Source organism: Catharus ustulatus, chromosome 7, assembly GCF_009819885.2.
Source record: "Catharus ustulatus isolate bCatUst1 chromosome 7, bCatUst1.pri.v2, whole genome shotgun sequence".
Classification (NCBI taxonomy): Eukaryota; Metazoa; Chordata; class Aves; order Passeriformes; family Turdidae; genus Catharus; species Catharus ustulatus.
The window spans coordinates 14,374,965-14,446,663 of record NC_046227.1 but is presented as its reverse complement, the minus strand read 5'-3'; the positions used below and the strand labels follow the sequence as shown (position 1 = coordinate 14,446,663).

The following is a 71,699-nucleotide window of genomic DNA, read 5'->3' as shown; positions in this document are numbered from 1 at the left end:
AAATGTGAATTGTGCAGAAATGCTGTGCTGGGAGCTGCTGTAAAAGGAGCTGCTGCATGTGCTGTTTCTGGGAGAGGAGCCTGGAATAGCAGGGCAGTGCTGTGCTGGCACAGCCAGCTCGCTCTGCTGTGCGTGGTGTGACCTTGAGGTCTCTGGCATACACAGTGAGATGCACAAATTAGCTCTCTCTGACTGGAACTGAGTTAGGAACAGGGACATTGGTTTTAAACTGAAAGAAGGTGGATTACACTAGATATGAGTGTGACGTTTTTACAGTGAGGGTTGTGAAACAATGGGACAGGCTTACCAGAAAGCTGGGAGATGCCCCCAGCCCTGGCAACATCCAAGGTCAGAATGGGCAGGGCTCAGAGCAATCTGTTCTAGTTGAAGTTGTCCCTACTCACTGCAGGAGAATTGTCCTGGATGACCTTAAAGGTCCCTTCCAATCCAAACCATTCCACGATTCTAGAGAACACTAGGTTTTGCCTGTAATTGAGAATGGCCTGTAAAAACATGGGAGTTTATATTTATTTAAGAACTTCTAAGGGCTTCATTTTTATATCTTAAGAAGTAGAAGAAACAGAGGAACATGTGACAAGCAAACACTTCAGTACCTGAAGTTAGATTGACACACTGCTAAAAATACTTAGCAGGGATGGGCATGCACTGGAGGGCTGGGGAGGTGCTCAGTTTGCACTGCAGCAGGGGCAGCCTTGTATGGACTTTGCCAGGTGTGGTGAGCTGCAAAGGGGTGGGGAATTCATCCTGTGTAAGTAGGCAGGATCTCTAGTGTAAGTTGGAGCTGAATGTGGTTCATTACAAATATTTCAGTGGAATTGGGAGCATGTTAGGCTAGTGTGAGAAATTTAATTGAGGTATAGGATAAGAGCATGCAAGATGCACAAAGTCAATTTACTCAGGTTGGAGAATGTTGCAAACAGCCATACTTTATCTATAGCTATCTTTTTACAGAGCTGTTGCTGCTTTTGTCATGGTCTGAGTTTAGCAAGATTTTTCACTGTTCAGAAAGGCAATCTGCATTCACCAAAAAATTAGCCAGTGTTAAAAAGTTTATTGTAATCAGTTCTTGGGCTGAATTGTTCCTGTTGGATTACCTGTGAAACTGCTGTCTAAGCTATAACATTAAGCAGAAGAATCTGAAGAAAACGGGGTAAATTTATTTAACTGCTGTGCCAAGTTTCGTCTCTCATGCAGGGATTCAAGTTCCTATGAATTATTTGCACTGCATGTATGTTGGTTTACACCCAAGATATGCTCTGAAGTAAGTTAACCAGACTTATGTGTGGGCAGGGAGCAAGTTTTTCTGTTCTGCTTCCAAGTGTGGACAGTAGGATAATGTGCATCAGAAGCCACAACCCATGTGAAATGCAATTGCAAGCCAGTTTGCATTATTTGCATCACCTATCCCATGGATCATGATGGGCCACCCACATAAATAGCAAAGGCAGTATAAAATTATTCCCTGTCTGGAGGTGTCTGGGTAAAAGCATTAGCTGGTACACAGTGGTTGTGCCAGAATTCATCAGAAATTCAAATTACCTTCCATAACACACTCAGTGTGTTAGCTTTTCACTGCATCTGTAGCACTGTCATGGCAGTGACTGAGATGATGTTGTCTTCACCAGAGGCCATGTTATTACCCTAAATAAACATAACTGGAAACTCCAGTGTCACAAAACCACAGTGAAGTTCATCTGGACCTCCCCCACTAATGCCCTTTGCAGCTGTGTCTCAGCAGTGACTCACAAAGGAGGAAAACCAGGAGGAAAGTGGAGAGCAGGAGCTCCTCCAAAGGGAGCTCCCTGCTGGTCCTCAGCCCCGGTGAGTGAGCAGAGCTCTGTGGCTCTCAGGGAAGCAGAGGTCTGACAATCCCATCACATCTGTGCTATCCATTCCAAAAGTGACAGAGCCATAGGTAGAGCCTGGGTGTCAGACTAAAGGGATTTGTTAGGACATTCCATAAGTGGCTGCAGAAAACTGGGTGCTGTGTTGCTGGGCTTCTGGATAGACAGAGATCCTTCCAAGTGACCCTAATAAGAACAGCCTTTGAAAGGGGGCAGCATGGCAGAAGCTAAAAATTAAAGAAAAGGTGGTGCAGCTCAGTTAAACATTGTCTGGCCAAATTCTGTTACTGAAATGTTAACAGAACTGTAAGAACAGAAACACCTAATCAGTCAGAGGAAGAGAACATATTAAAAAACCACCTCTATTAACAGATTTTTAAGAAAACAAGGAGGTGGGGGGGCGATGCTTTTGGTTAGTTCTTTTGCCTGTCTTTCCTCTAGTGTTGACTCATGTTTCTTGTTGGCTTGGTGCTTTGAGCATCAGATTTGTCATATTCTTGAAACTTAAAAGCAAATAGGAAATTAGTAGCCCCAGTCCAGACCTTATTTCCTGTGCTGCAATGCCCAGACAAGCCAAAGGACCTCTAGGGTCAGTAAAACAGATATTCTTTATCCCTCTGTTTAGAGGGGTTTTTTGCTTGCTCAGCCCCAAAGTTGGCAGCTGGCACTGGATGTATTTTATCTTGTGGCACTGGACGTATTTTATCTTGATCTTTGGCTTTACCCTCCATGAATGGTCAGCTCTGTACTTCCTGTCCTTCTCCTGTGCACTGAGGTCTGCAGCTAAAGGCAACCTACCTGTTGCTAAACAGGAGAAAAAATTATAAAAAACCTTGTCTAGAGCAGAGCATTGGTGTTTCTGGAAGAGTGCTCAGGAATAAAGGCAGGAGAAAGTGCTGAATGGTTCCTTTCTCCCTGCCTGTCCCCTCTGGCTCTCCCCTGAGCTGAATGAGTCCCTGCACTGGCCCCTTGTGCCAGGGATCTGGTGCTGGCTGAGCCTGGCTCAGGACCTTGTGTTTCTCTGGCCCCATGTCTGGCTAACACAGCATGAACCTGTGACCATGCACAGATGATGTGATGTGAGGGGGGCAGATCATGTCCTGATAGAAGAAGTCCCCTCAGGACAGCCAAAAGGGGAAAAATTTGTCTTTTTTGCTATGGACAAATGTTTCAAGGAGCTGGATTTAGATTAATATTGACAGGCATAGAATTTTTAAATAAAAAGTTATCCTTAACTAAGTTTCTGCTGGAAAGAAAAATGCGTCAGGGAAAGATCTTTGATTTTCTTTTTACAACATCCATCCTAGAACAGCATAACACTGACATGTTTAATCCCAGTAAAATCAACTAATGGGTGAGCTAAAATGATGATATTGTCATATGCAATAACTCTGACAAAGCTGATGGAAAAGTGACTCTTGGTTTAATGGAATAAACTCTGTTTTCCCCACTGGTACTATTTTCTCCTCTTTGTTAAGCAGAAGACAAGGAGTTCTCCAGCATTTGTCTTCATTAGTTGCATATTTATGATCAAGTCTCTTGAATTCAAATTTTACAGTTGGTTGTACTTAAGTGAAACTCCATAAAACTAGATAAGGGAGCTACCCCAACTTCTTTTATAGGAATTTTAACTGTTGCAGATGAACATTATACTGATTTATTTAAAAAATTACATACTTCTACCAAGTGTTCTGCTGCCTAATTGATTTCCTACAAGGCTGTCTAAAAGTCCTCTGAAGCAATTTGAGTAAAACTTGATAACCAGGTTTGAAGAGTTGCACAGACTTAATTGAATTATTTGTAGTTTGGATAATTATTTGAAATCTCATCTATCTGGAATGAATAAGCAGCATTACTAATTTGATAAAGGTTGTATGGCCTCTCTTGAAATGGTAATTCTTCACTGTTACTTTTAACGTATCTCTGGTAACAGCCGAACAAACATCAATTTGTGATATCACTTAAAACTATGTTAACCTACTGGCCAGCTTCAGATTTTAGTTAAAAATGTCTGGTAGCACTGGAAAAAACATACCTATTTGGCAAACTGTCAACTTTTTTCTGGGTCAATGCTCATAAAAATCTCTTTTATTTACCAAGATTAAACAATAGCAGTTTGTTTTCCATTTACTATCATAAAACAATCATGGCATGAAATCTGGTACATTCTGCTAAGAAATATAGGTCCAATTAGTTCATTTATCTCTGTCAACTCTTTGTCCAGGCCTGCATTTACAGCTTTTGATGGTTCCAGATCTATTTTTATGGATTCAATTTTAGCTCTGAAGACTGGAACAATCTAGTGTACAATCTGTCATTCCAGTAATATTTTTTTTCAAAGATGAAGCAAGACCAAGTCATCTGTTGTGTTATATATTTGTTTCCTTTTAAAGCAATAGCAATTATATATTTACCTGAATGTGATTGATTGAGCATTTCTAGGTTGCTACGTTTCTGGACTGAACAAATAGTTCTGCGCTGTGGATCCTCAGCAGAACATTGTTTTCTTGTAACAACTGGTGTTTTAAGCAAGTAGAGCCTCAATGTGATGTTAACCAGAATATTATCTGTTTGGGTTACAGAATTTTTCTTACATAATACTCTTTGCTGTTACTTCCAGAGTTCAGCAGCTGTTAAACAAATATTGTTCCAGAGTGTCTGCAGATTTCAGTGTTTAATTTCCCCATGGCTATTGTTTGTCATTCAACAAAATACAAGTGTCAAAGGCTGATCAATAGGAAATGAAAGTGGCTTCATTAAACAGTGTCTCAGAAAAAGCTATGCCTTTGTTATCAAAGTTTCCCTTAGCTTTCACTCAAAAGAGGTAGTGTAGGAAGCAATAGTTATTTTTAAGATAGGAATTATTTTTTTATTTGATGACATAATAAAAATATCAGGAGGTTTATGGATAGACTGGGTCAGTAATAACAATTGTAATACTCTGTGAGGAGCACAAGGCTCCTGGTGAAAGTTTGTTTCCTCATAGAAGTTTGGAGCTCATGTGCCCAAGGTATATATTTTTAATGATATTTACTTAATATTGTTTTCTAGGTAAGTAATGACCTTGTTATGAATTATATTTACTTTGTCTTAAGCAGTCACTGCTTTGTGCTGTAAGAGTATAAAAATGGAATTAGTTTATGAAAATCACAGCAGGCAGAAGAGTTTTAGAATATAAAAGTCATTAAGCAGACTGAGGGCAGTCCATCCCTCTCATTGCTAGAAATGTCTGACAGTTCCTTCTAGTCACAGAAATGTGTTTACAAGCTCAGAAAGGATATATGCCAACTTTTGAACTTTGCCTAAAAGGCAAAGCTCCCACCACCTTTATTTAAACCTTAAAATGGAGAGAGATGCCTGTGAACTGTAAGGCAGGAGTCTGACAAGTGTTGGTGTTTCACAAGTGTGAGGGGGAGAAAGCACAGAGAACATGTGAGAAAGAATAGATATATATGTGTAAAAATACAGCACTCAAGATGGAACACAATGCCCTGGTCAGAATGAGCCTTGGACTGTCAAATGACCTTCCCAATCCCACTGTAGTGTGTGACTTTTACTGTCCCATAAGCAAGCAGGTATGTTTTAACACAAGTTCTAATATTCTGCCTTGAATTACTTGGGGGAAGAAAAAAACAAAATCAAGGTTTTTTCCTCCTTTCTTTTTCATCACTTTGCAGCAAGAGACACTAGAGAAGGGGAAGGAAATGAAACTTGAGTTATGAACTTTAGAAAGGGTACAAATAAAATGTCCAGGCTATTAATTAAACCCATTTCCAAATGAGCAATCTAATCTCTTGTCTGTGTAATTTCATTATCAACAATTTGAAAGGGGCTCAAATATTTCCTGCAATGTTTTAACAGCAGATGTGGACTAGACTACATTAATTGAGAGAGGTTGTTTTCCAGTTGCCAAGAAACAGACAGCTTTCTTGGAGAATGCAGGGTTGTGTTCACAGCCTCAGCATCCTCCTGTTCAGGGTTTGGGAACGAAGCTAGCCCTGACAGGGATGAATGAACCCAGCTCCACTAATGGATAGAGAGTACTAGCAGGCAACAGCTGATGTTCAAACATGTTGAACATTTAAAGAGAATACTTCAGTTCTGCCAATGACTTGCATACCTTCAGGAAAGAGAATTAGATTTTCATAATGAAAAGAAGGGAAGTTACATATTTAAGTGAAGATTGCTGTCAGAAAGGTTTAATACTAATAATAAATCCATTCCAAGCTGGCTGCCAGGTACTGTGAAAAATTCTGTTCATGTTATCTGAGTGCTGTAGTTACACTTTGTGAGTTTGCTTCCTGATGTCTTGTTGCCCTTTTTCTGACATAAAATGGGCCAGGAAACCTGGAATCTTTAAATCATAAGACTAACAAGCCAAGAATTATGATTAGCTTTGAGCTATGAATGTTTAATTGAATAGATGATGGATGCTTGATAGCCTTTTCTGATGTGGTGTGCTTTTTACGGCATTTTCCGCTTTGTAATTGAGGTATTTGTTTATTAAATTGCAGTCATCACTTTTGTCAGTCATCTATGCCTTCTTGTATTTCCAGCTGCTTGTTTCCATCTCAATCTTCTCACCTTCCTACTTCCAGTCTACCAGCTTGCTGCCTGAGGTCCTTGTGTAATTCTGCACCACACTCAGGGTCTGAACAGAACACAGCTTCTCAAGGTCAGCTCAGCGTGGAACTTCTGCTCACCCAGCAGTCTTGGTGCTAAGGAATGAGAGCTCTGCTTGTGTGTGCAGAGCAAGCAGCCTCTTCCCCTCTCCTTGCACTCAGCCCTGCCCTGTCTCATCCTGGCAGAGATGCCCAATGGCCTGGGCTGGTGGCTGTCACCAGGTGCCCTGCTCCCTCTCCCTGGGGTGGCACAGACCCTACATCCGTGTCTGTGCTGCAGAGGGAGCCCCAGGGGCTGTGTGCCTGGAGAGCAGGACAGGCTCCCCTTGCCAGCTGGCTTGTGGCACGTCTCTGGGCACTGCTGCTATCTGCATTTTCAGCACTGACAGCACCAGGGGTTTCCATTGGGAGCGTTTAGTTTGAAAAGTTTTACAATCTGCTTTAGCAATGTCTTGTGCTTGGCCTGGTGAGAAACATGCCAACCTTCACCTTTCTGTGTCTTGATGCCTTTTGAAGAGTCTTGGCTTTCTGACTGAATAGTATCTGTCTTTTTGTAATGTACAGTCCTCTATAGCAATTACCCTTAGAACAAGATGACTTGACTTTCAGCAAACTTTATCCTGGATAATCTGCAGAACCAGCTCAACAGAGTTTATGTTAGAGAATGTCAGGCCTGATATTTTTTTTTTAAGGGATCCATAGAGCTAAAATGCAAATTAAGCCCAAACATATTCACCTACATCTAAGATAAGCCTCCAAGAGCTCCAGTAGTTACACACACCCAGACATCCATGGGTATCCATATTTTTGCCAGACAAGCTGTGTAGGCTCTGGGAGTTGCGTTCAGCCTGATCAGAGCCACTGCATTTGTAGATAAGCCTCTGTGCCACCTGGGATCCCTCATGCAGAGCCTGCCTGTGGGGCTGATTTGTGAAATGTCATGTGAGGATGAGTAAGATTCAGTCATTAAAAGGAGGTCAGCAAAAAGCACAGAACTTGCATCCCTACTGTCACTGAAAATTACAGTGGCTTGCAGAAGAGAGCATTGTTATTGAACAACCTGAGGCCCTCGCTGGGCTGTGAGAAATGAGCTCAGCACCATTTGCAGACAAAAGGACCTGCAGGTCACATTTCTGCTGGACAGCAAACCATTAAACTCTGCAGCTCTTCTGCTACAGGAACCCCTTCACCTTCTCTGTGACAACCACGAAGCCACGGTGTTCCTATAAGATATGCATGGGGCCAGGAGGGCCTGGCACTGTGGTCTCATCATAAGAGAGATTTCCCTTTAGGGCATGTAAAAGTTTTGTTTCTGGTTGCTCAGACAGAAGCTGCTGCTGTATTTTATGTGGATGCTGGTGAAGCAGAAGTATTTGTACAAGAGCAGACTCAGAGTCCCCGTGTTGCTGTTGTGGGGTAAGCTTGTTCTTCCCTGGTGAATGACACAGACACTTCAAAACAGATTTGGTCTATAATTTGGCATTTGGATGGTGCTAACATCTGGAGAAGCTTTACAGGTGTTCTTCCATGAGGTTGTTGTACATGGCAGCTGCAGGCATTGAAACCTTTCACTGCACAGAGGATGTAAGGACTCGACTCTGGTTTGCAAATTCCATTCCTGCAGCTGAACACCACCTGTACCATCAAATGGAGCAGCCACCCCACAAGCCTCAGCACAGTACAGCTGGGGCTGTCACTGTAATGCTCAAATAAACTGTGCCATGGGTTAAGGCTGTAACACAGCCCTAGGATATGTGACTTGCCAGATAATGTAGTTACTATAAAATGGAAGGGCATTCTTGGCAATTTATAGAGATAAACATTGCAACTTGGCATTCTTGAGAGATGAATTTGTGCCTGAAAATAACATTACAGCTCCTTTTAATCAATACTTCTTTGTTATTGGAGCTGTCTATGAGCTGTATCTCTTCCTTCAATTAGAAGCTGAAATTCCCTTCCTTGCATTATCAAACCACAAATTCACTCTTCAAAAAACAAATGTTTTTATTATTCTGTGCAAGATACAGGATTAAATTCTCATATTTTGTGTTCCTACAATGATCTGTTAGTCCGAATAGGTGAACACAAATATGCCCTTTGTATTTGTATTAGTATTTACTGGTTTTCTATGTAACCAGAGTGATTTTTCAGCAGCTTGCTTGCAGGTTCCATTACCAAGGTATCCATTACTAAGAATTAGACATAGTTGACTCGAACCTACAGTAGCTAAATGTAAGAAGTGTAATATACTCTGTTCCTTCACAGTGCTGGGAAAAACTCCAAAGGTCTGGATTGAAGAGAGGCGATGTAATGCCCATACATGGGGGTAAAAATAGAGAGAGACTGATTGGCAATCATACATTCAGCCTACAGCCATTAAAGGGAAACAGTAAGTTGAATCAGAAGTCTTTTGATCTTTTGCTTGTCAGACTTCTGAGAAGTGCTTGTTCTTACTCTGCCACTTGCTGTCCTCAAGCTGACTTATTCTCCCAGGCAGGGGAGCAGTACTTAATGCATCCCTGACTTTCTCTTAGTGCCTGCCCAGACCTGAGCAGCCAAAAACATATCTTTGCCTGGCAAAGAACTCTTTATTAAATCAAAGCCTCTCAAAGACCAATATGGTTCTTCCAACTACATAATACGAAGTTGCACTTCGTTACAGCAAAAACCTCTCATCACTCCTGCATGTATCTCTATTGTTTTGGTTGTTTTCTTTTTCTGGCTGGCACTTGGCTACAACAGCTCATTGCTGACCCCTGTGCATTGTGTATACAGTTCTTCTCAGCCTTCAGCTGCAGAAAAGCCCTTCAGGGGCTGCATTTTCATCGTTGGAGAAAATGTTTTCATTGCTATCCTCTCTGTGACATTTCTCTCTCTACTGTGCTTAAGTAAAATTGCATTTTCTTCCAGTTTTGACACTTCCTTAAACTGTGAGAGCAGGGGGCTATGAAAGTATGAAAGATACCCCGTTGTTCACTAGTTTGTTGGTTTGTTTGTCATAAAGCCATCATGTTTCAGTCACTGCTTTTTGTGCAGTCACCCCTCCTGTAAGGTGTGTTACATGCAGCTGTAATACGTTTGTAGCCAGAATTTTCTCTGCAACCAGCACACACAGAGCAAGATGACTTTTTTGGTGTTCTGCTGTGGGATACAGCTGCAGAGTGCATCCAGCCAGGTAATGCGAAGGAAACTTTTCACCCGTTTCATAGCAAAGCCTGGAATTACAGGATCCTAATTCTTTTCAAACTTTAAACAAATGGCCTTGAGCTTCTTAAGAAGGAATTCTTGGGCTTTGTTATTTTAAGTTAGTTATGTCTGAAGGGAACCACATGCTGTCGTCTCAAGTCTAACTTAACAAGCTGTAAAAAACCTTGCACAACTGTGTGCAAATAAACAGCTGTTAAAACCACCCAACCAACAGAGGAGCCAAATCTGATAGAAGTGAGACAGCAGAAACTACATTCATACCTATTCAAACACCAAAATTACATGGGATTTTTTTGCCCTTATTTCCCCCCTCTGCCACTCTAGGTTGAACTGATTCCGGTGCTTTCTTAGGAGGAGGGGGTAGAGAGAAGTGTCTGGATTATGAAGAGGTAAGAGGTCTCTGAAAAAATAAAAGCCAGGCTTGAGATTTGTTTGCCATTGTGTCTTCCTGTGCACATGTGCAAGTGTGTGAACCTTTGAGGATTACTGCTGTGTTGTATCTCAGCTTTTTCTCAGATTGTGATTATTCAGAAAGAAGTGTGGGCTGCTGAGCCTGTCAGTGAATTCATTGTGTGCCATCATTCAAAGGCTCACATTGGCCTCACCCAGGATGATTTGCTATACAACGTGCCTTTCTTAGAGCCAGTCTCATCATGGTATTTGCATATTCTGCAACGTCTATTTAAGTTTTTTTTTTTCTGAAATGCCTTCACTTGCTTTGAAGAGAAAAATAGTGAGGAATGTTGTCCCTTTGTAAGCAAAAAGAAGTTGAATAGTGAGCTTGTGCATTTGTTAGTGCTGTAACTGGCTGGGAGGCACAGAGCCACACTGTTCCCTGTGGCTCTGCGCATTCACTAGCCCAGAGCTCAGCAGATGGAGTTTGAGTCCACTCCATCCACACCTACTCACCAAAATTGCATGTGTGCCTGTATACCTGCCCTCTCTGTGCCTGTGGTGGGTCCTTGCTTGTTTTAGTGAAGGAATATGGAAGAAGGTTTGAAAGCAGATCTCCTGCAGCCAGGCCACAACCTGAAGAGTAATTTCACTTGTGTTCTCCTTTCTCTCTTCTCTTCAAACCCATCTCTCTCTTAAAATCGGAGTACACTGACCTTTAACCTTTCACAAGCACTTCTGGAAACCCTGCCTTGGTTTACCCATGCACACTGCTTTTTGGAGAAACAGGAAATCAGCTTGTGCTATTTTAATCCTGGTGCTTTCATATAAATATGTGCTATTATTTTTAACAACTCTGCGGAAGGAAAAATATGTTTACAAGCACCAAAAATTGTGTCTCCAGAACAAAATACTAATCTGAAAAATAGTGCTGGAAACTTGATACTGACTCATAGAGGCTGTAAGGTAATGCCACTGTTGTTCATGCCACTTTCATTGGTTCTGATTCTTACTTCTTCTATCTGTGCAAAATATAATGGAGGTGCCTATGTCATCTTTTCATGGCTAGTTGATATTTTAGGGATGGCTGGGTTGAATAATTAAAGGGCTGAATAGAACAGTTGTTTATGCCTCACATCCTTAACACTCTGGTCTAAAGCACAGCCATAATCACAGCAGGAACTTTGTTGAGAACAAATAAAAGTGAAAAGGTAACATAGCTGGAATTTCTTCTTCAAGTCTCCACTACAATAATCCTATTCCATCCAAACACTTATTTCAAGCAACCACAGTATGTTTCACTAAAACTTTTACTGGACACATTAACTACACATAATGGCTCTTGCATAGCTGATGTATTTGTAGCTCTAGGGGAAGGAAAAGCAAGGCCACTTTGATATCAGTTTATGTAACACAGATTTTGTTTCTTGGAAGGCTCGAGGCCATTAAGAGTATAAACTATACTGGAATATGTTCCATATGGCAGTTTCTCAGGTATTGTGATAGCTAATCCAAGTTAATAATTAAAATCCACTTCTATCACTCTTTCCTTCAGGATGCAAGAAAGGATTGGAGGTTTCGTTTGAACACCATATCATCTTTTCCTGAGTATGTGGTCTTGTCCTTACCACCACAGCATACTTTATATTTTGTTGTGTAATATTTCATCTGGGTAAACTAGCAAAAGGAAGGAGGGTTCATTTGTTCTCAAAGATATTTTTTTTAATAGAGTGAGCCCACAGTGATATCAGTGATTGATGGAGCACTACAGAATAGTAGTGGTAAATGTCCTATGCTCCCTTTCTCCTAGCTGCACATTTTGATGATGCTTTTATCTTGGTTTGGGCAGCCACAGAGATGCTGTCCTTGTGCCCAACAGCTGCTGTGCTCAGCATGAAGTATTTTTGGATTTGTTTGTCCATGTTGGAGGGACTTTCAGAGGATGGAGGTGTAAGAGTAGCATGAAAGTGAGATGATGCTCAGAAACCTGGTTTCATGCTCTTGGGACATTTCACTTCCTCAGTTATAAAACAGGAGGTTTTTGTCTGCCTGCCTGGCAGGATGCTGGGATCTCATGAACACTGGATGGTGCATCCCCTATACTGAGCCCATAAAGAACCACCATCAGTACAAACACAGGAACTAGCTGTAAATACTAGAAACCTGAACTTCAGGCTTGTTTGTTGGGATTTTCTGCCCATGAAAAGTTCTGCTAGGAAAAAAAGGCCATGCATAAAATGGAGGCTATTCCAGTGTTCTTTTCAGTATATGGAGATAGGTCTTTGGTGTCCTAGCACCAAACCAAAAGAAAAGGTTTAGACTGCATTACCTAAAACGTGAAAGAAAATAAGTGCAATTCCCACTTGGCAGGGCAGCTTCTCCTCACAGGTGTAGGTAGAGCTGTACAGGTTTGCTCATCCCAGAGCTGTGATCCAGTGACTCTTGGATGTGACCACCAGCTAATCTTCTCAAAGACCCCACAATATCAACTGCTTGCACTTTGGCATAAAAGTGACAAACTAAAAAGTGCTTTCTTTAAAAATTTCCAAAGAGCTGTTGCAGAAGTTGGAGATTGAGGAGTATCTGTTTGCAGATGCTTTCACACACTGTCAGGAGTGGTGTCCAACCTGCTCTCTGGCATGTGGGCTGATGGACTTGCCCTGTGCCAAAGATTTTCATGTTCATGTTTTTCCTACTGCTGTCAGACAGCTTTGGAGTTCACAGTGGGAGCATTCAGACGTAGTGCAGCTGTGCCTGTTGCTCCAACAACTACTTTATATCCCAGGCAGGTCACAGAACAAGACAAAAAGCGGCTGTGCTACCAGTCCATGAGTCACAAAGCATCTTCCACCTGGGAAGAAAATGGTTGCATCAGTAGGTTATGTAAATTGGTTCTCTAAAGTTACTGGGATAATCAGCTAATTTCTATTTGATATTACAAACTGCATGACTAGAGCTAGGCCATTGCTTACATGGACAATACTTTTGAATTAAGAGGTTATTTTCTGTATTTTTACTAACATGAGATATTAAGCTGTTAAACCCCTTTGCTGAGTGTGCATCTGACTTCAATTTCAGCAATTTAATACTGAAGATTCACCAATGAAAAATTTTATTAATGGAAATAGCTAATCAGACAAAACAAAGTTAATGTTTTTTCTCAAATAATGGTTGTCTATGGCAGTGCTTTGGCTTGTGATAAAAGGAAAAAAAATTGGTAAATTTTGAGCATCATCCTCTTTTTCTTCTGGCACAATTTTTCAGTTGCTTTCTCTTTTCAAAGCCTTGGGTGCTTGTGGTCAGAAGAGAAGATTTGCTGACACCTGGGACCAGAGCTGCTGCCAGTGCCCACACGCCTGCCTGAGACACTGTGTGCAAATCTGGATGGGGACACTGGCAGCAGCTCTGGTCTTCTGACCAGCCTGGGGAGATTTGCCAGATTTCTGCCCATATCCAGTGTCTGGAGGGGGTGAATGCTGCACCAATCTTAAAGGGACTTTAAAGGTTTTTCGGTGCTTATCGGATTGCTTAAAATTCAGAAAAAGCAAGCACATATGCCATTCTCTCCAGGGAGAAAACCTACCTGCAGGAATTTAGCTGATTCCATTTATTGATTTATTACATTATTTATTTAGCAGATCTGGAAGAAAATAGTTACATTTGATTTTTAATTACTTTAATTTTCATATTTCTTAGAGGAAAGCAGTAACAGAAGTCAAGCTACCAGGTAAATTTTGCATCTGCTAAACCACCCCCAGCAGGGAGAACAGCAGCTGCCCACTTTCTAGTCAAGAGCAGCACTGCCTCTTCCATAGCAGTTCACTGGGTTTAAGATGTTTGAGCTTGTAATACATTTTTGCTGTTGGTTGTTGGGCGATGGTAGCTATATATTCATTCATTAAACACACCACAATGCCACAGTGGTTTTTGTAAGCTCTGGGTAATGGGGCAATCTCAACAAGTTTAGTGTTTTTTCTCTGAAGCTGCCTTATCATCCTGTGAGGAGGGTGCCCAGAGCTCTGAAGTGTCTTTTTGTCCCCACTCATTCCAAGAGCGAAGTTTGGCTGTGCCCAAGGACAAGAACTCCTTCCCAAAGTCCTTCTGGAGTGTCAGCATGCATAATGTCCCTTGGAAACTCGTGGGGACAGCCCCTGCAGTGCTCAGAATAGTACAGAATGCTCTCTGCAGGGCGAACACTTTGGAAAGGTTAAATTGCTTAAAATCCTATTTATACAGCAAACTGGTGTAGCCAAGGAAGAGTAGGAGAGTCAAGAACCTGGCAGTGTTTAATATACGTTTACAAGGATTATTTGACAGTCTTATTTTTTGTGGTGTTTAGAAGAGAGGATTGCTGTCTTTTACCTCCCTTGTCTAAGCCATTTCCTATGTGTTAGCAAAGGGTAAAAAATACTTGGGTACTGCACTGCAACTGTGGTGACTTTATATGAAGACAAATTCCTGAGGCTGGGATATTGTGACTGGTCTGAAAAAATGTTGCACATTCTTCTTTCTTCATTTAAATAGAAGCAGCATGGAAATTTTGCAAAGAATGGGGGTGGAAGAAATGTTTTCTGTTTTCCAAAAGTGGGCGAGAGGTTGAAAGACAATTGCAATTACATTTTTTGCATGTCCTTGATGTAGAGATGAAGCTTGTTTGGATGGAGTTTTTCACTACTTTATTTCACTTGTCTTAATCACAGTTTTTGAGATCTTACACACTCTAAATAAAGGTGAAGAGGAGCTAAGCTGGAAAGCCCCACTGTTGAAAGCTGAGTATCTAATATTCCAGCAAGCAGTAAGCTCAGCTGATGTATATAGTCACAATATAAGTGCTGTCACAGTGTTGTTTTGTGAGAGCTGATATATTAGAATACACATTAAGGCACAAAAGACTTGTAAGAGGCTGCAGTTTGGGTGTTGCAAAAAAAAGTGATCTGTACTTAGAGCAATTTATTTCCTCTTCTGACAGGCTTCTGGAGCGGGAATGCTTTATCAATCCCTACTGCTGAGTGCCCTGGGACCTTTTTTTGAAGCAAATCAGCTTTCACCTGGCAGAAGTGGATGAGAAGGGTGGTTTGAATTCTGCCACTACAGCTGGCACAGATCCTCGGTGCTGTCTGACTCTGCTGCCTTTGGAGTCAGACAGAAAGCAGGAGCTGATGCAAAGTGTGTTTTTTGAACCATCACCCTTTGTCAGAGGGCACTGATTGCCTGAACACCACCAGTGTGATGGAAACAAACGTGAGCCCCTTCGCTCTGCTTTTGTGAAGGGCTGATGAGCTTTGTGAAACCCAGCGAAAGGGTGTTACCAGCTCCTGGCACTGCCAAGGCAGCGAGGTGGAGTTGCATGTGGGAATGAAGCCTTGTTTAATCAGGTTTTGTAACTACTTCGATACAATTTTAGCTGAAGCGTGTTCAGTCAAGCAGTTCCTGGTTTTATGCACATACTGTTTCAAATTTACTAGCAGGTTTCAGAATTTAGCAAATCCATCTTCAATAACCACTTTTTACCGTTGCACACTGATCATCTATAAAAAAAGCCTGTAGCAACTGTACGTTGTGGTTTTTATTTGTTTTTACTTAGTAAACCAGTTTTAGATGTCAAATCTCCCCTGGAGTTACTAAACTTTAAAGATGAGCGAATTCACTCCTCAGTTTGAGCTCCCGGTAAAGGCAGGCAGGCACAGCAGAGCTTTTCCCTCTCAGGTATCACAAGCAAGGCTTAGTTTTACAGGGTTTTCTTGCCTTCCCTCTTAGACCTAGAGGAGGAATGTCTTCCATTGTGAGCTGAAGCAGGGACAGGGCTGTCTGAGAGCAGGGGCACGCAAGGGGAGCTCACAGGTGAGCAGGCTCCAAGCTCACAGCAGCCTGGCAGGCTCTCAGCAGTGGCAGCCTGGTACCTGTATATTTTAACCTATCAAATGGATAGAGACAATTTGTGCTCTAAAGGGAGCTGAACAGAAAAAGCCCTCTGATAATGTAACACCAGCCTGGGAGCACACACTGCAGAGGGTTTGGAGCAATGGAAGGCTGGCATTGATAGGCAGTGGGAAAGTTTGTACCTTGTGTTTGCAATTGCTGTTGAGCAAATATACTGTGAAATTGTACTTTATCCTCTTTGGTCAGTGGTTAAACTCCCAGGTTTCTTCCCCAACAACCATACCTGTTTCTCTTGATTTCTTGATTTAATATCTATAACCAAGGCACTTATCAATTACTCTGAGGATTTATACAGCTGCTTTTTGGTTTTGTTTTACTTCAGAAAAAAACAAACAAAAAACTCAGACCCCTCCCACCCCCGAGATCTTAAAATGTTTCTGAGAGAAAAACAAAAGTTTTTGGGGTTTTTTTTCCTGAGAAGGGAACCTCTTATAATTAGGAAAAACAAAAATTCATGTTTGCAGCAAGTGAATTATAGCCTCCAAAGTAGCTTGAACATTTTCAGCTGAAAGCTGCTTTGGAAGCTTAACATGGGATTAATTTTTGAAGTATGCCTGGACTACCAAGAAGTTAATTGATGGAGTGTGAGCTATACCCACTTAAAAGGCACAGACAGGGAAATCAGTGCATTCTCCGTGAGAGGCTCTTAATGATTTCCTTTCAGAGAATGTGCACACTATCTTAATTATACAGGAGCCTACGTAAAGGTACCTTTGGATTGCGTCCAGAGAAAGCTAAAACAAACAATATGACAACAAAAAGGGCACTTGCGTCATTTCACTGCAGCATTTATAAGACAAACAATAACTAGCAAATAAAAAGCTCCTAGCCTATGGTGTGCTTACCAGTGCCAGGATACTTATTCCTTCTCATGTAATCTTTAAAACAAAGAACTACATATCAGAAAATGTGGGACAGTTTTTTTTTTTTCTTTTCTTTTCTTTTTTTTTTGTCTGCACAAAAGCAAGACCATCTTACACCAAGGAGACATGTTTCCTGTGGTGCTCTGCTGACTTCATGTGATTAATGAGCTCAGCATTTCACAGATAAGTCTTTCTGTGTGAATGTGATCTTCTTCTGTGTGCACAAGGGCACACAGCCACTAAAAAAAACATGCATGAGAAGGAACGGATGATAAAGCTAGCAGTGAAACTGAGGTGCTGGAGCATTATCATGAGAGATGCCATTGCTCTGTGTAAAGTGTAGATTTCAATATATTATATAGTAATGGTGATTAAAATGATGAGATTTACAACATGGTAAACCTTGCCACTCTGATCAAATCCACCATATGAAATTCTGTATCCATGAGATCCCAAGATATAGTTTTGGAGATCTTAGCTTTAACATGTGGGTTCAGCTGTGGCAGTGCACTGCTAACATTCTTATTCTAACACCCAAGGGGAAAATGTCCAGATACTTGCATATTATTTCCTAAAAGGGTACTGATATGGCTTCAAAAGGCCACTCAAAAGGCATTTTTCTGCACTTTTGATCACTTTAGGCATATTTTGGTGATGCCATTCAAATGTTTCTAAAGAAACTGTTGCCACAAAGAAAAAGTTATTGCAATGTTGCTTAGCACCATGGCATTGCCAAACCACCTGGATGGTGCTGGGGAGCTTCCTTCAGGGGATGGAAAGTAGAGGAAGGGATTCTCTTTCACTCCCCATCAGCCTTTCTTATCTTCATCTGACCACTTTGGGAGCGGTTCCTATGCCTTGAAATCTTCAGCCTTTCCTTCAAGCTGGTGAGTGCCATGGCAGGCTTCAGAGCCACCTCCTCCCACTTCTGGGAGGAAAACCCTCCCGTAGTGTCTCCTGTGCTCCCTTAGGGCACACCCAGACACACACGTGCTGCACACAGGGCACTTTGCTGTGTCCCGGGGTGTTTTGAGGAGTCCAGAGCACATTTTCTGTAGGAAGACAGGAAGGTACACAGCCCTCTTCCTCCTTTGCATGAGCCAGAAGCTCTGAAAAGTCTGCATGTGACAGGACAGGACCGATAGGGATCAGCATGACAGCAGGGACACTCCGTACATGTTAGACATTAATGTACAACACCTCTCATCTCTACAGAGCATGGGACAAAGGAAGGGAGGATCACAAATGGCATGTTGTGAAGTACAAAACAGCTGCCTCCATTCATGGAGGGGTCAAAATAATCTTCAACATTAATAGTGAATTTTAAAATGTAATTCATGTTTTCCAGTGCTAGTGAAGCCTAACTGATATATGGACAATGTTTTAAAACCAAATTCTTGTTCCTGTCAGAAAGCCTCAATTCAAGCACTGATGCACTAATGCATTCTTTCCCATGGTGAGATTAGAAGTTTATTGGAAAGAGGGATGTGCACCAAACACATCACCACAGTCCAGTGTGTCCTGCTGTAGCTGCACAGGTAGGAGCCTTGGGAAAAGTATGTTGTGTTCTTTTCGTTTAGCTAGTGTGTTCTGCAGCATCTCCCCTATTCAAATGAAATCCTAACTTATTTACACAAAAGGTGGAGTCCTCATCTTTGGCAGGACGGGTTTTTTTCTCACCCTTCCATATCTACCAAGCTGAATTTTCTACCTGTGATAATTGAACATTTCCCATAGTAAATAACTGTGTACTTGGAGAGAGGTACCAAAGTGTGCGAGTGCTGCCTGACTGCAGGGAATTGGGAAACTGCAGCAAGAGCTCTGTGGGTTTAACCAGCTTCCTGGGGAACCTGCAGTCATTGTCTCTTCCTAGTGCACAGTAGGGAAGAAAAGCTTTCCTCTGGCTGACAGCTAATTTTAAAGAGATGAAATTATATTTTTGGACACTTCACTTGGAGTTCCAGTTAATATTTTAATCTATCAAATGGATATGGGCAATTGATGACAGAATTCAGGGATTGGAACTGTGTGAGTTTGGATTAATTTGTGGTCTAAAAAACCCCTCTGATAATGTAACTCCAGAAGGCTTGAACTTCCTTGTAACAGAATAATTTCTCTAGGCAGGACAAATTTTGCTCCCATTTATTTTTGGTATCAGGTTTACCACTACCAGCCTCTGCTATGCCCTTTAAAGAGCTAAGTTTAAAGTTAATGGGACTTGTGTGCACAAAGGGCTGGCCAGCCATAACTGCAGACAGCAATGAGGTACCTGACTAGTGCAAAATGTGACGCTTTCACTACTTGGCCTCCTGCCCAGTGGCAGCTACTTCTGTGAGGCACATCAAATGAATTCATGTAAGTCACCAAAGAACTCCAGGCCAGGAATGGCTGTTGGTTGTTACTGGATTAAACCAGCTTCTGACCAGTCAGCTAAAGAAATATCCTGTACTCCAAACACTGGACTATCCATTTAAAAACATTTAAATATACATACAGTGAAATAGAGTTGTTAGACTGGAAAATCCTCTTTAGCATGATACCATTAAATGTCTATGGAAAAGAGTTTAAGTAGCATAGTGTCTCATCAAGGAGTCATTGAATTGTGTAAATAAATCTTTCTTTAGAATTTATTGATTGGTGTAGAAGAGCTTGTGAAGTCAAATGTGCTTGTTTGTCTTTAGGCAGCTTCGCACAGGAAATCTGGCCTTTACACAATTCTCTGACTACCCCCAAATTCAGAGTAATTATATTAATCACACAGAATCACTAGGTTGGAAGAGATCTTCAAGATCATCGAGTCCAGCTCATGCCCTAACATCTCAACTAGACTATGGCAAATGCATACTGCAAAAGAAAACCACTAACTGCTTCCTTTAATATCAGCCTCATTTTATTGGCATTATAAACTGGCCTTTTAAATGCAGAATTTCTTTTTTCTGTTGCCTTCTACAATAATTTTTAATTGACATACTACTGTTGGCTGAAGGTTATCTCAGAGGAGCTGTAACACCTGGATCCCCTCCCTCCCTCCTTCCCACACTACTGTTGCCGTGCTTCCAATGGATACCAATGCCCTTCTGAGCTCAATCCTTTGGACTGATGTCTCAGCACTGAGTGAATGAGATTTATAGCAAATAATGTGAATTTCTCCAGACAGTCTAGCCCACCTTAGCTGTGGTTTTGCTTGGGAACTCTTTTTGGTTTCTGTTTAGAATTGTCTCCTCATGCTTTTTGTTCTACTGCTTGACACAGCTATAGGATAACTTGGTCAACGCCTTAAAGTCAATACTATTATCACTCTGGAACTCCTTGTACTGCCCAGGGAAAGGAAAAGCATTCATTTTAGAGCTGAGTCAAGCCTAGAAATGCATTAGCACATTGGGTAAATATCTGACAGCACATTTCTAAAAGTAACTAGTCACGCACCCTGAGCTGTGCACATTCAAATGACGAGCAAGGGACATGTCCTGTGGCCTTGCCTATGGCCAGCCTTTGTGTCAGCTTTCTCCATTTGTTTGTTAATCTTATTTGCTAGGAAAACTGGTATTAAGTGGATTCTTTTCTTCTCCTCCTCCTATCATAATTTCTCACTGGCAAATTTCAGCCCAGATCTAGAGAGGGAAGAGGACTCAATAAAACTGAGTGTTCTTTATATTTCATGATACAGATAGTTGGAGAACTGAGATGCAAAGGTTGCACCATGAAGTTGCTCATTATGACAATAGGCATAATGTATATAGAAGAGACACATTATGAATGCTCCAATAGTGAAAGACTTAATGGAAGCAAAAGTATCCAATCTAAATCCATAGAAATTATGACTGTATTCACTTTGGAGCTGATGAAATTTTATTTCACTGATTCGTTGCAAAAATTCAAATTCAGTGAGTTTTCTAAATGGATTTGGAAGGAAATGTACAGTAAGTTGGTCAGATCTGGATATGCTGAGTTCCTTTGTTTTGTATTCCTACAATACAAAATTCCTACAATTCACTGTGAGTGTGGACAGTGTACTGCCTACTCCCTACCTCAACATGTTAGAAAGCTTAATTAGCCTCAAGACACACAGTTTTATCAGGGATCCTGGTGAGAGGAGAAACAGGATGAAATATCAGCTGAGTGCTTTTGAATGTGAAAGATAAGATAAAGAAAAATCTTTAAAGTGCAGATAAATATCTCTCCCCTTTATTTCTCATGTGTAGTTCATTTATCAGCCTTTTGGAACACGTAAGATTTGAAACATATGAGCAGTAACAGTATTTGTAAATGAAATTACCATTCTAATGTGCTTCAACTTTAAAAGCAGAGAACAGAATCCTACAGTATAAGAGACAGATGCATAAATGGACATGGTCCCAGTGCCGTAATCTTGTGGGCAGTGCTCAGAAGGGGAATGAACACAGTCGCTAAATGTAAAGAAAGACAGCATTGAATGAGCAAACACACAGAATGGGCTTTAAAATGAACAACAGCCACAATTTCCTGAATCTGTGGATTTATTTCCTTTGCCTGATCTCTTGATAGAGCTGTGAACATCAAAAACTACAGCTACCCACTGGCATAAATCAGTGACATGAAGTGCATTTACTTCTTGAAAGATTCAAAGCTGCTTTTCCCTCTTCCCCATGATGCTTGTTTTCACACATTTACGTGTTCCTGGCCTCAGTTCTCTCCATCTGACTTGCTGGTGCAGCTGTAATCCACTTCAGTGCAGATATCCGGCTCTTCCTTTAGAAACTTCCTCTTGCTATGCTATAGCTCTTGTAAACGCCCTGGAGGAAGTGGCTTTTTCCTCCTTCCTACTCCTGCAAGAGGTCCCAGAAGTACAAGTGGCTTACTAAACCAGACAGCATTTGGTTTGAAAAGAGCCTGAAGAGATGTGGTTTGCATTAACTTTAATGCATTTGTTTCTTACCCTATAGAAACATCAAGCATATCACTCATGTTTAAACAAAATGACTGGCAAAGTTGTAGAAGCTGTAGACACTGTCCTAACACTTTAATTTATTAGAGTAAAACTGCCAGGTTACTTTCCATCCTTTCTACTCTACATATTTGAGAGAGAACATCTGTCTGGCAACAGTAATGGTTCCAAGTCAAGTATATGATTTCTTCACAGAGAAAGATAGCTGAATGATACTCTAGATGTAATTATCTTTCACTTGAAGCATTTCCCTTTGAATATGTGATTTTAAAAATAAAAATTTAGGAAAAATATGGCATACATATTATTATTGTTTCATGGCACAATTTTGATTATGTATCACCTTACAGATGATTTTTTAATACATATTTTTTGGGTAAAGGAGACAGTCTGTTCTACCTTAGCAACTCTGGTTACTCAGTTTGGTTCTGGCAAGACAGGATGATATGAAAACAAGTGAGGTTTCCATTTTTAAGTATGTTAAGAAAATCCCCAAAGGTCTGAAGTGGCAGTGCTCGGTGTCAGCACTGTGAGAGAGACAAGGCTTTCAAAGGACCTAAAATAATAGAAAAAAGAGGCATTTCCACTGGTAGGGAGCAGACTACAGATGTTCTGTAGTAGACAGAGGTGCTGGTCAGTCTCCTACCTAGCAGGACCGGGGAGGTGAGATATACATGGAGAAGCTGGGAAGTTGCCAAATCACCTTGAAGAAAGGCAGCAGCGCCTTCCCAACTGCCAACACCCTGGCTGAGCTCTGCAAGGACTGACTTCCACCCCTTGCTGTCCTTTGCATGTGCAGGATGGAAAAGCCAGGAGACAGAACTGCCCACCCCTGTGCTGGGCCATTTGAACAGAAGGTGCAGAAGGCACTGGTGGGCCCTTTCTCTTGATATGGAATAGATACTACCCCTGTCTGGCCAGATTGTCTTTCTTATTTATAACACAGCGGAGGCCTCAGTAAACTTTTTAATTTTTTTTTTAAATAATCTTGGCTTAGGAAGAAATTGCTTAATTTAACAAAGCACGTTTACTAAAATGGAGCTGTGGAAACTTTAAAGATGTGCATGACAGTGGGTTGTGTGTTTCTTCATGCATTCTCCAGCTCTCAAACACAGACCCTGCTAAAGCAAATAACTGCACAGTATTTATCATAGTTTTGTTACTATGTAGGAATATTTTTTTGTTACAATGCTTGCAAAGGTGAACTATTTGCTAGCTCCTCCTCTCTTCTGTCTGCCAATAATATGGAAATCCAATTGTGGTCATGAAACATTGCTGACTTGGAGCTACAAGTCCCAGGATCAAACCACATTAGGCAGCAGCATGGAGTTTATCCCCTTGTCAAGAACCGGTTCTACTGCCACGTAAAAGACCAACAGAAGGTTTTTGTCATATTGCACTACTCCTCTGAATGCACCTATGAAATAACTCCCATTGCTCCTGTCAATGGAAGACACAAGGCACAGAGAGAGTTTTGGGGCATTTTGGTGTGGGGGGGGTGGTGGTGTTTTTTGGGGTTTGTTTTGTTTTGGGGTTTTTTTTCTTTTTTTTCTTTTTTTTTCCTTTTTTTTTTGGTGGGGGGTGGGGATGGTTATTTGGTTTGGTGGGGGGGTTTAATTTTTTTTAATTATCATTTCTTTTTGTGTCTATAAACCTGTTCCTAATTACTCTGTCTCATAGCTTCTGTATATGTTACCCATTTGTCACAGTGGCAAAATCTGCCAATGGAGCTTTTGATGGTTGGTCCTTCTTTAGAGGGTAATCCCCAGAGGCCAGAGGCTGGACTTAGCCCTCAGCTGGGCTGGAAAACAGAGGAAACAGATTCCAAATTTGAGCAGTCCAGATCTCACCAGCACATTTTGATCCCATTTCCTCCAATCCTCCTCCAGCACTGGATGCCTGCAGTTTCTGGGAAGACAGCAGAGACAAAGCATAGGCTTTGACCATGCTACCAAGGGCCCAGCTCTGCAGCCTGGAAATATTTGTTTGGTTTCCAGAGGTTATCAGGTTATCCCTATCTCCCCATACTGTATGGAGGGATATAGATAAATTGTGCAATCTTTCCTGAACACTGGAGACTCTCCTGATGTGCAGTACTAGCAGGGACACAATGTGCAGGAAAGCATGGGGAAATCTAGCCCAACTGTAGCAGGAAAATGCTCCTTACAGTGCACTCAGATGTGGGAACAAGTGTTTATGGGAACTGGTGGAAGCACCTCATTTATATCTTTATGTAGGAATGTATTCACACAATATTGCATCAGAAAGAATTCTCTGCAGGAAAAAAAAATTAATTAAATCCTCTTCAAAGGTTTTTGTTCTTTTAATAAAAAAAGACAGTGACTTAGTGGTATTTGTTGGGCTAAATTGTATTTCTCTGTGTGTGTATTTATATACACAATCTGACTGGTCAGCACCCAGATGACAAATGTGAGAATTATTATTAAAATGTGTGTGTCTGTGTGGTTTTTTTTTTTTTTTTTTTTTTGGTAGTACTTAAGTAGTACTGCTAATGGTGCTGCAGTTATAAATCTTCCTTTAGGAATTTATAACATAACGTAAAGCACAATCTATCCCTGATCTAATTAATGCCTACACAATGTTTTATTTGAATGGTTTCAAAATAATTTGGGGGGGGAGGAAATAATCGATCTCATTTAAGTGACAAGATAACATGATTTTTTCCCCAATCAACTAGTTTATTGAAGTACAACTAACAAACTACGTACATTCTGAAGCAAGAGAAACCATTATTACAGAGCAAACCGACTTTTTGATTACAAGTACTAAAAGAAATATCAAGCCAGATATTTTTTCTTGAAAAATGTTCTGCCCAATATAGGATTTGATTGTGCAATCCTTACTCATATAGAGACGAAAGGGATCTTGCTGGTATGGTATGAAGGTGCAAGAAAGAGCCCAGTGCTGTACTGGCAGGACTTCATTGCAAAAAGCTATTGGCTGCTGTTTACATTTCTGACATTCTCTGAGTAAGTGTTGTCACAACAGACAAGCAATTATAGACAATAATGTCAGTAATTTGTGGATTAAGGACTCCTTAAGGATGTATTGGCACGGCCAGACAGTAGCTGCTTTTAGCTTGCAACTGTTCACCCTTAGCTGTGCCAGTGAAACTGTAACTTTCAAGAAGAAATTGCGCTCCCTCCTAGGCAGCAAACAATGGCAGGGGTTAAACTTCTCCCTGCCTCTCGTACAGCTCTCATCCAGGCAGCTCAACCTCGAAGGGACGTTTTTTAACAGGAACATCTATTTATGCATACACAGAAAGTGGAAATATTGGACATTCTGTCAAAGTAATGCTGTGCTAGGCACTTGCCAACAAAGCCAGAAAAAATCAGATTTTAAGATCTCAGTACTATAAATACACCTGTGAGGAGCCTCAGTGTCAGTCCAAGCCCCAGCACTGGCTGGGGAGGGCACAGGACCCTCTGACTCACCCCTCGGGACGCTGTGGCTGAGGACACGTTCCATATTAGCTTATGCAAAATCTGTAGTGTATGAAACTGTGAGATTTCCCTGCTGGGAAAATAATTTGATTATTTTGAGGATCAACAAGAAAGATTCTAAAGTAGTTTGCTCTTTTTTTAAGAAATTCAATAATACCATCTCAAAACATGTACGGAAATGACATGTACTTTCAGGGTCAAATTAAATACAAATACACTTTGTTTGTTCTTTGTGCTACAGTTCTTCTGGTTATATTTCAACACAAACCATTCAGAAAATTAGAGTGTGTTTAGGAAAATGACTTGGGCTGAGGGGAAAATTATACTGGTAAGGCTGTATATGTGTGAAGTGAGTGGGATGGAGGGGTTTAGGAAAAACAACTAATGTTTTTTATAATTTAGTAATTTTTTTATTTTATAGGGACATTTTCACATAAATTCCTTAAAAGGTTTTAACTATAAAGCAAGATAATGAAAGAATTTTTATTGGCTATCGTTGACCTGGTTCTTTCAAAGGCAGATTTGCTTTTGAGCATGAATTGCGTCATGTGCCTGGCTGTCAACACCAGTTTTACAACTCCAGAGAACACAGGTTAATTTTGCTGCTTGTGCTTACTAATTCGGCATCTTTTCATGAAAATGTTGTAAAAGCCCTTTTCTCAAAGCTCGTTCCTCCCAGGTTCCGTGGCGGCAGGTGAGCTCGCTGGGCTGTGGCTGGGATGTGCCAGTGTGACCGCAGGCACCCCCTGCTCCCCAGGGCGGGCACCAGCTGGCCCGGAGATGGACCGGCCACGGCTGCTGCGGGCCCGAGCAGCCAAGGTGCGCAGGGCACGGGGCTCTCGGGCAGGGACCTTGGCTAGCGCCTCAGCAGCTGGCTGTGGATAACAAAGGGCACTCAGCCCCCAGTGAAAGCCTTTTGTGCGCATCTCCTTCCCACAAATGGGGACTCTTTTGTTGGGTTTTCAGTTTTTTGCTGGGTTTTCGGTTTTTTGCTGGGTTTTCAGTTGATTCTGGTGGCTTAAGTACATCCTGAAGGAGGTGATAGAGGCTTCAAACGCGCCTAGGGTTGTAAGAGGCCGGGTTTGGTGCCTCTGGGGCTCCTGCAGCCCCCAGCCCGTGCCGGAACAGAGGCTGATCTAATTTCACACCCCTGGAAGCGATGCAGAGGGCTGTGTGTACCCAGCACACATCCCGGGTCTCTTCCTTGTGCCTCCTCTCCCTCCCCAACTCCCGTTCCCCCAGCATAAAACCCTGCAAAGTCCCTCTTCGCCGCTCTGCATCTTTTTCAGTTTGGAAGCATCCTTTACGGGCCCAGGCCACGGGCGGCCCTTCCGAGCCCGGCCAGGCCGAGGGGCCCCGGCCCCGCATCCGCGCCCCGCATCCGTGCCGGGAGGGCGGCCCGGCCCCGGCGGGAGGCCCCGCTCTGCCATCACGCCGTCACGTGGCCGCCGAGTTTTCTCATCCCTCAGCGGTATGAGGAAGTCAGAGCCGCCGCCGCCGCCCGCAGCCCGGGCGGGCGCAGCCTCCGCCGCCGCCTCGCCGCGGCGCGACATGTGAGTACCGCGGAAAGCCGGGCCGCCCGAGCTCTGCCCGCCCCGGCTCTGCCCGCCCGCTGCCCCCGGACGCCGGCGGGCCGGGGCTGACACCTGCGGGGCCGGGAGCGCCCGTCCGGGGGCGGCCGGGGGGCGGCGGTGGCCGGGTCTGGGGGCGGGCCGGCGAGTGAGCGCGGGGAGGGGCGGACGGCGGCTCCGCAGCCCCCGGCGGCCCCGCGGCCCCCGGGCGGGCGGACGGACGGACAGCCGGACGGACGGCACGTCTCCGCTCGCCCGGCAGGCTGGCTCTCTCCGGCGCTCGCCTCCCGGCGTGAAGCCCCCGCCGGCGCCGCCGCCCCGATGGAGCAGCCCCCGGCGGCGGAGGAGTGGCAAGGGGCGACCCAGAAGAGGAAGGCCTGGGCCAAGAGCCGCGACTCCTGGCAGGCGTCGGAAGCGGAGGATTTCTCGGCAGCGGCGCTGGCCCGCGGCGAGGAGGAGGAGGAGGAGGAGGAAGAAGAGGAGGAAGAGGAGGAGGAGGAGGATCTCGGCGGCGGCGAGCTGCCGCTGGCTGCAGGAGCAGGTCAGTCAGTGCCGGGGGCTGCAGCCCGCGGGCCACCGGGACCCCCGCGGGGCGGCCTCGCTGTTACTGACTGTCGGCTTCTCTCTCCTGCTCTGCCCTCAGGCTGCCACAGCGTCCCCAACGAGAAGATCGCCATATGGCTGAAGGACTGCAGGTGGGTGCTCCGCCACGGGGCCGGGCAGCGCCCGCGGCTCGAGGGGAGGGAGGCACGACCCGGAGCGGAGCGGGCACCGGGCTGGCACGGCCATGGTAGCCCTGGCATGGCCACTGCCAGCCCTGGCACGGCCATGGTAGCCCTGGCACGGCCCCTGCCAGCCCTGGCACTGCTACGGTAGCCCTGGCACGGCCCCTGCTCCGGCCGGGCTGCGCCGGCAGCAGCGCCGCCAGCCCGCATGGCCACCGGCGAGCTGGCGTTCGGCATCGCTTCTCTCCTTGGCGTCTCATTAATGAGCCCGAAGGCTTCCAGCCGCCGGGGGAGGAACTCAGCAGAGTCACGAAGGCAGCCTTACTTCGGAAGCTGCAGTGGTTCTCGCCGAGGGGCTCCAGTTTAAAGCTTCCACTGTGTCCTTGCCTGTTTTTTTGGTGCAGATTTCAAGAAACTGTGCTTCCGCAGCACGGCTTCTGTGTTTGCGGGCCTTCGGGAGTTATGGCACAGTTTAGACCAACCTGCTTTATTTGAGTCTCTTAATGCCTTCTGTCCTTAACGTGAGGCATGGCCTATGTATTCCGTGTTTCCATTACTGTTGCAAAATAATGTTTGGTGTTCAGAACAGGTATTGATGGAGTTACTTTTTCTTCATCCTCTGTCACATAAAAGCACCAATGCTACATCAGTAGCAGCTGCTTTTGTCTCCACTCAGTCGTACCAGCCCTTGGAGGCAGAGCTGATGGGGAGAAGCTAACAATTAACTTTCCAGGAGCTAACAATGACATTTCAAGACTTCTACTATTTGATATTTCTGGTTTCTTTCTCCTTTTAAGACCAACTACGTTAAGACAAGAATTTACTGCTGAGATAGATTAGTTGTGCCTTTGTAATCTCTTGATCCAGTCAGCAGCTGACTGATCTTACTCTGTAACTGGAGGTTGTTTTATAGCTGCATGATCCTCCAGATAGTTTTCTTCAGATCTTTACAGGCTGTGCCTTGGATAGTAGTTGGCAGCTACAGTCTTGAAATTGTACTAATCTCCAAAATACAATGTTCAGACCTGACAGACCATTCTTCCAAAATGTTAGAATGGGAGAAGGTTTTTCTGACTTTACCTCAGATCTGGTGTCCTGTTGGTCTACTAAACTATTTTCTTAAAAATCAGTATTATGAATTCAGTGCTTTCTGAGAAGTATTTTTTGAGTGGGGAGGGCAAAAATGTTGGACTGGAAGGGGAAAGAGGCCATTGGTGGAGATATTCTTCATAATGCTGCGCTGCCACTGTGTCTAAATCTGCAGGATTTCTGTCTAGAACATTCCCTGGCTCTGTAGTCCTTCACATTTCCATGCAGAATTTAAGGAATAGCACAGAGCTGCAAACTGACAACACAAACATCTAATAGAAGGCCAAAAACTTTGAGTAATAACACAAAGCTTGCAGTCTCATACCCGTGCTTTGGTAACTATCTGTTGTTAAAACTGGCACCACACATTTCTGTGGAATGTCTTTGCATCTCTGGCGGTTGATTCACAAAATATGGGAATCTTGTTTTACAAATAACAAATGAAGCACAAGTTAACTCTTTTGCTAATACAGAAATGCAAATTTAGGTAATTCATGTTTGTGAAACCTGTTGTGATCCGTCCACAGAAGCCTTTTAAAGTACATCTATTTAGTACTGTAAGTCTTTTCAGAGGAATCTTCTGTTCTCCTCTGAAAGACTTTCAAAAAGTATTTCCTAAACAATGCTGTTCAGAGGAGTTAGCCTCTGGTCTGTGGTGTGCAGGGTGCCAGTGTGTGCAGTTCATGTCTGGAAGGTGCAATCCCAGCTGCTGTGCAGCTCCTTGTGTTTTGAACTGCAGAATAGTTTAATTTTCAGTGCCTCAGGTGCATGCAAGCAGCTGCTAGCATGTGCAGTAAATTGATAATTCAATTTGCAGTGTTATAAGTGATTGTATATATAGAAACCTTCTATATATTGTATATATGGAACCTGATTGTCTCTTGGTAACAGTGTACATAGGAAAAGAGGACAGCATTTACAGAGGACGGAATAGCCCTGCAGATACTACAGTGTTTGGTTTAAAAATAACAATTGTGAAATTTACAATTTGTAAGTTGTTCTCCCTGAAATTTCTTACTTGTTTGGTAACACTGGTTTTGCTGTCAAGCTTTGATTGCTAAAAAGTGTAGGCATACACAAACGGAGCTTCTGTTTCTGATTCATGGCACAACCTTATTGTAACAAGTTAGCTCCATAACAAGTTACCACGTAACTATTACTACAAATGAAGATTCAGTTACTGAATACAGTGTTTGCTCTGTTACATGTTTTCTAAAAGTAGTCCTTCGCATTTTCTGAGTTTCTGTATCTGTTTGTGAAATCAGAAGAAAATTGGCACTTTTAAAATTTCATTTTCTGGTTTGAGTTGGCAGCAGCACAAAAACCCTTAATATCAACCCACTGCATAAATAGATCTCCTTATAAGATTTATTCCTTTGTTTGTTTCTAAAGGCATCAGTAGTGTTCTAATATGGATACAAAGAACTCCTAGCTGTCCTTTGATATTTATGTTAGTGGTTTGGGGCTTTTATTACTTGGCATCTCTGTTTCACATCTGCTTTAGAGGAGAGGAGAGTTACTAATATCCCATGTTATTTACCTTGGTAGATATCCATTTTGTTGTTTTGGACTTTTTGTAAAGAAATAACTAGCAGCAAACCCCAAAAGCAAAAAATGCAAGTATTTATCATACTGTGATAAGAGTTATGGAGGCATAAAAAATATCAGATGTTACTCAAAGTCTCTGGTTCATTCATGTTTTGGGAATCACATGCCTTTGAAAAAGGCCCATTTTTCTCCCTCCTCAGTACTTTGAAAAGGCATTTTTGAAGTAATAAGAAGGCTCATAAAAGTTGAAGCACAAGTGTTTGTATTATGTTGATAGATAAAAAGAATTTTTTGTCAACTATTATGATGACGTGTATTATTTTGATAGAATATATTTAAACTCTGCCAGTAAAACAGGGGATGTGGGTGGTATCTAGGAGCCATCTCCTGTAGATATGCAGGAAGTGAGTTCTTGAAATGCCTCAGAAAGAAAAGATATTTTGCTTCAAGTTCAAAATAAACATGGCTTCTGCCCAGATAAGGTTTTAAAGCTGAGGTTTAAACACTTCCACGGCACAGTACAAAACCCTTGTCCTGTTCCTAGAGACCACCCGACCACAACTGGTACAAACTGAACAAACAAAGCTCTGGGGTGAGAGGAAGCCTTGAGGCTGTGTGTGGCAGGGAGACCCCATCCTGAGGGCACAGCAAATGGAGGGGTACCCCAGCCCTAACATCCATTCCCAAGTGCACAGGGCTGCTCTGAGACAGAGCCATGGCCTTGCTGATGGAAAACAACCTGGTGCAGAAAGGCAGAGCTATCCATGCTGTTGTCCAAAAGGATTTTTGTGTAGTACTGGCTTGTTGTTTAAACTCTTGTTTTGTTTAGCTCTTAAGAGCAGTTTTGCAAAGGCAGGGGGTGTATGGCAGCTGCGTGCAGCAGCGCAGGTAGGGCAGCAAGGGGTAGTTGACAAGGATGCTTTTCTGGTAGCTGCTGATGTGCTCATTTAATGGTGTCAGACTTAATTTCTACAGGAGAATGCCAGCTTTGATGGATGCTTTTACTGCTTTCTGCCAGCCACTGCATGCAGCACTGACCTTGGCTGTCAAAGTCAATGCCAGCAACTTTCTACATCGAAAACATAGAGGCATGGGAGTATCCACCAGGGAAGGAGAGGGAGAAGGTTGGGAGCACACCCATCAGAGCCAGGGAGTAAACAACCAGCATAGTCATTACTCAGAACATCAGGCTACTTGTAGCATGACAGGTTTAGACAATATATCCTAAGTTTTTTCAGACTCTGACTGGACAGACACACAGAGTCTGAGCCTTAGCAGAGTGTCCCCTGTCAGCTGGAATGTGCTTATGCACCTGGATGCTCTGGCTGTTTGCCTCAGAGCCCACCACGGTGGGGCTGGGCTTTGCTTTGCAGAAGGATTGTTGAAGTGAGCTTGCTCCATATCAGCAGGCTGCATCTGGAGAGTGAGCTCTTTTCAGAAGGAAAAGAAAAATAAGGTTGTGAAGTGTAAGGTCTGTTAGAAAGCAGATGCAAACTTTCTTTGCTTAATTTGGCTGTGGCACCAAAATAAATACTGTATCAGAGCACTGTTTACTTTCAGGTCTTTGGGTGGGTTTATGTGTCTGTCTAATTAAAAATCCAAATGAAATATGCATGATGTAGTTGCATAAATCATCTGCTTTCCCCTTCTTTATGAGTATTATATATCTAAATTTGTTTTGAGCTTTGAAAGTTAATGCTTTGCTACTTAGAAGTGATAAGGCTTTGGTTAAACATGTCTGAGAGACAAGATGTGGAAACATCTAGCTAGTGTCAACAAATACAGTGTGAACCCAGGGTGGGATTGGACCTGTCATTTGTGAGGCTTCTGCTGCTCCTTTCAAGCACCATGAGGTTCAGCAAATCCCCTGCCCTTCAGGCAACAGCTATGGGAGGGATCATCCAAAAAAGAGCTACTGTGAAGAGCCTATAAAGCATCAGGATTGACAAGTGACAGCTAATACAGCTGTCAAGATTTTTTTATCTTGAGTCTTCCTGATTCTTCCTGATCATCAAATACAACCTTTCACTGCCGTCTCCAAGAAGTTTTAAATGTGTAGAAAAATGGTAGTTTTTGCTGCATAAATGAGATTGAATTAATCCATTCAAAAACTCATGCTTGTTTCTTCTGGGTGTTATGCTGAGAAGTCTGTGATTTTCCTCAGCAGGGGCTGCTGCCCCTGAAGGTGTTTGAGCTTTGCAGTTACGATGTTTTGTTGTTTTTCTCTGCAAGGTGTATTTATTTAGAGGGCTGGGGATTGTTTAGGAAGTTATTGCCAGTCGTCAGATGTTTGTGCTTTCTGGGGGCGGAGGGAGGGAAGGAGGGAGGGAGGGACAACTGCTATCACAAGTTTGTTACATGCTGTAAGGAAGGACATGAAGCAGCAAGTTTTTTAAGTAGTGTTAATTTCTTCTGTGGTTTCAGAACGCCTCTGGGAGCCTCCCTGGATGAGCAAAGCAATCCTCTGTTGAAGGGTAAGGAAGGGCTTTCTTTACCTACTGAATTTTCTTTTGCTGGAAACTATTTTCAAGGGCCTTCATGTGAGTGTCTTTAGTAGCAGTACAAACCACAGCTGGGTCAGGGTTGCAGAATTATTCTCGCAGCAGAGCAATTGTGCCTGAGAAACTGGAGAAGGGGAAAAAGATCCCAAATAAGTCTTTCTGGAGATCTTAGTAAGGTCTAAAAAAATTCCCAGATGTCCAAAACAGGGAGGTGATTTTGTCTCCAAACTGGTGAGCATTAGGCAGCCTCTGCCTCTAAGAACTGTGGTTGCCACACCTGAAAATTTTACTATCTGAGCAGGTCCGAATACTGAAGTTCAAAGTACAGTGGGACTGTGCAGGTAGTGACAGGGAAGAGTAGAAGTGAAGAATACAGTGCAGGATTACTTGCTGTGCCTGGACTCTTCACTTCAGCTCCTGATCTGGGTACAGGAAGGTGAGAGGGCAATGCCTCAGCTGGACTCAGACTCCGGATGCTCCTGGTAAGATGTTTGGAGGACAGATAACGCAGCAGCAGAAGGCATGGGTGTGCTGAGTGGTACCTCCAGGTTCCCACTTGAAGTTAATTTGCTCTCACGTTGACTTGGAGGTGTCTCTGAGTGCTAAACTAAAGCAGCGTTGTAGTTGTTCCCTTTCAAAATTATATTGCCATGTTCTGAAATGTAACTTCTTGCTTCTTCATGCATTTTAACTGCATGAGTAATGCAGGGATTGTAAATAAAGTCTGGTTATTTCTTGTCTCAAATGAAGTGTCTCGCTAATATCTGCAGATAAGCAGCTGGAAGGAAAACATTGGAGCATTGTAGTTGTTGAAATGCTAACTGTATGTTTTCAGGCATGCTGGTGAGAAATGGAGGAAGTTTTGAAGATGACTTATCCCTGGGAGCTGAAGGTGGGTGTGGCAGATTATGACTCTTTTTCTAGCAAAAAAAAAATTATACTCAGTCATCTGATTGTTATTTTGAAGGACAGCATTGCCTATAAAATCAGGATGAAGAACACAGAAAAATGCAGGAAGTTGTGCTTTTTGAAGTTATTTAGACTGTTAAACACTCTGAGTCTCTGACCCAAAGGTCAGAGGCAGGCCTGAATTTTCTTCTGCCCTCTCATTTTAATACCCACGATGACAGGACAGACTGGAGCACTTATCAAGGCTGTGAGAAAATGATTTCTCCTACTTGCTCTTCTTGTCCATGGGTTACTCTTGGCAGCCATGCATGTCCCACTTCCACTGAATCCCTTGGGAGTGGCGTGTGTGAGCTTTTGAAAGGAGGAATGAAATTCTGTCAGCCAAGAGGCAAACCCATTAAGACCTAAGTACTTTTAAAAGTGAAAAGCACCAAAGCTTTTGGTAAGTATTTTGGATCAACCACAATATACATTCTTCTATTGCTAGCTGCTTGCCTTTTCTTTCTCTTCCCTTTTTTAAGGGGAAGGAGATGGGGCTGTTCCCCATGGACTTTGTAAAAAAGACTTCTAACCTTGATGTTGATCATAGATTAGAGATGTCCATAAACCAACTAGCAAAAGCACTGTGGATTCTGTTCTAACAGCAGCATCTTGTAGTAAAATAGCAAAAAAAAAGGTCTTACAAACTTGGTCCTGGGGTTATCTGTAGGATGGGGAATATAAGAATTATCTACTTTCAGTGTTAAAAAAAGACGAAACTATTCTCCCAGTTTAGCTTTTAATGTTTTTGAATTACAGCTTTTGCTAAGTGCCAGTACTGCTGGTGTAGTAGAAAGCCTTTTCTTTCATATAAGTCTTGCCAGTAGTGTCAGAGTAGTGGGACAAGGCCTGGAGAAAGGAAATGTCTTTAATTTTTAAAGATTTAATACTTCTAAGGAGAAAAATTATCCGGTAATGATCTTGATCTGATAATGATGGAAAAGCAGTAAATAAGTGTCCTATTGCAATAGATTAAATAGAATTAAATTTTCCTATTGACAGTCTTTTCCTATTGACAGACTTGTTAGATTGCCTGCAGTACAAAGACTTCATAGGAAAAGTTTCTGTGTAATGATAATCCAAGGGTCTGAGCATATGACCAAGAACACAAGAATCAGTGGATTTAGTACATCATGTCCCTCTTTTCTTTTCAGTTTTTGTCCTTATAATTTCCAAGGACTTCTAGTTTTTATGGGTCTTTAGCATGATTTAGCTCGTCCAGATGAAAAGATGCCAGTACTAGAATTGCTGGTTGATTTTTCTGGGTAAGGGTGCGGATGTTTCTGCTGGGCTTTGCTTCCCATGCAAGAACAAGGGGACAACAGAGCTGCTTGGAGCAGTGCTGCGTGCCCTGCCAGACAGACAGCCCTTTTGAGGCTGGGATGAATGGCCTGCCCTTGTGCAGCCATGACTGCCTCAGCCCAGACAGAAGCCAGAGCCCTGTGTGAATGGTACAGAGGGCATTGGGCAGGGACCTGCAACCCCAGCCCACTGCTGAGCTGGTAAAACCTATGGCTCAGCTGTTTAACTTAGTCATTGGATAATCCTTATAGATAGGCTTACCTTCCTATTACAGGCAAGAATATTAAAAATAAGAGATGTAGGATCTGGGTTTTGCATACATTCCTTTGCATCTATTTCTTTGTGATGCCTCTGAAACCAAGAGAGGTGGTGAGGTTTCCACGTTTTACTCGCGGTTGCTGACTTTACCCTGCTGGCACAGGGGGCCGAGGTGCAGGGTTTTGCTGGCAGGGTGTGACATCACTCTTTTCATAGCTGGTTCTGAGGGCTGCTATAACAGACATGTGCTCCTTGCCTGTCTCCTGTGACAAGTTGTTAATGCTGAGTTGCCTCTTTGGAGAGCCCCTAATTTAAGTCTGAGGTTCAGTTCTGTAACAATAATGCTGTCTGGAACATTGCCATGAGATCCAGCTGCAGAAAGTGCTGACTTCCCTGTCAGCCTGGTGACCAGGTGCCTGGTACCTGGCAGACAGCCTCTCTCCTGAGCCCTATCGACTCTGAGCACATCTGCTGGCCCCGTCAGCACCAACAGCTTCACTGAGTTCTTGTCCATGTACAGCACAGCTCAGGTAGCGAGGGTCCTGCCCCACTTTGCTGATGAAAAGATGAACAAATAGTCTCAGCACCTGACTGTGGGGATGGCTGCCTTTCTTATATTCTTTACTTTATCTACTGGAGCAATCCTTGGATGCCTGCTTGTCCTCCTCCCCTTCCCACCCAGGAACAGCCCTGCAGCTGGTAATCATGTCATCAGTTGCAAAGCAATAAATGATTTATATAACAACTACCAGCTTATCACAATTTAAATTTTGAGTAATAAGACTGATGACAGTATGTGTCCATATGAGATTTAATTTTAAACAGAGGTTTAATAAACTAGCTCATTTTTATATCAGCTGTATACTAGAAACCCTTGACAATCACATTTATACAGAAGAAGTGAAATCTGGTTTAAGCAGGACTATTGGTAAACGTGCTCACTGTCTGCTTCCTCATACTGATTGTGAGAAGCGTAGTTCTGAAGGGGTCTGGATATAACTTCTTCTTCTTTCTTTACAGCTAATCATCTACGGAGTGATACCCAAACAGAAACATGGTAAACATCTTTTTTTGGTGTTTATTTACTTCAGGGGAATGTTTATACTGAACGGCAGGAGGGAGAATGGGCAGTGGAAGTCATAGGGACTATTACAGACCTAAAACTCTTCTGCTCATGTCTGTTTACATGAGAGTGAAGGAAACAATACACATAGCACAAAGAGTCATTGGGAGGTGCAGAAAAAACCCACCAGATTTTTATTCTTTCAGCAGACCTGATATAGATTTTGGAGTAGCAGGAGGAAAACAGAAATGACAAATCTTAACAATGTGGCATGATTAACCTTCTTTGTCTCACTGCTCACTATTTCAGAAATTTCAAGGGAGAATTAGTTTTGCCTGTCACGGCAGATGTCTTTTGGGAGTGGGGGGGAAAAAAGACTTTGAGAGAGGAGAGATGGTTAGAGCTTCTAAATAAAATGTGCTGAAACTGAAACTTTAGTGGATACTGCACAGCCCCTGTGGAAAGCATCCTCTCTATTCCTCCTGAGCTGGGCTCCATAAATAAGTATACACTTTTAGGTGAATTCTCTGCCACCTTTCGTTTCTTGATGGCTGTTTGGGTAGTGGGGATAGTTTGTTCCTCGGATTAACAGTAAAAGTATGTTTGAACCCAGGATACCACCTAATGCTCAGGCAGCTTCTTCAGATGCAGGGAAGAAATAACGTGGGATTGGGAAAGAGGCTGGCCAGCAGTGTGGGCTGGAGCTCATCCTGCTTCATTTCCCCCTGCCTGGAGCCTCTCTAGGCTCCCCAGCCAGGTGCGGGCAGGTCGCAGTGCTGTGCTGCTGGCGGGCGGGTGCAGCTGGGGTGAGCAGGGCACCCGAGGCGTGCCAAGGGTGGCCTTGCGTGGAGAGGTGGTCCTGCTGCAGGGGGGAGCAGCCCAGGGGAGGCAGGAAAAGGCAGGGCAAGGACAGCTCACCGAGGCTGGGCTTCCTTACTGGAGGAGGGTGGGAACAGGGAGGGTGGGGCAGCAAGGGCAGAACAGGGTTTGTTTCCTCAGCTCGCATTTGCCTTCAAATTCATACTGTCTGTGTACATTTTTACTGAGGTGGCCCAGGGTTTGCTTTTGTTTCTGTACTTCAATAAATGACATGGCTAATATAAACCAGATAACACTGAAGGGGAAAAGAGAAATTCAGCAGTGCTGGCGGGTTAGCTCTCCAGCGAGACAGAGAATCAAGTCCCTGAACAGAAGAGGTTTATTGCAGGAGCGCTCTCTGTTTGTGTTTCGTACAGCAATGGTGTGCTGGCAAAGGACAGGAGGCTGCAGTTCCATCAGAAGGGGAGAAGTATGAACTCTACCGGCTCTGGAAAAAGCAGCGCGACTGTTTCGAGGTAAAACTGCTTAAAGGGTCTGTTTTTCAGTTAAATGGACTTGGCTTGTTTGGTGTGCATTGCTGCATTTAGTAGCTGAGAAGGGAGTTTTCATTTGGTTGCTTGAAAAACATCTGGTTTAGTTGTGGTTTTCAGCAAATGCTAACAAATGGACCTAAACATTAAAAATGCCTGATATTTTAATGGCATTTTAAAATGTGAGCCCTACAGAATAGGACTGATTTTATAAATTACAGGATTGGATCTGTGATGTACCTGCGCCAATAGCTGTCATGATGGGAACAAAAACTTTAGAAGCAGAGATCTCCACAATTATTTCTAAAACTTGTCTGAGCTGTAGGAGTCAAAAGTTCAATAAACCAAAGTGGTTACCGGGCTGAGTTAGTGGTTGGATAGAAGGGACTGGATCTTAAAAAGAGACAGGTAGATGGTTAACATCTTTCATTTGTCTAGTGTTTCTGAATTACTGGAGCTTTATGAGGAAGATCCTGAAGAAGTGCTCTACAACCTTGGGTTTGGAAGAGATGAACCAGATATTGCTTCAAAAATTCCAGCGAGATTTTTTAATTCATCATCATTTGCCAGAGGGATAGATATCAAAGTGTTTTTGAATGCCCAAATACAGCGCATGGAAGTGGAAAACCCAAGTTTTGCTTTAACAAGTAAGTATGTTTTTGAAGCACAGTTTATTTATGAATTTATTAAGTATATAAACAACCTCAAAAGAGGTGTGTACCTAATATTCTGGCAAAACTCTGCTACAGCCTAAAGGCCACATTCCATTCAGAATTCATAATAAAACTCTTGCTTGCTCTTAAATAGGCAAGAGGTGACCACCAGGGTGGTAGTTCTTGGGGTGAGTGGAAGGGTTTGTAGTGAGGAGGGAAATAAAAGGTGTGCTGTAAGGTATGCTGCCTTGTGGTTTGTATCATTCTCATCTCTTACTCTAATCTTGTCTTCTGTTGCAACTTTAGAGCACTGGGACAGATAGCAATATCCCTCTGTTTTTGGTGTTGTTCAGTCCCTGGGTGGGATTTTTTTTCTGGGTGGCAGCGACCTATTTATGTCATTGTTGAAATCTGGGGCAGTATTTCTATTGACTTGGACAGGAGCTTTGTTGGATCAGTAATGAGTGCTGCTGAAATGAGGGCATAGCTGTCCTTTTGTAGTTGTAGTTTGGAAAGAGCAATGCAAGTAACACTACTTTTATAGCATTTTGCAAATAAACTTGCATTCACACCCATATGCTACTTATTTACTTCAGGAGAACTTTGCATGCTATTCTTGTGCATTTAGTAAAGATACTTTTTTTCCATAGTAGGGGTATGACTTTCATGTTACAGGCTTAGGAATTTTCATTCAGCTTTAGATGCCCCTGATAAAAGCAGGAGGAGGTTTGTGGGGTTGGGCAGAGATTATGATCAAAATTCCCTCTTCAGATATGCCTTGTGTTTCGTTCCTGTGCAGGTCGTTTTCGTCAAATTGAAGTGCTTACTACTGTGGCCAATGCTTTTTCTTCTTTGTATTCTCAAGTCTCTGGGACTCCTTTGCAGAAAATTGGTAGTATGAATTCAGTGTCTTCCAGCAAAGAGGCATCCAGCCCTCCCCCTCTAAATCACAGCAATACAGCCAGTCGGTTGATGAAGACCTTGTCAAAACTCAATCTGTGTGGCACACAGCAAGCTGATGGCAGCAGCTCCGGTAATCCTTCGCCTGTTGAAAAAGGGAAAAGTCCAGCTGAAGTAGGGAGTGAGGAAAATGATGTTAAAAATGAATCTAAATTGTCAAAATATCCTAAAAAGAAAGACTGTCCCTCTTCTTTGGCTACTGTAAAGGAGGAGATAGCCAGCAGTCAGACAAAGGCTGCGAGCGCAGAGAGACCAGCGCACCTCTCTGCTGGGACTGCCGGTGCACAGGAGGGTTCTGTGCCTCCAGCAGATGGGCAGGGGGGCAGGCTGGCATGTGCCCAGGATAGACCCTGTGAAGAACCTGGCCTTTTGGACTCACCAGGCTTCAGCAGCAGTTCCAGCACCTCTGACAGCAGTGTCCTGACACAGAGACTGTCCACAGCATCGCCAGGTAGAGACCCCTGCGCTCCCCTCGCAAACCCGTCCGTAGTGAACCTCATGCTGCAGCAGAAGGACTCCTTTGAGATGGAAGAGGTGAGTGAAGATACATGACTTTCTTTGTGCATACAGTTTACATAACTCCCTGTCTGCCAGCACAGGAATGTTCCCTCCTGTATAGCTGACAGTGTTTTCTCCAGGAATACTTTAAATCTCTGAGAGTTGCAGGCTGCTCTAACTGATTCTCTTAATGAAGTAACTTGGTGCTGCTGCTGTTGTTCCTAAGCCAGTGGGAAAGTTCTCTTTTTTTTTGTTTTTTTTAATCAAGTTCAGGTAATTGCTATCACTGGCATAAGTCCTAGGGTGTGTAAGTAAATCTAGGTTAGGCTTAGTATGCAGCAAAACCTTGGGTGTTCAGTTTTTATTTTACTTAAATTTTAAACTAGTAATCATTACTTTTTTTTGGCTAGAAGTAAATTCAGTTTATTAATTGATGTTGATTAAAGATAAATTTGTGAATAAAGCAAGAGTTTTGCTGCAATGAAACAGAGGAGGGGCTTTCATGCACCATGAGGCGCTCATCTTGTGCAACTTTCGATTTTGATAACTATCTACTATCAGTTGATGTATTTGTTCTCTGGAAATTACCACATTGAAAGTCACTGTGACATGACTTTTGGCAATGGCTTAATTGCAAATTCTGTGCTAGCTGTCTTTTAACATCTTCATATATGCAGATATCCATTTTTATATTGATAATTGTCCCAAAGGAATTTTAATTCTGAGATTCCTGTAAGTGATTTGTTTATTATTATAAAACAGAGGATATTGTGATTTCATTGGTGAAATGAAGAAAACAAGTGAATGAAAAGCCCCAGAATTTTACAGCAAATGATGAAGTGATGATTTAGTAGATACTGTGTCTCGTGTTATATTGTTGTGACAAGCTCTTCTAGATCAACTAATGTTGTAGATGAAGGCACTCGTTACGCAAAAAAACCGTAATCAAGCCTCTTGTGGTTCCTGGTGCTTGTTTATTCCAGTGTGTCCTACCTATATGTTGTGTGGCCATCTACTGAACCAGAACAAAGGACTAGTCCAGTTGAGAGGGGAAAAAGAAACCCAGTGCATTTTGATTTATTTCTTTTTCCTGGCTTAGTTTTCAGCCAGATAATTTTCTTGATACAGCTTGTTGTGTAGCTACAAAAATGTTTGCATTGGCACAATTGGAAGGGACTGAGCAGCAGTGCATTTTGCTGCGTATTTCACAGGAGAAATCCATTTTTGATACCTTAGGGCAAAACTGAAACAATTAATGTATTTATATATGTGTATAATGAAAAGAGAAGTGGATTTTTCCTTCAGAGTAAGTTGGACTGTAAAGACTTGCTGAATTCTGCGTGAGTGTGATGTGTTTGTGAAGTTTTGGTTGACACACTTTGTGCAGTGATGCCAGGCGTAAACACAGCTGTTTGGGCAAGACAACATATGATGTGGGATGGGATTGTGGTGAATTTTTAGTTTATGCAATAGAGTATATACTTATCAACTGCCTACAGATCCCTGGGAGGGAGGGATTCTGTTTTGCTGAAGACATTTTAGAACAATGCCTGGCAGTATGATTTTATTTTTGTGCGTCTCTAAGCAGGGTGTAATGAACAATAAACTGTATTAGAAACTGTGACAATAACTCCTCCCCCTGTTTTCCTAGCTTGGCTTGGAGTGCATTCTTATGCATAAGAAAGATGACAGATATATCAAGGAAGTTCTTTCCATGCTTACGAATGCCTTGGAGGTTTGCGTGCCCTTCGGAAGTCTGTGGCTGTGAAGATAGCTGGTGTGGGAGTGAGTCAGGGCAGGATTTCCCCCAAACACCCACTCCTGAGGTGGCCAATGACAGTCCTGAAGGTCACTTACCAGTGTGAATATTGGCTGAAGGGATGGGGAAAGAGCTTCTGTGTGCTTGAGGAGCTGTGCTGTGCTGTGGACACGGTTGGAGTGCTGTCTCCCAGCCAAGGACAGGAGGTGGACGGTATTTAAATGAGAAGAGGCTTAGCTTTTGGAAGGCTGCACATTTAACCTTCAGAAACTGGGAGGTTTGAGAGACTCAGGACCCCTTTCCTGGAAGGCCAATTTTATTAAAGTATCTGTAAGATTATTTGCTGTTCCTTTTTTTTTTTTTTTTTAAAAAGCAAACCTAAATTTTTCCTAATCTTAAATGGTGAACCCTTTCTATGCTCTATACTTGGATGAAATAAGGATTTACCCCTTATTTGAAGGTACAGCCTTCATCTCCTGAAGGAACAGAAACTGCTATGTTTGTAGTGCAAAAGTAGTGCTGCTCCCTTCTTAATGGTGAAAAGTTCAGGCCAAGTACTCCTCAAAACCCTAACGCATGATATCAGTGCAAATATAACCTCTTCTTTAGCCAAATACTAATTTTGGGTTATCAACATCAGTATCTTGATTTTCACATTTTTTAAGTTGATAAACGGAGATAAACTCATTGCTTGATAATGTTGAAACTGAGCCAGCAACCCATTAGAGGGAAGGGTTGGGGGTAGTTGGACTGGGGGGTTGTGCATGTAGACTTGTGTGTGATCCATTAGAATTTTTTCTGGATCACACACAGTAGAGAATATATTCTAGGTTTTGAACCAAACAAAGGCCTCCCTGTTGAGATTTTAGGCATATTCTTTTCATTGTTTGAACATTTGCCTGAGAGCTGCTTTCTTAATAAGACTGTGTTTCACAAAGTTATTGAATGAAAAGACTCATTTTTATGTAGTTCTGAGTTTCCCAGTCGAAACGTGCATGGATCTGAATACATTATCTTTATTCTCTGTACTGGAAGACATAAGAATTATTTCCACAAGTAGTGGCATGGTGAGGTCTGGAGTAGGTTCTGGCTGGGTCTGGGTCCTTCAGCTGGAGGACTGGTGGCTTGTAGGAAATGGTTGCGCAGCAGAGGTCAGTCCATGTGTGCTGACCTGCTGAGACATTTTTCGAAATGTGCTGTACTTGTTCTTTATATTCAAATGAAGGACCAAGAGTTCTGTCTGGAAAAAGATGGTAGTGCAAAGGTGGTCAGAGGTGTTTCCATGCAGTAATTTTAGTGTTTTGTCAAAGAGGAACTGAAAGCTCTGTGTTGTCACAGGATGTAATTTCCAGGTCTTTTTTGTGTACAATGGGTGACCAGAGGGGAGTCCTGTGCTGTGGGTGGGAGGTGCTGCCCAAGGATCACTGTTCTCTTCCAGGAGCATTGCTGAATGCCTGATCAAAGTTGGTTCCAGGGGATCACAGTTTGCTCCTTTAATCAGAATAGGATGTTTAATTGGAGGAAAAAACCACCAAAGCCTCCTCTCGAATGTGCAGTGTGAATAGCTTAGGCATTCTTAAGTGCAGGAATATATTCCAGGTGGCCTGATAAAATATTCATCTCCTCTTCCTGATAGATCCAGAGTACAGAGGGGGATCTACCTCAACTTTCAGCTGCACACCAGCTAGCAGTGACCAAGTCAAGGAAAGGTGAGTAGACTAACTTCTGTGAGACAGCAGACTGCTGAGTGTCCTTCCACCTCTGAGAGGCTGATTCAGATATTTTAAGCTTCTGAAGTTTATTTTCTCTCTAGAAATAAAAAAGATCTGGGTTTCTCTTTTAGCTAAATCACAGAACATTACTACAAGGTGCCAACCAAATTACAGGCAAGAAAACAGCCCTATAGCCTCAGTGGCTGTTTTCACTTCTGTGTAGTTGATGATAGCTCAGATGGCCTGAAATGTTAATTCAGATTGTGTGGGATTTTTTTTTTCCTTAGAAGATCCTGTAATTTAAGATACCCATTTAAACTGAAATTACATTGTTTTAAACCTAAATTGCATGATACATGCAGCTTTTTCCTATGCACTACTTCTCTGTCTGCAGGCTGCCTGCACAGAAAACTAGTGTCTCTACACCCACGTGGAAATCATAGTCCCTCACAAGGAAAACGCTGTGCACTGGCTGTTGTGGTTCACTTAGTTTGTCCTTTCATCTCAAATTCTTATTTGTGTGTTTTATGGCTTGTGAGGGGAATAAAGCTGATTTTCCAGTTTATTTTGTGACTGTTACTTTGCCCAGTATTGGCATGTGAAGTCCGTTCTCTACCTGATACATTTAATTAAAGGGCAACTAAAGCTGTTGCACTTAGGGAGGTGCTGAGCTGCAATGTAATTTCTTCATGAAACATGAATGGCATCTCTAGATACTTAAGAGAGGCAGAAAAACCTGTCTAAATAAACAGAGATCATCTTACTTGCATTTGCACAAATGAATTGACAATTGTGTGAACTGTCAGCTGAATTGCATTAACACGTTTGAGACTGCCCTGGACTGTGTTGGAGGGTAATGCCTGGTTATTGGTGATAGCTTGTGCTGCTTCTTCATCAGTGATCTGCACAGCACAGCCTGGTGCTCACTAAGCTTCCTTTGCTACAAACATAGCTAAGGATTGCCAGAAACTGAATCTCTTAACTGCTCCCAGTACTTCCTCTGTAGCTGATTTTGAAGCTCATTGCCACCTGCTTTACATGACTACATGAAAAAAGGTGCAGTCTTTACAGGGTAGGTCTCCTGTTTTCCTTTCAGCTTCAGGGAGAGCTTTTCAGAGAAAACCAACTTAGGGAACCAGGAGCTGCAGTTAGGGAGGAAAAGAAATAAATGTTTTCATCTTTTCTGTTCCCAGTAGTTATTTTACCCTCTTCTTCCACCACGCAACAAAGAAAAGTGGGATGGTCCTTTGCGTACTTGCTGAAAGGCACCAACAGTTCTAGCAGTGGGACTTCACTCTGACAGAAGCAGGCTGTGCTGGGTCATGTTTCCCAGGCACTATGTCCCTCCTATTTCTGAATACACTTCACACAGATTAGTGGTGACATTCTATTGTCAGGCAGGCATTGCCTAGAGTTGTCTAGGACTTACCTGACAAGGGTATCAATGCTGCATATTTGCTAAAAGTTAGTCTGAAACCAGCATTTTATTTCACCTGGAAGAGGCAAAAATTTAGGACTTAGTTCTGTGTGGATTTCAGTAAAGCGGCTAAGAGGGAGAACATGTGATGGAGAAACTTAACCAAAACGTAAAAAAAGCTGTAGCCAACTTTTGTTTTTGCAAGTTGGCCAACATGAGACAACATAGAGGCCTGCTTTCTCAGAGACTGGATGTTTGGATGTTAAAAGGTGTCCAAAATTAATGGTCACTTATTAAAAATGTGGCCATTGTGTCTGAATGTGAAATGCCACTCTCACTAGCAATCTCATGAGGTGGGATCAGCATGAAATTCAACCACAGATCTTCTGTTGCAATGTGATTTCGGTTGACAATCCTCATACAAACCCACCTGTTTCAGTGGCTTTGTCTCTACTGTGCATAAGCACCCATAAACAAAAGATTGGTTCCAGATGAATGCTTCCCCTGAAGGATTACTTCTGTGCTTCTTTTTTAATGTGGTGGTATTTCTTTGTCAATTAGCAGGCTTGGTGTTCTTTGGTACAGATTACTGTAAACCTTGCAGTGTTATTTTACATCTACACAGAGGGCTGTGGATGCCTTCTCTGAAATTTACAGTGGTATGTAAGGAGTGTTAAGAGGGCCTTTAATAAGAAGTGAAGTATTCAAATTAAAAAGAAAGAGCTTCTATTTCCTACTGAAATAGTCTGGTTGACTGTTATGGTTGAACAACAGTCTACTCTTGCTTAGACTCGCAATTAAAACATGTTTCTTATTTCAGTTTTTTTAGGAACACAAGAATGAAAAGCTTCAGCTAGTTTGTAAACATACAGCACTGCTAAATGTCCACTGTAAAAAAGAAGCCTATTGCAGAGTTGTTTGGTAGAAATGTTTGTTAGTGCAAAACCATAATTCTTACTGACATATCATACAGCAGCCCTTCCTTTCCAAAAAATGCCCTAAAAGCTAGACAAATACAGGTATAATGCCTAGAGGGAAAAACATTCTCAAGACACAGCAATTTGTGAATGTCTGGTTGTTGGCATCAACATGGATCTGTGAAATTTTGAGTAGCCTGTTTCTTTTAAGGCATTCTACATTGATAGTCAAAAGCAGTTACTGGTTTTGAAAATTTAGTTCTTGAAAAGGAAGCAAGCACATCATCAGCACTTCCTGTCCTTAATATATTATTGTATTTATAGCTCTCTGTGGGTGCAGCTACACAGGAGATTGGAGATGGGGGAGTGAGAAGAAAACATCTGGAACAGATTTAGTATTTGTGGGAGTCTGTGCTTATCTGTCCTGATGCAAGGAAATCCCAAGGGACTCAGAGAGATTTTGCAGCAGGGCACCCTGTTGAGCTGGTTTTGTTAGTGCTGGGGTGCATGGTGTGATGAGTATGCAAAAAAGGGACAGCTGGTATTTAATCCCATAATGAAATACTTTATAGTTAAGTTGGGAGTGTAATTTAATAATTATCTTATAAAATACAAAGTTCATTAGAGCTTTTCCAATAGTACAGGTATAAGAAACAAATGTTAAAACTTCATGGACAGTTTCCACATATTTCTTCTCCTCTTCTGTGTGAGCAGTTGAGTGACACAGAAGAAGTGAGACTGACAGTCCACTGGTAGCTCATTATTATGTTACAATAGATGAACTAATAATTTCCCTGATGGGGGTGCTCTGATGAAACTGCTCTCACATTTTGTAAATTACAAACTTGTTTCTTCATTGTGTGTTCTTTGTTTAGAACATTTTCAGTTGATTTAGTTTATTAATGAATATACACTTTTTTGATACATATTCAGTGCCTAAATATACTTTGATTTTTTTTATATAGCTTGAAACAACAATCCAAGAGGCATTTTAATTTGTGCTCTGTTAAATTGGGATGGAAGTTTGATTGTTCCTGCTGGTTTTGTTTGTCATGGCTGGTTCCTTCTCCCACACTTTCCATATTGTCCTGCCCCTGTCCTCCTCTCAGTAGTTCAGAAGATGTCCTCTGTGTAGTGTTGACGTTAGCTTTGGGTGGCAGAGTCAGTGTTGTGCAGTGTTACCTTTTTGCAGAAGGTACAATAGCCTTGCTGGGGTTACACAGGGCAAGGGATGATCCCAGGCTGGCCCCTTTAAACCAACTCTTGATGCTGAGTGTTCTGCACTTGAGGTGAAGAGAGGGGAGCCATATCTCATCACAAACTCCTTCTCTCGAGATTCTCCTTTGCCAGGAGGCCATTAATCAAAACTATGTATGTAACTATGTAGCTTTTTTTTTTGTAATTGTTTTTGTATTTTCCTCTTTGTTTGCTTGAATCTGAGAGATACCCAGGTGCTACAGAGCAGGCTACATAGCTGGATCAGTATTGTCAAGGAGGGTGGGTACCATTGTGCATCTGTATAACCCATCCGAGTAGTTGGTATTTCCAGTCTTTGCAGAACAAACCTTGTCATTTCACTACTGATTCAGTAGAGATTCCAGCTCTTTATAATTTTTTACTGCATTTACATCGTAGTGGTGTTGCGGAGAACCCTAAGAACTTGTGAAAGACAAGGGTAAGGTGTGGTAGCAGATGAGTACTCAGAAAACACATCTCTTCTGATTTGCTTTAAAATGTAAAAAAGATCCTAGCAGCTCTGTAGCACAGAAAGTACGGGATGACTGTATAAAGGGGATGTCTCCTGAGGTGGAACCAAGGCAGTTTGAGTCTGTTCATACTGTGCCAGTCACTTGCCATGGATAAATGAGGCCAGTGTGAATGACTGCTCTGGGCTGATCTCTGTCCTGTAGGGCTATCAAAGCATGTACATCAATAATAAATGCTACAAAAAATTATCTGCAAGACTGATTTTAACTTCAATACTGTGTCTCTGAGAAGCCCAAGAATTGATTTGAGAACATATATAGATGTAATTTTCCTTTCTATAGCTGAAAAGCAAATACTGACTGAGAAGGAAATAGAAGGACAGGACAGCATTGTGTTGAGCAGTAATGAAGTTCATGCACATGAAAACAGATGCCAGCACATGCACTGGTGCATTGCTTTATCTGAACTAATGGGGTTCTCTTCCCTAAGAGAGGGTAAAGCTTTCACCATTGGTGGGTTTTTTTCTCTTAAATTAAAATTTACCAGATAAAAAAAGAGAAAGAGAAGGCCAAAGTGTCTGGCAACAAAATTAGCTAACTGTTCACCTTGAAGAAGGTAACAGCTTCCCCCCAGCCTCAGCTGTAGTGACAAGCAGTTCATGGCATGCTCTTTCAGCTATATTAATTGAAATGGGCAGTTAATAAGATCTAGTTCTCAGGGAAGTAATTTCCATTGTCTTTACTGGGAGTTGGGTGGGGATGTCTGTCTTGAGGTAGAAAAGTTGTTTGTCATTGCAGGATATTGTGGCTACCATGATAACAGAGCAGCAGCACAATTTGAAAGGCACTCCCTAAAAGCTGTGTGACATCACTGATACAGAAGCTTAGTGAGCAGTTTGCCTCTACTGGTGTTCACAGACTGTGCAGGCTCTTACTTATTTCTGTGGTAGTAAAATGTTTATCAAAATTGATATTAAGAAAATAGTTGTGAATATCCAGTAGTTTTCATAATGCATTGAGCTGTGAACTGGGATTAATTCTATGATGACATTTAACTGGGGCAAAATTCTTCATGGGCCTTTGAGAAGACAGCAGCAAGCTCTTGCCTAAGGGTGAAGAGGAGAAGGTGGCAGGGGTCTGGGGGCTACAGGCTGCTGTAGTTACTTCCCATCTCTGAGTTTTTATACTTCTGCTGAGACCTAAAGGTGAGATGAGTCAGCTGCCTCAGGCTGAGTAAAATCTTTCTGGTGCCATAAGGTAAACCTTGCACTTGGTGCGTACTTCCTGTGTCCAGTCAGGAACAATATCCATGCAATAGTGTGCTGCAGAGCTTGCTGAGATCTCCCTGCAAAGCTGCTTAGTCCCTGCAGTGCTTACACTAGAGGAAATTACTCCTGGGAAGCACTTAGGATGTTAGAGCCTCTTTAGGCTCTTTTAATGCTTACCTAATGAGAGTAGAAAGGAGCAAGCAGGAGGATCTTATCTCTCCTGTATAAAATGAGCACTGGGAATGTGCTTTGGCAGATTGTCATTGGTGTGTAAAGGATGTTCTGTGTTTGTCCAGTAACCCAGTGGAGGATCCTCTCCAGCAGTTGGCAGAGCCTCCACAAGGCCCTCTCTGCCCATGTGGTGCTGTCCCTTTGGCTGTAGGCTGATAGGAAATCAGTGATCTTCTGTATCTCTATGATCAGGAGAGGTGGCAAGTCCGTACTTCTCAACACAAAAGAAACTCTTCCACTGCCTTCGTGTGAATTAATCAATGATACAGTTTTGTGAAAGCAAAACTCCAATGGTGGCAATATCTGCAGAGGGCTTTTTTCACAGCACAGGAAGGAAAGTGAAGTTTCACAAGTAGGGCTTTGGGCGAGAGAGATTTTGCTTGAAACAAACAAATTGTTTCTCTGTTTTGTTCAAAGTGGAACCTGAAAAGCAATTGTATTACCCACTTAATGTTACTTTGCTGTAAAAGGAAAGCTTGTATTGAATGTGATTGGTCTTGAAAGGCTGGGATTTGTAAAGTAGTTACAGTTGGATTTTGGTTGTTTTAAACAGATCAGCTGTTAAGGACAGCAAGTCAGCACTCTGACAGCAGTGGCTTTGCTGAGGACTCTACAGATTGTTCTCCATTCAATCAGCTTCAGGTAAGGTTCTCATCCTGTGGCTGACATACTCCTGATTAGTGTGAAACAGTAGGGAGGGGTAGGAGGGATGTTGATGTTTGGCTGCTACTGTGACCATCAGTCTAGATCCTATAAAATCATAATTTTCAGAGCTTGACCTGATGAGTCCCTTACAGAACTGAGTTCAAATTTGAAAGCCTTTCTGGTAGGCTAATCTGGGTATAGTTGAGACTGGAATAAGTTCTAAATTCAATATGTTCTGATTGCTGTTTCTGGTGTATCTTTTCTCACTGTCTGGTAGTTGATTCCTCTCAGTAGTGGGTACAGATTAAGGTCTTGAAAGATTATAGCTATTCTGCTGATTGTTTCATTTTTTTAATCATTTTTGCCTTCCCACTTTCCTTGTTCTTCTCTCCCCTGCCCCCTGCATATTTTTCTTTTTTCTTTTATTTTTTTTTTTAAATTAGCAGCTGACAGAAAGTGAAAACAATTTCACACTAGCTTTACTGTGAAGATAGACTAATTTTAGTTGATCTTGACCTTCTATGCTCTTTCTTGTTCCAATTTGTTTGATCTTGGTCCCAGAAATTGCTGTGATGCTGACTAGAGACCTCATGTCTTAGGGAAAGCTTTTGTTCCAACCTGGTCTTTAGGTGTCTGCTAAATACACATGCTTACACGTCTTGTATCTGATATTTTGGAGAGCTGTTCTCCTAAAATTTTCACACAGTAATAGCCATGATTTGATTGGCCTGTCAGTCAGAGAAAAGCCTTGAATTGGATCCTGTCCTCAAGGCCAGCTATTCTGAGGACCTAGACCACACCAAAGGAATAGATGGGATTCTGGTTACCTCCAGCATTTTAATTTCTATAGCTTATATCTGCTGAACTGTTTCTTATGCTACCATATGTTTCTCCATTGTGGCACACCAAGCATTTTATAAAGCTGTTGGGCAGTTACTAGGAAGAGTTTTTCCACCCTCTACATTCATCAATGTTGCTTTTTCATTTCTTTTTCACTAGAATTCTGGGTTTTCCAATTTTGTAGTTCAACTGAGTACCAGAGTAAAAGCCAAGACAGTGTTAGTCTTTGTCTCCCTTACACATCAGCTTAGTGTTTTCCAAGAGCAAGAAAAGGAGTAAAAATGAATAAAGGGAAAAATGATTCAGAGTCCCTACAAAAAGCGTGAACATCGGACATACTTGTTCAGCTCCCTACAGAGCTGTGAATGCACTGAAGTTGAAGTTAGAAGGTGCCTTGGAGGAGAGTTGTTCTCTCCTGATCTTTGTTGGTTGCAACCTGATTAAGAAACCACTAAAAGTATGTTTCAGCTTAGTACCCCTCCACTGGGATATTGCTGGAGTTTATCTGTGTTGGCTGTAAAGGGAAGGGATTTCCCTGTTTTCTATTACACTGTTTTGAAAAGGTGTATTGAGACTGCACAAGGTTTGTGCCATGGAGTTGCTGGGCTCTCCTCTGTGACCTTCATTCCTTCATTCAGACCAAGTGCTGAGCTGAATTCAGAAAATAGGGGTGAATGATGCAGCAAGGGGAAATGACAACTTGGCAACTAGTGAAGAGACTGTGAAAAGATGAAGGGAATACAGAGGAGTATATATTGTTTCTTAAAAGTATGGTAATTTAGTGCCATCTACTGTTAAATTATTGACTCATAGCCTTCCTCTGAAACTCAGGAGAAAACTCTGAATTAGAACCATATTGCCTTTCATCTCTGACTTCCAAAATTAAGATTTCTGAAGGAGATTTTGACATTGAGGTAGAGTATTCTGCAAGGGGCTTTTGTATTACCGAAGAAGCCAGAATTCTCAATCCGAGTTCTTATGCCTTACTCGTAACTGAACAATGTGATGGAGGATTAGGACACTAATAGTGCCAGATGTGCTCTTCAACTGAGATTAAGGTCCTAATGTGATATTCTCAGTCTTCAACAATTCTTTAATTAAACAGGCTGAGTTTTTGGGCAGACTGGCTTTCCCATTCTTGTCCTGTTGTCCTGGAACACAGTTTCACTACAGTCTACAGTTCTCCTCACTTCTCTGTATACATTTCCTAATGCTACCATTCATTTCAGTGTTGTGAACCTTTATAAATGGGAAATGCTTGGTACCATGACCCAGCTATCTGCTTGTCACCACTACCTAAAATACTAGCATTGTATTCTTCTTGATCTTACTCTTTTGCCACTTCTATTCTTCTCAAAATATTGAATTTATTGTCAAATCAAACAAATGTGTGAAGAATTTTCTCTTTAGAAAAAAAACCCCCTCCTTTTGGTGCCATACTTCATTGTACTCCTAATGTATCTGATTCCATGGTTTCTTTGTTCTCCTTCACTATTTTTCTTGCAAACTAAGTGCATTATTCTTTTTGCTCCCCACCCAATACCCAATGAAGGTATTCTTGGACTCTTGGCCTGACTCCTGAGAAGGCAGTAGTTGAGTTCACTCCTTTGCTGTCTCATATCTTTCCTAGGTTCAGGAATCTTTGCAGGGCATGGGAAGCAGTGCTGACAGCTGTGACAGTGAAACAACTGTGACATCGCACAGCGAGGAGCAGAAGACACCAATAGCCAAGGAACCGCCCTGTTTTGATAAGTTGGAGGAGGAGGAAGATGAGGAGGAGGAGGATTATGATGATGATGAAGAGGATATTATGTCTCAAGTAGAGAGACGGAAGGTAGGAGCAGCTTCTGATAGCAGAAGTAGTGGGGACAGAAAATTCAGTGACTGCAAAACTGAACAAAATCAAGGACAAGAAAGCAAGTCATCTTATGTATCAGAGACAGTCCAAGGAGAGGTCATCTGTAAAGAGGAAGACATTTCCAGTGAGCAAAAAGAATCAGACCTGCTGGAGGAAGGCAGTGTATTTGAGTTTCCTCAGTACCATACACACCATATCCTCAGGTCGATGCAGTCTCTGGAAGGTGATGGTGCCTCCCCATCATCTGTGGACAGAGTTCAGGTTGCCTTGCAAAGAGCTGAGCTCAGGATCATCAACTCACCTGACTCCAAGGCCAGGTGCACTCTGCTTAAGTCAAAAGATCTTCTGAGGAAGCAGAGGCTCTGGTTTGCTGAACCGGGCTATCCTCTAAGGCGGTCTCAGTCTCTGCCCACTGCATTGCTGAATCCAGTGAAAGTGGTGTCCTCTGTGAATGTTCAGTTAACTCCAGGAAAAGAGACTCTCTGCAGTCCTCCTTCTTTCACCTACAAGTACACACAAGTGGAGGAGGACAAGAAAGCAGCATCTGAGAATGACAGAAGTGAGGATGAGGCAGCCTCCAGCCATCCTGTGTGCAAATCCACACTGTTTATTGCACCTTCGTCCTCCAAGAAAGAGGTGCCCCAGGCTGGGCCCAGCAGGCTGCCTGAGGAGCTCAGTCCCACCAGGATACAGAGCTGTCCCCTGCACATGCCAGCAGCCATGTCCCAGTCCACGTGCTCCCTCCATTCCCTCCCCACAGAGTGGCAGGACAGGCCACTGTGTGAGCACATGAGGACGCTCAGCAGCCACAGTGTCCCAAGCATCTCGGGCTCTTCCTTCAGTGCCATGCTTCCCCCCTTCAGCTGTCCCTTCTTTCCAAGGCATGGAGTTCCTCATCGTCCTCTTGCCATGAACCCACCCTCCACTGTGGAGATGCAGCTACGTAGGGTCCTACATGACATCAGAAACTCTCTGCAGAACCTCTCACAGGTAAGAGAAAGCCAAGTTTTGCCCCTGGACAAAGGGGCTCCTTATTTTATCCTTACCAAATCAAGGTGATAACATGAATATTCCTTTGTGTAGTTCAACAGATCAGGAAAAAAAAGATATTTTGTTCAAGTCTGATTTGCTGCTGTTTTAGGAGCTTCAGTTTAAAGAGGCAAGTTTAAAGTGTTCAAAGGTGGGACTTTGAGGTTAGATATTTGGAAAAAAGTTTTTTACCTGGAGGGTGGTTGAGCACTGTAACAGGCTCCCCAGGGAAGTCACAGCACCAAGCCTGATGGAGTTCAAGAAGCATTTGGACAATGCTTTCAGGGACAGGGTGTGACTTGTGGGGCTATCCTGTGCAGGGCCAGGAGTTGGACTTGGATGGCCCTTCTGGATCCCTTCCAAGTTAATACATTCTATTATTCTAAGATTGTCTTTTCAGTGCTCCACTTTTTTTGCATTTAATGTTTTTTTGTTTCAGTTGACCCAGACTGATTTTTTTTCCAGTATTTTTTATTTTTTAGCTTTTATGGATATTCTTGGATGGAAGGGAGGAACAGTGTACTCTTTATCAGCTATCATTTATTTTAGGATGAGAATCATTAGCTTTAGATTTTAAAATTCATATTTATAGAATCACAGAATGGTCTGGTGTTTTGATTTCTCTTCCCTTTGACATACTTCTCATTCAGCTGATAAAAATGTATTTTTTTCCTTACAAGTCACAAAGTTTCAATAATGATGTCAGTGATTGATCTCTGCGTTTCTGTGCTGTTTCATGCCAATCTTTTTAATTTACAACTCTGGAGCTAGCCAACATATTCTTGATACCATCAGTCTTTTATTAAGAATTGATTTTGTCAGAGCATGTGAAATTTTGTCCATCTCATCGCTCAGAGAAGGAATGCTTGACAATGCAAGCACGCAAATTTTACCAATTTCTGCCGCACCTTCTGCTCCTCCTCTCCTGATTGCCAGCTGTTCCTCCTCTGCCATCCTGCTTCTGCTGTTTTCTTAGGTAGGGATCCAACTTAGGAATCCTGCAAGCTCCTGCAGGAGGCTGTGTGGGCAAAGCAGTTACAGATTCTGCTCATTTATGTATGGATATGTGAGCACTATTTAGTTGTAGACCTAAAATTTCAGTGCATTTAACTCAAGAGCAAACATGCACCTGGCTGCACCATATCACAGGTGGGAGGCTGTAGTGGGCTTTTTTGGGCCCCTGTTATTTTAACTTTGCCACTTGTCAACAGTTAGAGGTGAGTCCAGTCTTCCTTTGGTTCTATCAGCTGGCCCTGATTCTCAGAGCAAGATTTGGTACTGTGACCAGCTTTGCAGCAGAAAGCAGTGGTCAGCTATGTTTTAAGTCAACCATTGCCCAAAGTGGTGCTCCTGGTGTGCCTGGGAGAAAGTGTTTGCAGAACTGAACCTTCTCTAGAGAATTCTCTGATGTCTACCAATTGCAGCCTTGATCTGTGCTCAGTACTTTCCATGCTAACTGCTGAAAAAGAAACCTCTGTATTGCATCCAGAACTAAAAAAAATGAAGGGGGACATTGGAGGGGATAATAACATTTAGTCCACTTGTTCTTCTTCCGGCATATTTTGTCTAAGCTAGTTTCATTTTGGAGACTTGGTCCTTCTCACAGCAGAGATTGGAATGAGAATGTATTCCCTGCTTTTTCTTACAGTAGAGATTGGGTTTGGCACATAGCATACTCAATGGCTAAAGAAAAAGTTGAGATGCTTAAATATATGATTCTGATTTTAAGAAGGAATAAGGAGGAGTAGATAGGTTGCTGATAGAACATGGAACAGAGAAAACTGGCAGAGGAAAAATAAATCCATTCCATTGATGTGATCATGTTGGAGCAAAACTTCTCTATATGAATGAACATGCTTCAGATTTTCCACGGCATATCAATAGTCCGTTGAATTTTTTCAAAATTATATTGGACAAGCTGTCTTTTTCATGTTTGAGAAGGTAAATATTTTTGCTGTTTCCACTGTTCTTTGTTGTGCTATGTCTATACATGTCACAAACCCCTGGCTTTTTTTCTGTTTGCTCCATATGTTGTTGCAACACGCAAATAGAAATTCTTCAGCAATCTTGTTTTCACAAGAAGTTATTAGCAAGCTGGGGTCTTTGGATATAGGCAACATAGTGAGATTAAAATCCAAAATGAGCAAAAATTCCCCAAACTAAGAACTGAAGAAAATCCCATGACAAATTTGACTATAATCATGATGTCAAAATGGGCTGCAGTTTAATTTGCTCAGTTCTCAGTTTTCAGATTTTTGAATTGTTCTTTTTTATCATTAGCTGAGACAATTGAGACTACTAAGTTTTCAAGCATAAAATGCTTTGTGCAGAAAAAGTTTTCACTTCTACTCACTGTGTCAGGATCAATTTGGCTTTTCACCAGCAGCACACTTGCATTGCTGAACTTTGGTGCACATGTCAGTTGAGAAGTGATGCTGCCATTTTGTAAGGTTGCCTATTTGTAAAACAATATTTCCATGGGTTCAGAAATGTCAATGCCAGAAATGTTGTGTTTTAACAGTGGCTGCTTTTGGAGTGTCTGTGTGTTTGAGGGGATGCCTTTGCCATTTAAATTGTTTGTTTCTTCCCCCTAGTACCCAGTGATGAGGGGTCAGGATCTGTCAGCTGCCACTGGTTACACTACTCAGAGATCATCCATTCTACCTCTCTACGAAGTAAGTGACCCTGTTTGTGGAGGGGTACCGAGTCAAAACAAAATGCAAAGAAACATCCTAAATGTGTCACAGATCATGCTAACTTTGGGCAGTTCCTTGTCTTTGTTCTCAAGAGAGAACTTCTGGCAAATAATATTAAAAAGGAATTAATCTAAATGCATTTTCATGTGTTTGCTTGTATGATACAGCTGAAAATTCTGTTTTCTTAAGCCATTGTGAAGGTACAACATGCAGCTTCCTTCTTATGCTGAAGTTGCTGAGGTGCTTTTAACTCAAAGCTCATCTGGGCAGATGTGGTTATAGGATCCAAACTTTAATTCATTTTCCCATGTAATTCATTATTATATTTTTATTTCCCCAGAATACTTTCCAGGAGCTACAAGTGGTGAGGAGAAATCTAAATTTATTCAGAACCCAAATGATGGATTTGGAATTGACTATGTTGCGTCAACAGACCACAGTTTATCAGCATATGACAGAGGAGGAAAGGTAAAATAATCCTTTTTTAAAAAACAAAAAAAGAAGAGAAAATACCCTGGAATATCAGAAAATGTGCTACTGCCCTTGAAATCAGCAAGAAATCTATTGGTTTCAATTTGAACAGGGTTGGAGATGAGTTTTTGCCAAAATCTTATTTGTTCTTTTCTTTATATGTCTTCATTCTACAGTTTTTTACTTTTTGTTTCTTCCAATCCCTATTTCTCACTAAATATTTTTTTCTGCATCCTTTCTCCAATGTGATTCTACAGCTGGAGATTTTAAGGACTGTTATCATAGGATACTTGAACATAGGATGTTGCAGGGGAAAAAGTCTTAAAGATTTGGATTTAGATGATCACTCCCATCTTAGTAGATGTAAATAAAGAATGAGCAGTGTAGCATTCAGATGCTTTTCCAACTTTCAGTGGCTACTCAGCAGGCTGCAGATGGCATTTGTGTTCTGGCTCCGTGTGGTTGTGCTCGCCAGGAGTTGCAGATCTGCAGATATGGAACAATTTTTAAAACTGATTATGTATTTAGTTTAGTTGAATCAGGTCTTGGCCTATCACTTTGAAAGTAAACATGTTTGAAACCAGTTGGCTGCTTTAGACAGTGGCTTCCTGGCCAAAATGTAGCTGTGAGTGCTGGGGAATCTGTGACCACACAGGAGAAGTAACAGGCGATTACTGCATTACTTTGTGGTGCTTGTTCTTAACAGTTTTAAATTGTGTTTGATTAGATATGTGTAGAAATACTGATTTCTTATGCATTTAAAGCTGAAATTTTTGGAGACTATTGTGTGCTACACTGTTGTTTTGTTTATTCTATGGACTGATACGTATTTTCTCTAAATGGAAAAAGACTTTCATGCCATGTAGGCATTCAGCTAACTTTTCTGTGTTCTGCTTTGAGTTCCCTTGTGTGAAGTCCTGAAATTGTGGCACTGTCCTGCTCAGTCACCTCTTTGCAGCTGGGTGCAGTGAATGCTATTGTTCTTTCTGTGATGGCCTTGCCATAGATTTGAAGCTGATCAGCTGCAGAGCCTGAGGAAGTCTGTCCGCATGGAGCTGCAGGAGTTGGAGATGCAGTTGGAAGAGCGTCTGCTTGCCTTGGAGGACCAGCTCAGAAGTCTGCACATGTCTTCACCTTACAGACCTCAGACACACATAGTAAGAATTAGTTTTGCAACAACATTATGTGTTTTCTCAGCGTAATGTTCATCACAGAATTGTAGAATAGTTAGGGCTGGAAGGGACCTTCAAAGATCAGGGGTCATATTTTCTCATTTTCAGTCAGTATTTCATCTTGGGGAAAAGGTGTGTGACTTTCTTGTTGTTAGCACATATCAATACCTACCTTGTGGGGTTTTAGGGCTTATGTCAGTGCTTTCTTCTTTTTCCTCTTCATGGCCCTGAATTTTCACAGTTTTGGTAGCTAGGGCTCAAATCCCTGGAGAAAGATGATGGGCTTTCTGGAATTCTCCTACACTGGTTTTCTTGAGAGGTGAGGACAGAGAGATGAGACATTCACAGTGTCTCCCCTAAGAAACAGAGTGTGCTTTCTCTCTAGCTCTGCCAATCCATGAGGAGGGAAAAAACTCAAAACAACTCCCCCCTCCCAAAAAAAAAACCCTGAAAAACAAGCAAAAAAAAACCCCAAAAAACCCACAAATAAATGGGGGAAATCCCATTGTCATGAGTTTTTCCCTCTGTTGCTTTTTGAAACTCCTTCAGATGAACACATGGTTCCCTGACAAACAGTGGGAGAAGCTCTGCTCCCACAAACACTCCCCAAAAGAACAAGAAGGGGGATAAAAGGCATTTGTTTGTTGGTGGCCTGGCAATATACTCACTCTTATTTTTCACTCAGTGGAGGACTGTTCCTCTCTTTTGCTGCTGCAATTCTGTCCTCAGCCAAACAAAAGAAGCACAGACAAAATGTATCATATGTTCTCTTCCTGGGTTTCATTTCTCTTTCTTAGCCAATCCTCTTGTGTAGAAGCAGTGCAGGCACAGGCCACGTCTTCCACTTCAGTATTTTGTCATGGGGGAAAAAATTGAAACCCAAGAACAGGAAAATATGGTTTTACTGTGATCCCAAGCCAAGCTTGCGTTCTTTGAACCATATAAATATTTTTTTATTTGTAAATCCTTTTATAGAAGAGGGCCAGCTTTAAAAATGACTGAAATAAACTTTCTCCAACCAGCTCCGCTTCCTGTTTCCAGCTTTCTGGTTTTACAGAAAGTTATCTGAGATGCAGCATGTTTACATACTAGCTTCTTTTTCTAAAAAAGTCCTAAGTGCATTAACTTAATTTTCCAGGGTATGTATGGAAGCAGAAGTGCTGATAATCTGTCATGTCCTTCTCCACTGAACGTCATTGAACCAGTAAGTAATGGTTGTGTACTCTGTGTTTTGCTGATGAAAAGAACCAGGAAGGCTTTACTTTAAAATAGGTTGCAGGAGGTTAATTTGACACATAATTTTAGAATTACTTTACTCCCTTAACTAGCTTTGTTGAAAACAGCTGCAATTTTCCTTAAGCAGATTTAAGTATAGGTGTAAGTGCCTGTAGAGTCTTATTAGCTTTTAAGAAAAAATATGTAGAAGTGAGATGCTTTTTCATTTAGTTGATACAGTTGGTGGTACTACCTAATGAATTTTTAGGGAAAATTATTTTTTATATTTCTGGGCATTTTCTACTACTGAAAATAAGTAGTTCAAAAACTGCAGAAAGGAAAGAGCAAACAAACAAAAATCAAGCCCTTACGTGTGTCTCTGTCAATGGCTCTGGCAAGATGTATCCATATTGCAAAAGTCAGTGGCTTGGGGAAGAGCCACAATTCTTATTTATGTTGGCTTTTAAAAGGCACATTCCTTTTCATGATCCTCTTTGTTGCAGTCATAAAGGCAAAGGATATATTTATTTTATAGCTGTATATTTGTAACATGGAGGGAATGAGTAAGTGATTAAATAAATAGCAAGAAAACATAGTTATGTCTGTATGTGACTTTTTTGTATGCTTATTTGGGACTGTTTCTTTTCTGAATCCTTAGGTCTCTGAGCTTATTCGAGAGCAGTCATTTCTGAAGTCTGAACTGGGCTTAGGACTGGGAGAGCTTGGACTGGAAACACTCCCAGCAGAGGGTGCAGAGTCGGTATTCTCCCATGGAAACTCAGATTCCTCTTCAGTGTGCTCTGGTCACACAGGTAGAAAAGCCAAGGGTCAAAGTAAGAAGTTGTACCGAGCCTCTGTTGCCTTAACACCAACTCCCCCGGTGAGAGCAGGCACTGGACAGCCGGTGGAAAGCTCTGAGGAGTTTGCAGACTCCAAGCCAGAGGTGGAGCACAAACTTGAAAAAGTCCCTCTCATGCCTTCAGTTGATGAAATCCAGAAAGCAGTGGAGCAGGAGGAGCTGCAACAAGTCATACGGGAGGTGAGGAAGGAGGGGCTGAGATCTGGGATGTTTGAACTGGGTTTTCTGAAACCTAAAGACAAGGCTGGCTGTAAGTGCTGTCCATGGAGATTTTCTCTTCCCTCTCCAGCCAAGGCCTCATACTGTTCCTGTGCTGTGCCTGAGAGCTCAGAACATGTCACTAGGTGTTGGAGCCACAGCTGTGTCTATGTGCAAAGCAGTGGATGTTTTTTCAGTGATAGTGGTTAGCATGTAAATTAATAGCTAAGTACGGCTGGGAAAGAACTTGCTGTCTCTACTACTTGGTTAAGCAGCAGTATTTCAGATTCCCAAGTGAAAATATCTGTCATGTTTACTTACTAAAATGCCAAACTGGAGTTCATTTGAGTGGTGAAATAATGTTTCTGAAACAATGTTGTAGTAAATGTTAAGTATACTTTCCCTGTTCCTCTACCCCAACCACTAAGGACTATAGGAATGTGAGTGAAACAAGTTGAAGGCAGATGGGAAGTTATTTCAGAGTTTTAAGAGTGATCTTGGACCAATCCTATTGGACTAGTTTTATTGGCAGTCAATGAAAAGTGAGGAGTACTTGGTTATTTTTCCTGTGGCCAGGTTAAGAAACATGACTAAAGCGATGTGTTTTGTTAGTGGCATGACAGAAAAGCTCTCTAGCAAGTAATATTAATGGGGAAAGGAAGCCAAAGAAACTACTTGTGACTGTGAAAAAGTGGAGCAAACTTTGCTCTGAATACAGAAATGGAAATCAAGAACTTGTGGATTTTATTCCCTCTTCACAAGAGAGAGACCACATAGCCTTTAGATGAGGGTCATTGGACCCTTAGCCTGTGGCTTGGCCCTTGAAGCTTTTGTATGGCTCTGCCATAGGCCATGAATATTAGGTAAGATGTCATGCTTAGAAATGTCCAACAGGCCAGGCTGCAACGCCATGGGACCTTCCAGGTCTGCTTGTGCTGAGGCTGTGGATAACTGGAACCAGATTTACCTTAGCTTTGTCTTTGAAACAGATGAGATGTAGGCCACTCGTCAGAACACTTGCACATTAGATATTTAGCACATCTTGCACTGTGCTTCTTTTTCTGCAGTGACTCCAGGATGTGGTCTTTGTATCCAGGCTGTCTGTAAAAATCCATGTGTCAGGGTAATGGTGTCATGGTGGACAGCTGCTAAAGGAGAAACTGAGATAGGAAGGAGAACTATAATTCAAAAGTACTGCAAATGCAACAGAGGAAAAAAAAAGTGAGCTGGAGTCAAAGGACAGAATTATTTCAGTCAATATTTTTTCTGAGGTTAGCCTCTGTGAAAGTTCCTCTTTAGCTTCATTAGTTGATAGCAAATAAAGATATGTACTCTTTGCACAGAGATTATTTGGGTTGTGTGGCACTGAGGACATTGTAATGCTAAAAGAATCCACACTGAACTGAGAGGCTACTATTCAAAGATGAGTAGTCAGCAAACAACTGAGCTTGACTCACTTTGTGAATATTTGAGCACACAGAGAGATTGTCCCTCAGTTTAACTTCTTTGGCAGAATCAATTGGTTCTGAATCAACTCAAGATTCTCAGCATGAGGAGTTTTGCAGGTCAGAGTGGAGATACATTGGCTCAAAGCACCTGGTAGATTTTGCAGAGCCAGAACATGCTATTAAACACATATCAGGAAAACCTTTATTATTTCATAAGAGTTAAAACGGTTCATAAATTGAATAATGCCTTGTCTAAATAGCCCTGTTGTAAGCAAAGGAACTCCAGTCTCATTGTCAAAAACAAAAAAATCTGGTAGGATGCATTCTTGATGCATACACTCACAAATATTAAACCCTTGTTTATTCCTCCCATTCTCTGTAGCTATGTGCCCTTGTGCTGGGGAGGGAGAAGCCAGGCAGTGGGTGTGATATGCCTGGGTGGGCTGTGATGCATGTGAACTTTGACCTGAAAGTATTTGTTCCATGAAAAAAACCCACGGTGTTAACTTTTGGCGTTAATGGACTAACTCCCACGGAAAAGCATTCAGCAACATGACGGGTTAAAATAGCAAACAGTAGCTCTCTTGATGAAATACAGCCTGGCCTCCACAGGATTATCACATGAAGTGCTTACTGCTTGACTTGTGTAAGTTAGTGTCACTGGGAGGGCCACCAGGCCCTCTCACTTTGCTCTTCTCCATTTTAAAGACGTGCTAGTTTAGAGATCTTTCTGCTTAAGAGCAATAGAAGTTTTGATTTTGCTAACAATTCATTATAATGTCATTTAATGAATTTATACTTTAAGGAAATGTATGATTTTCCTGTCAACATGTGTTTTAAGAGGCTATAGTGAATCTTAATAGGACAGAGATTGTCTGGCAGAGAATCATCGCTTTTCCATTTTCATTCAAATCCATGTTAGCTTAACATCCCTCAAAATGTCTGTAGGTTGTTCACATGTGCAGGTGTTGGGCTCCTCATCTTACTGTCTTGAGCATAAAATCTCACTAGCTGCTCCCATGAAGAAGTGGCATGGAAAGAATACAGAGAAGGAAACAGTTCTTTTAATTATGGGAAATACACTTCAAGATCAGAAGTATAAGCACTTTGAAAAGCCTCGTTCCCATTTTGCATTAGGAGGTGAAGAACACCAATCTCCAGATTTGCCACAGTGGCACACTTTACTCTCAATCAGTTCTTTATTTAGCAGTAACATAATATTGCAGTAATGGTAATTCTTTTCTAGGAAGAAAGGTCATTGGTTTACTGTTGTAAAAATGAGTGTGATACTGTGTTTTCAATGCAATATTGAGTATTGGTGTTGTATCAACGTAGTAAATGTAGCATTGATGAGTAGTTCTCTCATTTTTCAAATGATCAGTTTCTCATTCACTTGCTAAAAATAATTGATGGAGCATTCATTGACTGCTTTTCTGTCTTTTGTACAGAGGAAACCTTGGCAGCAGGCTGTGCCCTCTGCAGAGCAAATAGAAGGTGCACCTTGCCCTAAATAATTTATAATGAAAAAGGCAAATATTGGCCATTGGTCACGACACGCGCATGGTACTGAGTCACTGCAGGAGTCAGTGCTCACTCACCACGCAGGAGTGACCTTGCTGGGTCTGGAGAGGCAGGAAGCAGAGGCTGTGAAATGAGGCAGTGGAGGGTGGCCTTGTTGTCATCCAGACAGGAAGGTGAGAAGCAGAGGGCTCAAATAATCAAGGTCAAGCTAGAAGCTGTTGGAAGAGCTGAGAATAGAACAGGAGCTGCTTTGCTTCAGTCTCTACTTTGTTATGAGACTGTCTGTCGTACTAGATCATTTACTTGCTAATTTGGGAAACTTTTCTGAGCTTTTTTTTTTTTGGAAACTGAGGTTTATTTTTGTCTATCTGTTGAGAGGAGGGTACAGAGTGACTGTTTCTTAGCATACTCACAGACCCACCCCATGAGATACTGAAAAAGAAAAGTGGAGAGCACTGGGGCTCTTATGCCTACTAGACAGTTGGGGTGCTGTGTGCAGGTTTTCCTGTGCCTACATTCTAAATCCCAAAGCCCTTACTATGCTGACGGTGATACTAAAGCTTTGTACATCACTGAGCATCAGCACAGACATCCTTTGGGCTTTCAGGTGTTGGTGAAACAGGCCCCATTACAGAGTAACTTTTCCGTTGTCTGGGAATCAGCAAACTACCCAACTGGAAACCTGTTTCCCAATAATGTTACAGTCTCTGAATTTCTGCTTGATTCAAAGTAGTAATGAAACGAGGAACTTTGCCACTAATGGTTTAGGGGTTGAATTGCCTGCCAAAGAGGACAAGGGATAAATAACCTGCCGCTAATGCTGCTGCCACCCTTCTGACGTGTTTGCTTAATCCTTTTGACGCACCAGGAGGAGGGGAGAAAAAGAAAAATGTATTGCTTAACTGGGATGCTGAGTGCTTCTGTGTGTGACCCTGGGCCAGGCTCTGGCTCTAGCTCCCCTGCACCCTCTCACTGTTGCTATCCTCCTCTGTCCTTGGAACTGCATCTGACTTGTCCCTCCTGAGTACCATCCCAAAAAATAAGTTGGTGCCAAAGATTTCTTGTACTTGGAAGAAGCCCATATTACTTTTCTTTGTCATGCCCTGCTCCTTTCCGGCATAATATACCCTTGTAGAGCTGTTTTGCCTCATTTTCTCCTTTGTTTTCTGTACTGTAGCCATCAGTGCTCTGCTCTTCTTTTTGCTATAGCCTCAGCCACACTCAAATGCCTGCTGTTAGAAAGTCCTAGGTATGTTTTATAAAACTTAATGGGTAAATGCTTTGTCACAATCCTGTGAAAAATAGCCTTCACTGACATTGATTAAACCCCAGTGGCCCATTGATGATGTGAGAAACTGTTGAAATTGTGTCTTTCCTGCTGAAAGTATGCAATTAGGATTTGTCCCCTTTTTAATTATTTGAAAACAGCAACTCACGTTCAAGGACTTGGATCTGTTCTGCTATGTAATCCATTTGTGAAGGAGATCAGTCCTGCCTTCCTTTTTCAAGAGAATAAGAACTTGTTGAAAAGTAGTGGATTTGGGATGTTTTTGATGTATGTATCCTGAAATGTTGGGGGTTTTTTCAGACCTTTCCATAGTTGAAATGTATTTATTTGTTAACATCAAACCAGATATCCTAAGTGTCAAACAAATATATTTACCATCTGGAAATATAGAACTAGTTTAGTTTTCATTTATACAATTTACGAGAATTTCAAAATTACTTGGTTATTTTTCCATTCTTCTAATGTTTTTCCATTCACAATTTTGAAAGGTGACTTTTTGGTGATGCATGTTGGTAGTGTCAAGCATACATGCAATATCATTTAGTTATAGGTTATATAAATTACTGAACTTAAAACTTTGGCTAATCTCTTTTAGATCAAGGAATCTATTGTTGGTGAAATAAGAAGAGAAATAGTAAGTGGATTGTTAGCAGCTGTATCACCCCAAAGCAGATCTGCAACTGCAAAACAAGACACACAGCCATGAAACTGGTACTACAGGTAATCTTTGGGGATCTGCAAGACCCAGATTTTATTTTTAGTTTAATTGTGTTAAATATCATTGCTAACTTAAACCTTGCTTTGTTTGCATTTCTCCCTTGAAACATAAGTGATCAAAATTGAAGTTCATTAAATACAGAGAATACTGATAATCCTGGATAGATTTGGAAAATCAACTGGTTTGTAGTTTAGCCCATTCTGCTGTCAGCTTTCATAGAGTGGTCCTTGATTTTTAGTTTCAGCATGCTCTGTGATGCCTTTTTATGTGAATGCCTCATGTAAAGGATTTCTGTGGTTTGCCTGCCTTAGATATGAATAGTATCAAAATGCATACTTAACAAACAGACTTCCAAAAATCTAATTTAGATCTTCGTCTTTCTTTTTTTCTTCTAAGGTTGGATGTAAGTCGGAAGTGCTGTGGGATTCTGCTCTGGGCAGCACCCACTGGTGAAAGTGTCGAGTTGGTTTTGCTTCAGGAAGTGTTAAAGCTGCTGAGATGGGCTACTGTGTTTGGCACTTAGTTCTCCGATGTGGACCTTGCCTTGAGTTCATCTGTAAGGACTTAGACACTTTAACATTACTTTCCTTAAAGCATCAGCGAAATTGTGTCACTCTGAAAGGTTTTGTATTTATTTGTATGTCCCTGTTGTAAATTTTTATGTAGCTAATTTCTTTGTCTAATGATGCATCATGAAACTTGAAGATTTCCAGACATAACCAATTTATAAATAACACATACACATTCAGCCTAGCTTTTTTTAAAAAAAAATAGAAAAAACTCCACAACAACCCCTCCCAAAACACTGACCTCTATGAGGTATTTATTGTGCAATAACTGATCCACTTTAAGAGCTTGAAATAACCAATAATGGTTTCCACTGCTGTTACTTAGAGCCACTTCAAAAGAAGGAAAGAATCCTGTTATACAAATTGCTGTTAATTCTTGGGGCGGTTACTATTAGCAGAGTGGTAGAATGACATGAGGTTACTCTTAAAACTACTTAAAGTTCTGACACTGAAAGCCTTATCTTTGTGTAGAAGATGACTTTTAACTAATTTTATTTGCTTCCTTACTGTCTGCTCATCCCTTTATAGGAAAGTGCCTTATTTAAGCACTGGGGTGTGTTTTTTTGGTGTTGACTGCTCAGTCATACCAAAAGAAGTTCTGCTTCATATTAACCAAAATGCAATAAAAATACTATCTTCTGAAAGCAATTAGGATTTGCAACTTGGAATGCATGAATGACCTTGCTTATATCATGGGGAAAATGGAAAAAATGTCTTTTCCTTCTCCATCCCTCACAGAGTGTATTTTCAGTCAGCCTGGTGAATATCCGATTGTTCCAATGGAGAAAATTGGAAGACATTGGAGTTTTTATGTGGTCAAATAGACATTTAGTGGATATATAATATCCCTTTTGGCTGTGCTTGAACTCTACTCCTTTGCCTTTTCCATCTACTAAAACTCTTTACACTATGTCAAGGTCTTTAATCAAAAATAGTTTCAAATATTACAATATTATATGAAAAAGTTTATAAAATTTTAAATTGTGTTAGGAAGACACACAAGGGCTGATTTCCTTAAAAAAGTGTATATTAAACCAATAAAATATTTATTTTGCCTATAATTTGCATCAGTGTTTTGTATTGTGCATGGTTTACTCTTAAGCAAAATAAAAGTAAGATAGATTTGATCAAACAGATCAGTACACAGAATGGGGAACAGCAGGAAAGCTTGGGACTTGCTTTCCAAAAAACCTGCAGATATTCAGGGACCCTGAAATGCAAGATCAGTGTTTGCACTTAAAGCCACTCTCTCAAAGCTATTGGTTTCTGTTGCTGGTCCAAGAAGTTGGTTGGTCTTGACCTCTCGTCAGAGTTTGTCCCTGTCAGTAGAGGCAGGACTTTCTTGAAAACCTTATTCTGCACATTGAAAACCTGAAATAAAAACTGTGGCAGCACTGACACGTGGCAATCCATACGAGGTGGTAAGTTGTGGTAGATTTCTGCCTTGCTTTGCAGCTTACCTGAGCACACAACTCCATCCCAGAACACCACAGGGGATCAGCCAGCCAGACCCATGTCCGCATCCTCCCTTTGCAAATGCACACACCCAAAATCTACTCAACCTGCTCCACTTGTTCCCCAGCCAGATCAATTAACACTCGACCACTTATATAGGTCAAGCATATCAAAGGTCCTGTGCCTTTCCAAGAAAGGTGACAACTGCAGCTCTCAGGGAGTGATGGAGGAAAGCACTTCAGGAGCTGGTGGCAGTCAAGCAGGAGCTGCCAGCAACATCTTCCATGGAGACAGCAGCCTGACTTCCTGCTGCTCCACCGAGAAAAGTCATTTGGTAACATCCCAGAGTATCTGAGGTATGGTATCTTGTAGCTTGTAAGAACATTTGATGTCAGCAGTGTAAATCCTATTGTTTAATATATCCTGAGAAATGAAAAATACTGCCACATTTTCATCCAACTGATGGAAGTCAGATTTCTGAGGTTTGGCTATAATTTAAAATAAAGACATTTCAAAATGATGTTGCTAAAAACTGTACTAAAACTAATGGATATAAAAGCACCTGTTTTTCCATAATCTGGATAACAGATTTTGCGATTCTTAAAAGCTCTTCCAGCTAATATTTTCTGAGTGGCACTTACATATAGGAATGCCTATAAACTGTTTAAAACAATAATTTTAGTTCATCTATCCTATAGTTAAATTTGAACTGGTATCAACTTGTGTTGACAATTCTGTTTGTGCCTTAGGAACAGCCATCATGATTATTGAACACACGCCTCTCCTGGGTGGCTCACCATAATGGTTTTTTTTCGTTTAATGCTTCAAACTGCTACTTTCCTTGCAAATTAAGTGTTGTCTTTTTTTCTGCCAGCCTGGAATTTGATATGGATTATATGCAAATTGAGACAGCTTTATTGGTGGCTGATAAATATTGGTCAATCAAATTTGCAGTGAATAAAGCCAGTCAGTATTGCCAGAGATATTTTGGATGCTTTTCTAAAGTTTGCTATGACAGTGGCCTTTGTCACTGCCAGTTGGTTGTAGGAGTAGCATGAGAGCCCACCTGATCATGTGGCTTAAAGATTCCTACTATTGGTGGCATTTTGACTTTTTCAGTAATGGGCTGGTTCATATGGCAGCAGGCTTGTTGGAGACAGATGGGGTTCACTGGCTGAAAGGGGTAAAGGACTCTAGCTCTTCAGAAGAGATGGGAGAGGAAGCAGAGACAGCAGGGTGGTTTGGTACATTAGGGAGTGTTTGTTCTGTGCTGAGCCAAGGATAATGATGATAAGGGTGAGTGCCTGTGGGTGAGAATCATGGGGGAAGGCCAGCAAGGCAGAAGTCCTGGTGGGAGTCTGTCACAGACCACCCAGGCAAGACGGGGCAGCAGATGAACTATTAGATAAGTGCCTGGCTGATGTTTCATGATTGCTGGCCCATGTCCCTGTGGGAGGCTTTAACTTGCCAGACGTCTCCTGGAAACTGCAGCAGAGGAGAGGAGGCAGTCCTGAGTGTGCAGAAAAGAACTTCTGACACAAGTGGTAAGTAAGGCTACAAGGGGTGATACCCTGTTTACAAAGGGCTGGTGGGAGATGCTGTGCTCAAGACAGCCTTCAGTCACAAAACCACAAAATGATAGTTTCTGATTCTTGGTGAAGTAAGGAGAGGGATCAAGAAAACCTCTACCTTGAACTTACAGAGGGCAGACTTTGGCCTGTTCAGGACACTGATTCAGAGAGGCCCTTGGGAATCAGTCCTTAATAACTAAGGGGTCCAGCAAGCTTATACTTTAAGAAGGAATTCTTAAAAGATGCAGAAGCAGGCCATCTGCATGTGCTGAAAGAAGAGTTGGTGGGGAAGAAGACTGGCCTGAACCCAAGACAAAAGAGAGACTTGAAGAAGAAGCAGTCAACTCAGGAAGAGCACAAGGATGTCATTAGGTCATGCAGGAAAAATTATAGGGCAAAAGCTCAACTAGAACTCAATATGGCCACTGCTGTGAAAGATGCTAAAAAGTGGTTTTATAAGTACATGAACAAGAGGCAGAATGAGGAAAAGCTCTATCATTTATTGGACATGAGGAGCAAAATTGTCACCAAGGATGAAGAAAAGGCTGAGGTACTTATTGCCTTCTTTCCCTCAGTCTTTAACAAGCAGACCAGTTATCATCGGGGCAATCAGCCCCCTGAGCTGGTGGCCAGGGAGCAAAATAGACACCATGCAATCCAGGAGGAAGCATTTAGTGACTTGCTGTACCATGTAAACACTCACAAGTCAGTGGGGCAGATGGGATTCACTTGAGGTTCTGAGGAAACTGGTGGAAGAGCTTGTCAAGCCACTCTCTGTCATTTGTCATCAGTTCTGGTTAACCAGAAAAATCCCAGCTGGAGACTGCCCAATGTGATGCCCACCTATAAGAAGTGTTGGAAGGAGAATCCCGGGAAGCAGAGGCCTGTCAGCCCGGCCTCGGTGCCAGAGAAGGTTATGGATCAGATTGAGTTCAATCTCATAGAGGACAACCAAAGGATCAAGGCCATCCAGCATGGATTTAGGAAACGTAGGTCTTGCTTAGGCAGTGTGATACTTTGATGAGCAGGTAGCCTGCCTAGGTGGATGAGAAAGACTGTGGATGTAGTCAGCCTTTGACACTGCTTCCCACAGCATTCTCCTGAAGGAGCTGGCAGTCCAGGACTTGGACAGGTGACTTTGCTGGGTTAAAAATGGGCTGTGTGGCTGGGTCCACAGAGAGTTGGTGAATAGTGCTACAACAGGTTGGTGGATTCTCTGATTTTGTGATTCTAATGTAAAGTCAAGGGCTGTATTTTTGACACCTGACAGCTTTCTGGGTATGTTACAGCAACACCCTTGTTTTAATTCAATGATACAGTCAGTCAACTTTTGGATCAGAGATTCAATATGGAACTATCATAATATAATTTTGTTCTAAAACCTGCATACACAGCTCTGTTTATTGAAAGATGTATTAGATTTACCCTATTATTGGTAAGGAAGCAAATTGTAGCATCTCTTCCTGCTGAAATACCGTCCTAAAACTGGTACCAGAGTTTTGCTTTCTGCACTATTGAACTATAGTTCATATTAGGCAAGAATCTTTTGACAGTCTACTCAGGTCACGTCCCATTAATCCAGCTCATTTCCTATGTTGGATGTGTGTATTTTATTGATGGTAGTGGATAGGATCTAGCAGTAAATGTTTGTCCATTACTTCAAAGTGTGGACAGCTGTGAATTTTAGAACAGATGAAGACTGAATAGACAGTGTAAATTCTTCTATGCCCAGATAAAGTAACTTTAAAATCATTCTGATTAAAACCGTACTGCTGAGGAATTATTATCTTAACTAAAGAGCTTGTATACTTATCTAGGCTTTATGTATCCACATATATAGTTAATACATAAACAAGTCCAAACCTGATATTTTATAGATAAGAACTGGTGATGGAAATTTGAGTTAGGTTGTTACCAGGCCAACAGCTCTCACTGAATGTCCCACTGAGTCTGTCAGTGCTCAGAAAGACTTTCTGTTCTTCTCCTTGACCTGCCTGTGGCAGCACTTAGTACTCATGAAGCAGATGAGATCTGCTCTGCATTCTCCCACCCTTGCAGATTTTAAATTCTTTGCATTTTCTACATATAAATAGCAGACTGTTTCCAGCAGCTCAGTGGGAGTCACCCTGTTTGCAATGCTGAAAGGAAAATTTCAGTGTCATTTTGAATATGTAATTTTTTATTCTTGGAAGACTTTTATCTGATTTTAGCACCTAAGAGTGAGGCACAGTGCAGAGCCCCAAAGGGAAAACCTGTCCATGAACAGCTCTGGTGTGCACAGCAAGGGCCATGTCCGGTGTTCATGCGTTCTCCCTCTCTTTCTGCTCATGGCCAACACCAAGAGCTGTGAAGACCCTGTCTGGGCAAAGGCAGGGAGGAAGCTGTTTGTCAGTTTGTTAGAAAAAAGCAGAAGGAAGGGGCACATTGAGGCCCTTTTGGCTGTAGCAGAAAGCCAATGAGCTCTGCAGCATTTCTCCCTCTGATGCTGCTGAAGCTGCCCAGCAATATGCTGAGGAGAGAGGGGTGAGCTGGAGATCCCAGGGAAAGCACAGACCAAGCTATCTCTGTTAAATCATTCACATATTGTAGAAGAATAGTTTATAAGGATAGTGCAGAAGGCAATCTTTCCCAATCAATTACAGTTGTACTGATTGCTGAGAAGTGGACACAGCCTTGCCTGCCCAATGAGTTTGGGTGTTATAGAAGAGTGGGCTAGCTGGCCACAGGGTACAGTTGGAGTTGGAGCTTGAGATCCAGAGCTGGTGCAGCTTGGGATGGAGCCTGCTGGCTGTGCTGTGAGGAGGAAGGGAGGTGCAGTCGTGCAAGGGACAGACAGGGTTAGAAGATTCTGTGTGGGGGACAGACAGGGCAAGGTGGCTGCGTAAGGGACAGCTTGGGGTTAGCCAGTCATGCACAAGGAACAAGGAAACTTGCAGAGGGAGAGTCAGAGCTGTGTGGAGCTGCCTGAGAGAAGGCATGAAAAGTTTTTAATAAAGGGCTGGTGATGATGCCAGTCGTGTCCATCTCGACACAATTACTCCAACATATCAGTGGCCACAACGGGGATTGAAGCTGTACCTAAGAGACACACTGAAGGGACTGCCACTTTCAAGCTGAGCCCTTGCTCTGCAAAGGCATTCTGTTGGATCAGGGTAGTGTAACTTACTGCTTCTCTGCATCTGCACTGGTGAATTTAGGAGCCAAAGCCTTAAGTAGGTTTGTTTTACAATGAACTCCAGCTCTCCTCTCCTCTCAAGAGCAAGGCTGCAGTAGTCTCTGACTACACCAGAGGAGCTGAGGCAGATCAGAACCACAAGAAAAACTGTGCGAAGAGAGTGCAGAGCAGACAGCCTTGAATTGCCATCTCAGAAGCCTTGTCTTTGGCTGGAA

General features: G+C 42.1%; 1 protein-coding gene across 1 annotated transcript; it reads left to right on the top strand.

The window, feature by feature from the left end:
• The first annotated feature begins 27,113 nt into the window (after window positions 1-27,113).
• On the top strand, window positions 27,114-66,344 carry ITPRID2 (ITPR interacting domain containing 2). Its single transcript, XM_033064697.2, has 18 exons — window positions 27,114-27,393; window positions 27,496-27,547; window positions 32,639-32,688; window positions 33,551-33,607; window positions 36,244-36,280; window positions 37,522-37,620; window positions 38,074-38,282; window positions 39,088-39,782; window positions 43,142-43,214; window positions 49,310-49,398; window positions 51,872-53,089; window positions 55,723-55,803; window positions 56,165-56,292; window positions 57,302-57,452; window positions 58,606-58,671; window positions 59,341-59,721; window positions 64,592-64,716; window positions 65,111-66,344. Exons 1-17 carry the CDS (start codon window positions 27,174-27,176, stop codon window positions 64,700-64,702), a joined length of 3,717 nt encoding a protein of 1,238 aa, XP_032920588.1. The 5' UTR covers window positions 27,114-27,173; the 3' UTR covers window positions 64,703-64,716; window positions 65,111-66,344.
• The last annotated feature ends 5,355 nt before the right edge of the window (window positions 66,345-71,699 follow it).

What these genes read in the sequence shown, in the direction of transcription:
- ITPRID2 (XM_033064697.2), top strand. Translation starts at nt 27,174, where the DNA reads ATGGAGCAGCCCCCGGCGGCGGAGGAGTGGCAAGGGGCGACCCAGAAG. An exon ending in ATATGGCTGAAGGACTGCAG is followed by an intron (nt 27,548 to 32,638) that starts GTGGGTGCTCCG and finishes CTGTGGTTTCAG; the next exon opens with AACGCCTCTGGGAGCCTCCC. An exon ending in CATATGACAGAGGAGGAAAG is followed by an intron (nt 56,293 to 57,301) that starts GTAAAATAATCC and finishes GCCTTGCCATAG; the next exon opens with ATTTGAAGCTGATCAGCTGC.